Consider the following 70,915-nt stretch of genomic DNA (forward strand, 5'->3'; position numbering starts at 1 on the left):
AACTCTAAAAGGGATCCTGTTGGTTTCTGCGTTAATGAGATCGGTTGGATCTGGATCCCCTAGCGGGCCGAGGCATTGAAGGTGTGGTTGATCGGTGGGGATGACAATTTTGTTAGACAATTCCTAGTGGTTTTGGAAATAAAGAAAAAGAACACAAAGAAAAGAAAAGGAAAATGTTCAGTAAAATGGATTGCGGATGAACAGGGATGCGAGGAAAAGTACAGGAGATGGAACGAAGAACTGACCTCAGGGACGATGAAGCTAATGGCCATCTTGCCACGAGGAGGATGTCTGAGGGCTCCGGGGTTGGTGAGGAAGAGTCTTTGTCGGAGGTCTTGGAGATTTTGAATGGCGCCGCCGCTGGGAAAGTAAAGTTGGGATGGTGGAATGATGTGATGGAGAAGGAGTACCCGAGAAGGAACTATTTATAGGATAAAACGGGCAAGGGCAAATCTGACTTATCTCTTTGCCGCATCCGAGAAATCCGAGGGTGCTCAGGTAGATATGGTAACTGTTCGCACGGTAATCAAGGGATTGTGCAGGTGATTTGACGGGAAGCGGTCATTATCCGGAGATATTTTACTGTGCGGGATCTCCTAGTCGGTCCATCGGCAGCGTCCTGTAACGGTCATATTGCCGATGGGCGAATAAAGTGGAGATAGACGTTTGTACGAATGTCCTGATCAGTCCATCGGCAGATCTTTATAACGGTAATATTGCCGATGTGCGGCTAAGAAGGAAATGCCCGTTTAGGAAGTTGAGGATTTCGAGGGATCTGCAAAAGAATAGGATCAGAGTTGTTCAGATTGAGGTTGTCGGTTGCCAGATTAGGAGCATTAATTGTGGGAAAAGGCATCATTACTGTAGAGAATTTCGGAGCATTAATGATTTCATACTCCGAAATTGGGGGGCATGTGTTGACACCGTTTTTGGGCACGTGCCCAGGCCGGCAGGATGAGACGGCGGTGTTTTGTCTACAGGATGAGTTGCCGATGAGGATGGTTGCCGATGAAGGAGGGGTTGAACGTGACTAAGTCTATAGGTGGTGATGTGTCTGTGCCGATGGCTATCACAAGAAAGTCTGCCGATGACTATGACAAGGGAATCTGCCGATCATATGAAGGGAGAGTCCGGAAGCTGTCGATCGGTTTGTGGAAGAGTTTCAGCTTGTCAAGGGGGATAGCTTTATTATTTCCTTAGTTATTTAAATCGTTTTGTATACAGATTCCGTGTAATTTGGAATTCGAATTCTAATCGTGTCTGGTTGTAGCTTTTTGAGCAGGGTATAAATATAGACCCTAGGACCTTGTAATAAGACATCTATCAATCAATCAAACACACGTTTTTACTCATATTCCAGCATCTACTTTTTTTCGACGACTTCGTCATACTTTTTCTCTTTTATTACGAGTTCTTAGGAATTCGTCGACTTAAGCTCGGCGTGTTCTCGAGTTCCGCGTGAGTACCTCTTAGCCGTGACATCCGGGCGCATCGCTGTTGTCAGGACTAAAGTATTCGAGTTATCACCTTTGCCGATAGTAAGGTTAAATCGGCTGGCACGCCTTAACGTTTGAATCGGGTATTAGCCCTTTGTGTTTGCAGATCAGTTTTGCATCAACAATCTAGTAATTAGTATCCAATTATAAATTAATTAGACTTAAAAGGTTCGTCTCGTAATTTTACAGATAAAATGTGTAATTAGTTTTTTATTTTCGTTTATATTTAATATTTCATGCCTATGTCCAAAAATTTAATGTAATGAGTGAAAAGTTTTTGAGTATAGAACTAAGGGGTGTTTAGTTCCCCTTCTATTCGAGAAAAGTTAGATTTTAGTTCATTATTTTGCAAAATAAAACTAAATATCATGCAAAAATTTTTGGCACAAAGGTAGTTATTCTCTATTTTGAATTTTGACCTCAAGATGCTAAAAAAGGCCCAAATAAACCTTAAGAGACTCTCATAAAAACAATAAATTTTACTTGGCTCTCATGACGTGCTCAAGTTTTTGATTAAACAAGACCTTAACATGACGTGCTCAAGTTTTTGATTAAACAAGGCCTTAACGTTTCCTGCGTGTTTAATCAAAAACTTTCCCAGGTTCTTCCTTACATCGAATCTTGTAATACATACATAGAGCATTAAAATAGATAAAAAATAACTAATTACATAATTTATCTATAATTTATAAGACAAATCTTTTAAATTTAATTAGTCTATAATTAGATAATAATTACCAAATTAAAATCCAAAAACTTTTTATTTCTACAACTAAGGTCGTGTTTAGTTCCTGAAGCGAAAAATTTCGTGACACTGTAGCACTTTCGTTTGTTTGTTGTAATTATATCCAACCATAAACTAACTAAGCTCAAAAGAATCGTCTCATAAGTTTCGACCAAACTGTGCAATTAGTTTTTATTTTATCTATATTTAATACTTCATATATGCGTCTAAAGATTCGATGTGATAAAAAATTTTGAAAAATTTTAAGTTTTAGGGCTACGATCCACCCAATCAACTGACCCTGGGCCTGGAAATGCATTGCTCCGGCTCCACCAACCAGCGGCCCTCACGTGGCGCTCCCTCCGCGTTAGAGTAAAGTCAATAGAGTCAAGTGTTTAGCTATAAACAAGTAATTAGAGTTAAGTTATACAATAAGTTGTCTTATATTTGTCTCTAAAATATATTTTCTTTTCTCTTCATTCTCATAACAGTTGCTATTTGAGTCCACTACTATCTATACATTTATGTTCAGTTTGGTGCTTACATAAGAGTTAAGCTATCATCTTTTTTTTTTCTTTTCTCTTCTCTATATCAATCTTAGCTTAACTATAAATCTATTATTATACCAGCCGAGGCAACAGGAAAACGCCGCGGTGGACACACCCGTGACGCAACCGGTCCTGGGCGGCTGGACCTCAAACACTGCACCCCAACCGGATAGTCGAGATAAAGCCCGGTCGGATGGATAGGCCATTGCCTCATTGGCCATACGTAGGTCCGGACGTGACGTGCGGCTGGACCGATCAAAAAGGGTTATGTTTCTCATTTGTTGGTATGTATACTCTCTTCGGTCTTGTTTAGGCCTCGTTTAGTTCACCTCAAAAACAAAAAACATTTCAAAATTTTTCATTACATTAAATCTTGTGGCATATATATAACTTTTCAAAATTCTCCATCACATCAAATCTTGTGGCATATGTATGGAGTACTAAATATAGATAAAAATAAAAATTAATTGTACAGTTTACCTATAAATCACGAGATGAATCTTTTAAGCCTAGCTACTCCATGATTAGACAATATTTGTTAAATAAAAACGAAAGTGCTACAGTCCCAAAAACCAAAAAAATTTTGGAACTAAACAAGGCCTTAGATCCAAATTTTTTTTTGGATTTTGATACTGTTGCAATTTTGTTTTTATTTGGTAAATATTATTCAATTATAAAGTAACTAGATTTAAAAGATGTGTCTCACGATTTACAAACAAACTGTGCATTTAGGCCCCGTTTGGTTTCCTTGCTAAATTTTAGCTAGCTAAAATTATTTTAGCTACTCTTGGGTGACTAATGGAACTAAACTATTTTAGCTTCTTTTAGTCAATGTGTTTGAAACTTTAGCTACTAAAGTGACTAAAGTTTAGCTAGCTAAAATTTAGCAAGAGGAACCAAATAGGGTCTTACTTTTTGTTTTCATCTATATTTAATGCTCTATGCATATGCCGCAAGATTCGATATGACAGGACTTGAAAAGTTTTTGGTTTTTGGGTGAACTAAACAAGGTCTTTATTTCAAATTAAATCAGTTTAGAGCCTATTTAGGTGCATTCAAAAAGTTTATAAGATTTCACATCACATTGAATCTTTATACGCATATATAAAATATTAAATATAGATAAAAAAATAACTAATTACACAATTTACCTGTAATTTGCGAGACAAATCTTTTGAGTGTCCATGGTTGGACAATAATTATCAAATAAAAACGGAAGTGCTACAGTATCCAAATGCCAAAAAAAATTGAATCTAAACGGGACCTTTTAAAATTATCTCAAGTCAACCTATCTTAAATTTAATCATATTTAGGCCTTGTTTAGTTCACCTCAAAAACTAAAAAAATTTCAAGATTCTCTGTCACATCGAATCTTGCGGCACATGCATGAAGCATTAAATATATATGAAAACAAAAACTAATTACACAGTTTACCTGTAAATCGCGAGATGGATCTTTTTAAGTCTAGTTACTCCATGATTTGACAATGTTTGTCAAATAAAAATAAAAATGCTACAGTGTCAACATCCAAAAATCTTTTGGATCTAAACAAAACCTTATATAAAAAGACACCAAATTTGTATCACTAGATGCACATAAAATATATGTTTATAATACACTTATTTGATGTTACACATATTTATAATAGTTGACTAAATTTAAGATAATTTGACTAAGGATGATAATAGAATTGATTTCTTTTAGGAACATTCGTACGTGTCAACCTGACGTGTAACTTGCAATCATCTAGACCATACATAGACGGAAGTCTGTCTCTAAGTTGTGTTAATACTTTACATGTAGCTAGGATCAATCATGAATATCAACTTGTATACCATTGTGTAGCCATATGTGGCCATTTGATGGAAGACATATTCAGGCTATGATGTATAGGCAAACATTAACCTTAGCAAATGAGTTTCAGATAAATGTGAGCACACAACATAGATTCATATAGTTGAACACTACTTAAACAAAACGTAATGACTTCCATCTCACTGTGCCTTGATAGTTCAACAGAAGAAGGGACTTCAGTACAGTAGAAAGGCATCCAGAACATACACAAAAAAATCAAAAACTTGTATGCAGTCCAGAACCAACATGATCGGATAGAAAATTTAATTAAAGACATATAACTGTCCATAGTCTATTCTGTTGTACCCTGATCTGTATGTGTAATCCTTGCCTAAAAACCACCTCAAGGATCACATGGCATGATGCATCTGAGTTTACTTATGATGGCGCATGACTCTCACTATTCTGTTTATAATTGCATAGTGTGATGGTGCATGCAACCTCTGTTTCTTCCATGGTTTGGCTTTGTTTTCGAAGTCTGACAATAGCACTGATTACTTATTTACGTAGAAAATGTACTACAAATCAAGGATCGACAGGGGAGTAATCCAGCAGGCGATCTAGTCCTATATGTGTTTGTATCGAAGCTGTCGAGCTACACGGCCATATTGATGTTCTAGGTAGGTTGTCACTGTGCTGCAGAATGGAAACTCATTGTTCGACGATGGAGCAGTCACTACGCTGAGAAGGCACATGCACCAGATATATCAATGGAGGATTGAAGCGTCGCCCCGCCGTTGTCGTGGGCACCTGAGATGGCGCGGCCCGCCGCCACCACCGATCTACACCTGCAAACTAGGGTTTGGCCCACAACATCCGCGCCCAACGAGGAACCTCCACCATGACCGAGGTTGCGGGTCGACGCCGTCGAGATGGCTCCATGACTGAAGGTGTGCATCGGGAACATCGTCGCCGCCGCCACCAATGACGACATAGCAGTCGGGGCGCCCTTGCTATTCTTGTTTGCGGCAGCTAGCTCCCTCCCGCGCACGCCAAAGCATCAACCACACGTGCTCGAGAACCCGGGATCTGCGCACCATCGAGATGAGGAGATTGCCCCGTACAACGCTGCTCGAGTCGTCGAAGCCGTCACCTCATGAGACGATGGAAGAGTCGTCTTCAGGCCAAGAAAGGGATCTTTTTGAAAAAAAAACTAGCGACAAAGAGACGAGGTCAAGAGACCCGTTGTACTTGCCCTTAGGCTTGGTCCAACCTTATTACAATTAAATCGAATAAGTTTATGACTTGTATTAAATGCTATGTGCAATAAAGGATTGATCATGTATAGAAATTAAATTAACTAGAGGTTAACTCACTTTACTTAAATAGGCGGCAATCGTGTGTGCCTCTTCTAAGATTAAGAAACGTGGAAGACAAGCCACATGCCTGAGAGTGCATAGTCACACCAGACTGGACATATATGGGCCTAGGCAAATCGAGCAACGATATGGGACTCACTCGTCATTTTCTCTTTCTTCTTCCTTTGCACAAGAACACAAATGGAGGATCGAGCCAACGACTGTATGGTGTCATGCACGTGCAGGGGAAGAGAGAGAAGGAGCATGCGCTTGGGCTAGGACACGCGATGAAGGATGAGGGCTATCATGTTGGACCAACGAGAATGAGGTCTAAGAGAGAAATATGGGTGTCTAACCAAATATGGGGTCTAGAGTAGAGAAGTTGCGCTAATCTCAATGGGGTTCATAGAGTTTTATAAACATTAAATATGATGACATGACATGACACTGTATTAACGAAGAGAGATGTTAAAAGTTTTATGGGTATAGAGAGAATTTTATAAGGATGAAACTTTTTAGCATTGTTCGTAAAATGGGTGTGCTAGAAATCGAGATATGAAACCTCTAATGAGATGGGCTTCAAATTATGCGCAAGGACGATGTCGAAGATGGGAAGGTAAGGTTTCTTAATATCAAGACGTCAAAGTAGAATATGTAGATTAATATTAATATAGCATGTGCACACAAAAACAATAGTAAGGAAATGTAGGCAAATCTAGGTAAGACACATACTGTGTTTTTTTTGTTTATGAATTATAATGGTTATAGATATCTTTTTAGGCAAATGGTCATAGATATCTGACCTCAATTTTTTTTACTTTGGCCTTGTTTAGTTCCAAAAAATTTTGCAAAACAGGTACTGTAGCACTTTCGTTTGTTTGTGACAAATATTATCCAATCATGGATTAACTAGGCTCAAAAGATTCATCTCATCAATTCCGACCAAACTATGCAATTAGTTTTTATTTTTATCTATATTTAATACTCCATGCATGCGTCTAAAGATTCGATGTGACGGGGAATCTGAAAAATTTTGCAAAATTTTTTGGGAAGTAAACAAGGCCTTTCTCTCGTGAGTAGAAACTTTATCGTCGTAAAAATAACTCTTAACGTTAGAGGCTAGTTTGGATATGCCTACTTTCTATGAGATAGAAGGAAAACGAACGAGGTTATAAAGGAAATAAGGTATTTTTCAGAGTCTTCTCAAATAAATTACTTAAAAATAATTAATAACTAATACTCGTCCATCTTAAATTATAAGATTTTGATTTTTTTAATTTAATCATTCGTTTTATTTAAAAAATCTATACATACATAGTTAAATTTAAAGTTATTCTTAAAATATTTTCATTAATAATAAACTAAATCATGACAAAATAAATAGTATTTTATATAAATTTTTTATAAATAATATAAATAGTTAAATTTAATATAAAAAAGTTTATATATAATTTAATAAACTAGACATAAAGCCAAGCAGACGCCGAACCCAACCGGCGCCGCCCATAAACCCCACGACCCAGACCAACCGCCGCGTCTCCCCGTCCCCCTCCACGTCTCCCCATTCCCGCCTCCCGAGGCCCGAGGCCTCGACCCTGTTGGGCACACATGGGACCCACAACCGGCTCCCGCTTCGTCTACAATCGCCGCCGCCGAGGCGGGCGGCACGCCGTCGAGGAGGCTTCCGACGAGGAGGAGCAGCGGGTGGATAGCTCCTCCTCATCCTCCGACGAAGAAGGAGATGAGGAAGAAGATGCCGAAGCGTCCGGAGAGGACATCGATGACGAGGAGGAAGAGGAGGCGGTCGCTGCCGAGCCTGCGGCCAAGCAGTCACCCGCAGCCGCGGAGACGGGGGAGAAGAGGGGCGGAAGGAAGGGCCCGATCAGCATCAGCCTCAAGAAAGTGTGCAAGGTAGTGGTCGGTGCAAAAATACATCTTAAATATTTTCTGGCTATTTTGCCGCATCTCTTGCTATGTGCCTTCCATTTGTGTTCAGAAATAGTACGGCTTCTTTCTGAGTCTTGGAGCCCGACTTGAATTTCGGACATAGAAACAGCTTCTTTTGCGTACTCACTTTTACCATTTGGGGGGTAAATTAGGAACGGTCGCTTCTCTTGGACGCAAAATTGGATATTTTTAAAAAAAATATAATTTCGCCCAGTTTATTCGTTATGGCCTAGTTCCTAGTTTTGAATACGAAAAATGGGCTTCGGACCTAATGGAAAATGGCCCTCTAAGCGTTTAGTTTGTAAGACCAGTCTCTCAATGTATAGTTTCATGGTACAGTTACCAAGTTACCAAGATTATAAACTAGTTAACCGAGCCATATGAGTTTCATGGGGATGAAACTCCTCTCTCACCCGATGAAACTTCTTCATTTAATGACCCTGCCAAGTCAGCAATTTTGCTTATGTGGCACCCTATTTAATGTGCTCCCATGAAACATGCATTGAGACTGGCCTAACAGCGCCATCTTTTCTGTTCACTTCAGCAAAATTTTGAGATTCTTTGTCGCAAAGATTTCCTTTTATAATGGTGTAGTGTCTATGATTCCCCTTTGTATGCATTTCTCGATCAGGGGGTTTCATGAGTTATGTCTGGTTGCAGGTGTGCAAAAGGACAGGGCACCAGGCAGGGTTCCAGGGGGCTGTGTACATCGACTGCCCCATGAAGCCTTGCTTCTTATGCAAGATGCCAGGTTCTGATCTCTAAGTCTGGGTGATTATTTTGTTATGCTTTTGTGGTACAAAAATTGCTAATTTAGGATGGACAGAACACTTGTTTCCAGTGTGGATTGGGCTGATTTGTCTTTATAAATTAGTGTTCATGTTACATGCTGAAATAGCATTGTCGAAGGATTCTTGTTTAAACCAATGCCTACGAGAGTAGGTTAGAAATTATTCATTTGATTGAAAGAGAAAAAACTGAAAGAACTTGCACCGATGAACCTATATATTATTATTTCTTTGTGTTTCTGCACCCAGGGATTTAAAGCTGCTTCCTAATGCTTCATAGCAGTTTACATGTTTTACTTATGATTTTAAAGCTTTATCAACAGTACCAAATGAATCTCGGAATATAAGTCCACAATGGATCCTTAGATGAAAATGACACGGATGCTGTTTTCTCAGTCACCAACACTATGTTTTCATCATGGACAGGTCATACAACCTTGACTTGCCCACATAGAGTAGCAATGGAGCATGGTGTCATCCCAGCCCCTAGAAGGAATACAAACACTTCACTAGATTATGTCTTTCAGAGCCAAGTCAAGGGCAAGATTTCCATGGTACCGAGTGTGATTTGAACAAGGCGTTATCTTCTGTGTTCATTGTTGCCGATCACAATATTTCATATTACCCCTTTTTTGTTAGTACCAGATCTGTCACTTATGTCCTCTTATCAATGCTAGGTTAAGCCTAAGTTTCTGATACCCAACCAACTAGAGTGTGGAAACATAAAATTTCATCAGAGGCGTGTGACATGCTTGGAGTTTCATCCAACTAAGAACAATGTTCTTTTATCAGGAGACAAGGTACTGCACTAGTACTGTTGAACTTTGTTGCCCTCTTAAATTACTTACAAGTATCTGTATCTCTGCATTCCCAGTGCCCAAAAATGGTTAGATTGCAGGAACATGTAGGCACGTACTAATCAATCTTCGTTCTTTCCATGCAGAAAGGGCTTCTGGGTATCTGGGATTATGTTAAGTTGCATGAGAAGATTACATATGATTCTGTGCACTCCTGCATTCTGAATAGCATGAAGTAAGAGTATTCCTTGATGGTTGTTTCCTGCCTCTTTGTTTTTCGTGTGCAAAGGACAAAATGTTGCAACATGATTTGACCTTGTTCAGGATTGACACCACCAACGATGGGATGGTATATACAGCTTCCTCTGATGGTACTATCAGTTTTACCGATTTGGACACTGGCATTGGCTCCCCCTTGCTAAATCTCAACCCGAATGGTTGGAATGTAAGTTTACTTTCAGGTCATGTTCTATAGATCACTTCATTCAAAAAAAATTATAAATATGTTATTTTTTCAGTCTCTCTCTACCTCCCTCCCCCCATCTTGTTCTGTAATTATGCATTCATTAGATGTCATTGATCTGAATTATTTTCTGTCCATTTTGAGCTTGTTTTTAATGGACCCTGGTCCTTCTTCTTGCTCACAACAGGGTCCAAGCTCTTGGCACATGATATATGGGATGGACTTAAACACTGACAAAGGTCTTCTTTTGGTGGCAGATAACTTTGGTTTTCTTTACTTGTGAGTATCTTTAGGAAGTGGGTGGTGCCTTTCTGAGATTTATTCCTAATAGTGTAGAATGTTGCTATATATGCAGTTTCCTTTGAAACAACTGATCTTTTTGTTTTTGTGATCCATTTTATGCATTTGTTTGGTAGCTCAATTCCAAATGGTTTGTCATTGGTGATTGTTTTACATTTGAATTCAGAGATATTGTTGTACGCTTTCACACTTACATTCATCAAATATGTGGCATTCTGTTGTAAGCTATTATTGATTCTTGCAGCCTGGATAGACGGTCAAAGACGAGAATTGGACATCCAATTCTGATCCATAAAAAGGGTAGTAAGGTAACCAGCCTACATTGCAACCCTGCACGACCTGAAGTTCTTCTAAGCAGCGGAAATGATCACTATGTGAGTGTTTTCTGCATATGTAAAGGTCCCCTTTTGTTGTTTTCTATTTTGATGACATCTCCATATATCTGTAATTATTAGGCCCGTATTTGGGATACAAGGAAGCTTGAAGCCAACTCTCCCCTTGCCAGCCTTGCTCATGGACGGGTCGTTAATTCAGGATACTTTTCTCCACGAAGCGGAAATAAGATCTTGACAACTTGTCAGGACAACCGAATTCGTGTATGGGACTATATTCTTGGTGATCTGCAATCCCCAAGTAGAGAAATTGTGCACAGTCATGATTTCAATCGTCATCTGACTCCCTTCAAAGCTGAGTGGGATCCAAAGGTTTCAGTTATAATTTTAAACTTCATTTTTTTGGATTTTATTATTTCACAATCGCTGTGCCCAATCTGAAATGGAATGTTAATTCTCTGCAGGATTACACCGAAACCGTTGCTGTTATTGGCCGTTACATAAGTGAGAACTACAATGGTGTTGCTCTGCATCCAATTGATTTCATAGATACCAGTTCTGGGAAGCTTCTGGCTGAGGTGATGGACCCTGACATAACAACCATCAGCCCAGTGAACAAGCTACATCCACAAGATGACATCCTAGCTACAGGAAGCTCAAGGTAGTCCTATCGACATATAAGTACATAATATTGTATCCAGTGCTAGATCTTTTTCCCTCCACAACTCACAAGGTGGCCCTTGCAGGTCTATTTTCATTTGGAAACCAAAAACTGAAGATGAACTTACTGAAGAAAGGGCCAAACAGAAGACCAAGGAATACATCTATGGATCAAGTTCCCGAAAGAAAGCAAATGGCAAGCATGGCAATAGTAGTGGTGATGACTCTGATGGCGATTCTGGCGGAAAGAACAAGAAAGCAAAGACGACTCGCTTCACTCATGCAGTAAAGGGAAAGGGCAAATCCAAAGTCTGATGCTTGGTGTATATTGTTCGGCAGCAATTTGACAAGGAACCAGCTATTTACTAGCTGCTGCGGCATCTTCTTTTGTACCATCTTGGCCCCCTCAGCTAAGATGCTGAAGACCCATATCCACATGTGCTTCGGTTGCTTTTGAATCCCATATCAACACATGCTGAAGGCCCATATCAAACAAATGCTGTTGAACCCAATAGTTGCCTACTACAGCAATGCTCCCAAGGAGTTAGCCAGTTAGGTCTATAAATAGGTTTCGGTTGCTTTTGGATCCTGACATGCTTACAGTCACTTGTCAATGAGGGCTTTTAACGGTTTAATCTCATATATCAACATATGAAACATCCTGACAGTTGGTTGAATGCAATTTATGTTTTCATATAAAATTCGTATGGGTTCTCTCATCTGTTTATTTTGGCTATCATCAGTTGTCACCCATGTTGACAAGTGAATAAATGAAATTTTCTGGCTGCCTATATTACCCATGCTCGTGCAGAGGAACTAGAGATTACACAAGTGGAATGTGCAAAATAACAAAGTTATACTCCATACATGAAGTTTATGTTTCAGTTTAGCATCAGCTCAATTGACATTCTCAAAAACAGCTCAATTTACCACTCGACAGCAGATGCTAACTGAACTAAGAGGATTCTTTGCCGTGGATATAATGAAAGAATATAAATAGGTTAGAATGTTAATCACTAAGAATCAAGAGATGTATATGTATGTTGTTGGTAATGTAACAATATATGTTAATAAATGATGTGGTTTGCTAATTTAAATAACTTGAATGAAGACACAATGGTATGTGTTAGTTGGATGTGTTAGTGGACGCTGATGTGGACACTTTGCATGGCGATATAGTTGAATGTGCTAGTGGGATGTTCTAGTAGATAGTGATGTGTACACTTTGCATGACAAGAGAAATAGGTAGTGGAGTTTATATGTTAGTTGGATGTGTTAGTGGACACTGATGTGGACACTTTGCATGGCGAGATAGTTGAATATGCTAGTGGGATGTTCTAATGGATGGTGATGTGTACATTTTGCATGACAAGAGAAATAGGTAGTGAGGTTTATCTTTATAAGAAATATAGATAACAAAATCAGCTTATGCAATATTTCTATTTTTGAGTGTGAAGACATAAACATCTGGTCACATGCCAAACAGAGTTTCTTACAATATGAAGTTCACTATAAGCATCTGCCGCATGGGAATCTCGGCTCCTACACGATGCTCAGTTGCAACTGATTCAGCAGGTCATGATCACGCAATAGAAAAAGAAGATTCTACGTTGTCCTCTAGGTTAGCACCAGTATGGACCGTGAAACCCATAAAAGAGCAAGTTACCAGGAGGATGATTGGTAAGCAACAGTGGCATCTCACCCCTCTTGGTCTAGATGTTCCAACACCAAGACGGGCTCTTTTGGCACTTTCAATATGATTAGGTTCTGATCCCAGCCAGCGCTCCCCATTTGTCCGAGGAAGTCAGTAAATCCATTCTCCAATGCAACTAGGCTCTCTTCTAACCAAGGGAAAACCCCATCCTGCCTTAGCTGATTCTTGTGAAGCCAATGTGCTTGCCACAGGCTCCTTAGGACTGACATGCTTGTTGCCGACTCCTGAAAATACAGTGAAGCAGATGGTGATATCAATTTGATCTTGTGCCCAGCTATTTCAGTGCCGTTTCAGCAGCAGATTACCTTGAAAGTAACCAGAAATGTTGGGTCCCTTGATCCAAACTGCTCAAAGAAGAGGATATACTTCTCATTCTTGTACAACTTCAATAATCTATCCACCTGTTCAATAATTTAACAGATTGGCACCAAAATAATCAAATGACATGCAGAATACACTCTTGCAGATTCAAGAGTGAACAGGTTTGGAAATTGATTGAGAAAACGATACCAAACGAGTTTTGTTATGAATAATGTTTCAAAAAGCACTAGGCACTAGGCAGGCAGTTGGGCTCCTAGCGCCAAGTCGTTTCTTGACGTTTGTATTCTATGACTGCAGTTTGTCTTTCTTCATCTCTAATTTGTGCATTTATTTACATACATCAGGTCCAAAACATCTCCGTGCAGAAAACAAATAGACAAAAATGCCTAGGTGCTAGTTGAGGCGATGCAGCTCTACTTACCGCGGCTTAGGCAGAGCTGGGCATTGCCTTTTAAAACAGAGGTTACAAAATAGCCAAGGGAACTGCTACTGACCATTAGCTCCTGGATACATGCTTGCTGCAGCCTGCTGGTTTTTCCTGAGTCAGACTAAGCCACAGACAAGCTACCGATTCTTATTGACACCCACCAACGTTAAAATTGTTCTCAAAGAAACAGATTACTTCAGTAGATTTATTAACAGGAATGGTCGATGGTGAAAAAGTTGAATGCCCCCTACATTTTACTCAAAACTGGCAATGTTGACATGTTGTCACTAATTTCTTCTCGGATGTGTTCTCACCAATTTCTAGTTCATTCAAGGTTAGGTTAATGAAATATAGATTGCATGTAAATCCAGGTAGTTATAAATGGTACAGGAAATAAAATATCAATCAGGAGAGGCTAGGATTTAAGGAAAAAGAAACAAGGATGTCATGCGGTGGTTAATTGCAAACTGAGCTCTACATTGAGTCCTAAACTATTAACTACAACCCAACCGTTACCCCCCCCCCCCCCCCCACTAATTCTAATTTCCAAGGTACCTTCCCAAGGAAGCCCACCTACAGATAAGATCACTGTTTGCCTAAACGGCAGTTTAGATTGTTTAAATGGTAAAAAAAAGAGTAGCAGCATTGTTTAGGTAATAAACAACCCATTAAACAGGTTGATTCGAACGGTCAAAAATGGGAAAGTGGTCTGAATGGAATGGAGGAAAATGTTATTAGACGGGCTAAATGGCCTTTTAATTCATTGATTAGTAAATAGGACGATGTCAGCCACCACATTGGCACTCAACTAATTGATATCGTGAACATACAAGGGGGAATGGGATTTAGTTTCCTTCCCCAAAATTTTTACTTGCTATAGTACTTATTTTTACATGCATAAATATTAATATTTGCTAGCATATTAGATTTTTTATACATAAATATGTATATTTAGCGGTACTACACAAAACCATTTAGGCTGTTTAACTTTGTTTAAACGGCCTCATGGTAAATAAGGGTGACTGACTGTTTAGCTTTAAGATTATAAAAAGTGTGGGAAAAGTGAAGCTACCAAAGTTAACAGAATCAGCTATTCATACCATGTCACTGGATTCATCACCACCAAGCATTCTTTCCATGGGCACACCAAAAGAAATTTGTGGACGCAAGAATCTTTCCCATGTTAAAATGTTTTCTTCCTCATTGCAAGCAACATAACCTAAGACAGCAAGCAAAAACACCAGGTACTAACAAGTTACTAGATCTGTTTCAGAAAATAATAAGAAAAATGTAAAAATAATCGTGAGAAGAAAATGTCACCAGGAACAGTATGTTGTGCAACATGTGATCTCACAAGGATCCGGCCACGTTTTAGGTTTATCTACCAATATTACCATGAAGAGGATTAATGCATATATGAAAATGCAGTAAAACATGGAAATCTTCAACATAATTATTTCATTTCATCAAGCAAAACTCAAATGGGGCCAAGCACCTTACTGTGCGGAACTTGAGAACTGATAGGGACTGATAGCGCAACCAAAGATGTAGAAGACGAACACTCAGCCAAGTTAAAGCAAGAGTTAAGTATGATGACTTTACACCTGCGGTATCCTAGAATAAAACAGCAACTGTAAATGGATAAAAAATGATGGCATCTGTCTCCATCAATGCAATAACATAACTGATCAAAAGATTGGCGTACGGAAAGGTGGTTCGTTATAAACAACATATAAAACTTAATGAACTGTATACCATAATAAGTACACCGGCTGAAAGGCCTAAAAGCTGAGCTCCTACTTCCCATACTTCCTCCTGAAAATACAATACAATTTCTTAAAGGATTATTCTTGCAAGGAGTTTCAAGGCATTTTTATCTTTATCTTTATTGATTGTAATTTGTAATTTCGTTCTGGTTTTCACAAAAAAGAATTACACAGTATATTGATTACATCAGATCCCAGAACTGTGACAATGTCAATGCTGCTGTCAGAAGACATTAGGGCATAACTGAATATAAGAAAAGTATTTTACTGCAGTTCATACCTTTGCAGCAACCTCTCCAAGATTTCCAGATTCTGCAAAGTGATTTTGGATAACTCGAAAGGAAGGATCTTTAAATCCTCTTGCTACGGCCTGCATAAAAATTTGGAGTCAATGATCTTACATGCCATAGGCGCACTAATTGTCTGCTGCAGCCCAACTAAATGCGAGTGTAATGTCTTTTCAGAATACCTTTGCAAGATTCCCCAATGATGCAAGTGGGAGGAAGTAACCCGGATACAGTGGAGTCATTAGCTCAAATATGCTGCAAAATGGTACACATAATATTAGGACAGAGTTTGTTTCTTCATTAGACTGCTTGCGGCATGGTTATGAAGATCTGCTTCTGTTATTTTAAGAACTTATTATTGCCAACCTTCCAGCACTTCCAATGATATCTGCATACATCCTCCACTTCTTTGGGTCATCATCGAAGAGCGCTCCAAAGCGTCCACCTAAAGATGCCATCCATAAATCTTTCTAAACACTAAATTCTGACATGATGAAAAAAAGTAATAACAGTACCAATGAGAAGACGCCCAAAAGCCCCAATGCCATCCTTTGATACCCATCTAAAGTTCAAATCAACAGGGTTCAAGTTAGTTATGCTCATAAGATAAATTATCCACTCACATTTGCATCATGTTTTCATGTGCCTACATATCTCTCCTATGTGGCCATGATTCATGGCACAGGAAAAAAAATGGGACAGAAGGCACCTAAAACTAATATAAATATTTTCGTCTCCACAAAGCAATAACTCGAAGGTTTCTATTTTCTAGCAACAGATAGAACTATATGAGTAGCAAAGATGATTATCACCTGATAGCAGCAGCAGATGCAGCTGCAGAAGTTCCAGTAAAAGATCCAACACCTACAGCCTGTACCAATCTACAATCAGCTAATCAGTGATGGTGACATAAAGCTATGGCTGACGAGTATACTTGAAAAAGCTAGGTACAAAACATATTGGTCAACACACATAACTTGAAAAAAAAATAGCATGACTATAATTCATGTGTTGCCGACAACATGAAAATTAGGTAACACATTTCCCTGTCACATTGCATATCAAAGTACACAGTGATTAGATTCATCATCAAAAGCTGCAGTAAATATAGAAGGAAAACTGGAGTTCTTGCCCCTTTTCTTTCCTTCTTTTGGGAGCATATGTTTTCATCAACCTTATTTGTAGTAAATTGCTCCCTCTGTTACAAGTGATAATTCGCTTTGGCTTTGTCCTAAGTCAAACTTTTTTTAACTTTGATCAAGTCTATAGAAAAATGCATCAACATCACAACATCAAATTTATTTCATTAAATTCTCCGAAAATATATTTTAAAAGTGCATTTATTTGAACTTGTAGATGTTAAAATTTTTTTCTTTTCTTTTTTTTTAAAAAAAAAACTTGGCCAAAGTTAAAGAGGATTGACTTAGGACAAAGCCAAAGTGAACTATAATTTGGAACAGATGGACTATTCAATAATGAAATACACTTCTTACATTTGAAATAAGAATATAACATAACTGTAGTAAGTTAATTTTTCTTCATTCTTAGACTGCGTATTGTTTCAAAGACAAAATATTATCCACATAATTGACCCACTAGACTAACAAATTAAGAAATACCTTCAAAAGACTTGATGTCACCAATACATGACAGATCCAACCTGTCACATTTGTTGGGAACTGCAACAACATGTAGTCCAGGTAGTCAACCGAAACAGAACCTGAAATAAAAAAAACAATAAAGAGTTAATTTGTCAGGTGGTATATATTATTTTCTCAACCTATGCAGGAGAGCTGCATGCCATTTCATTAAGAGAGAAAAAGGAGTACAAGAATGAGGCGAAAAGAGACCCACCCAAACCCAGTTATATACAAAACCCACCCCACTGACTTTTGAACATGACCAAGGGGGATCAAACCGCCAACCAGAAACTAAGGTTCTGTGGCAATCGGCCTTAGGAGCAGGTCCTGGAGGTTAGAAGCACCTGCCATGCACCAAGAGCTACATCGATCAATGACCTTTTGTAGAAGGCTCTAAATATTAGGAGAAATTCCCTCAAATACACAGGTATTCCCAAATGTCCATACTTCCCCAGCCACCAAAATAATAAGTGAATTTAGCCCCTCATGCATCTCCTTGGGTCTATTTCCAATAAGAAAAGTACATAAGTTCATGTCTGTCTGACATGGATACCTTTTTATATTATCGTACAGGTAAGCTCTGCGCAAACTTTGACAGCAGACTGAAAGACGTTTAGGAAAAATCAAGCTATACCAGAATACCAGCATTTGTCATTAACTCATTATTATATGTTGCTTACATTTGACAGAAATGGTATTCACTAGCTCCCAACCAAAACAGTTTACAAAAGTATGACCAGAAAACAACAATTCACTCCAATGGCTACGGCTAGTTCCAATAACTTTTCAAGCAGGATGATTCACTATTAAACATTTGCCTTTTTTAAGATTAAGGAATAAACATCATTCCAGCCTTCACATTTGCCTTAAACATTTGGCTAGAATAGATTGTAACTGTGAAGTATATGGATGCCATGAATCACCTGGAAACCCGGCTGGAAGCACAAAGTCCCAAATAGCCTGGGGGATCAAAGAATCTGCATTCTCATCTTCCACAGCGTTCACCGGAGATACATGCTTCTCCAAATGAACTTGTAGCTTAGAATTGCCATCCGATATATATCTACCACAACATCGATCAAGCAAACATGAGAAAATTGGCATACTTGTCGACTTATCGTCTCCGATTCAAAATGCAAGCCAGTTTCTTTGTGAGTTCGGGTGTACAATGGGGAAATCAGATGGCGTTCTCGAAATCAAGAATTCAGTTGAGAAGTGAAGAACCTCTTGACGACGCCGTCCCGGTACCTCTCCGCGAGCAAAGGCCTCGCTTTTCTGCATCAGCACACACGTTTCCTTCACTAAAAGAAAGAAAAAAGAGCAGCGAAAAGATTCAGAAAAAGACCCGGTGAAATTCAGAACGTACTCAGGTTCGCCGCCGCCGCCGCTGCTGGAGGACGGCGGCGACGCCAGGCAGGAGCGCGGACGAAGCCTCCAGGGCAGACCTCCCCGGCGGAAGCGCCCGCCTGCAGCGGGTGTGGAGAGCATGCTCCGGTGTACGGACGTGGCGGGTGGACGGGATGCTGCGAGTGAACTAGTTGTATGGATTGGATACCGTCATAGGCTCAGCTTTTGTGATGAAATACTCCCGTGCATATTAGTTAAAAACTTTTGTTTTGATTTAAAAAAAACTTTGTTTTTCCCGGTTACTACTAATCTGTTTGGCTAATCAAATTGCTGAGCATCTCCAACAATTTGCTAAAAAACATTTGCTAAATCTTGTGTTTTGGCAAGTTGCTAAAAGATTTGACAAGTAAAATAATTTGTCATCTCCAACAATTTGCCAATTAAATTTGCCAAATTATGAAAAAACAGACCCACCACTAAACTACCAACTACCAGATCGGTCAACTCCCAGCATACAATTTGGTGGCCGTGTGCCAATGTAGCATGTCTTGTAGTATAACACTAGTAAAATCATACGGTGATTCCCATGGTGCGATTAATTGAGGAGTTGGGTTCTCGGACGAATGACAAGTGATTGATCAAAATTAATTTCAGAGAAATGGATTTCACATGAAACAATTTACTTCGGAATTCACAAAAACATGGCTAAACGGTGTATTATCAATAAAATAATAATAAAAAACAATCATCAATAAAATAATAATAAATTCCCTGGCTAAGCATTCAGTCACCTGTCACCAACAACACCCTAAACTTCGCTCCAAGCCGTCCGATCAGCGAGAGGTATTGAACCAACGGTTCATGATTGTATTTGATCGTGAGATAACCACACACACTCGGTCACAGCCGCAGCCTTCCGGAGTTTCCTTGGCAGCAGTTGCCAATCGCGCCGTGGGATCTCATCGAACGGAGCGGGCGGCGACGGCGATGTCAAGGGAGGCGACGAGGACGAGGAGCCGGGTCCTGGTGGTCGGCGTCACCGGCCGCCTCAGTGGAAGCATCGCTCGGGCTAGCCTCGCCGCGGGCCACCCCACCTTCGCGCTCGTGCGGCCCCACCACTTCGCACGCCCCGACTCCCCCGGCGCCGCGTACCCCGTCGGGCCGTACGCGCACGCGCCGGCGGCCGCGCTGTACCCTCCTCCCCCGCCGCCGCCGGCTCCCCCCACCTCGCAGCAGGGCGCCGCGGCGGCGCAGCAGCTGCAGCTCTTCTGGGTGCGGGCGGAGCAGTACCGCGAGATCGAGGCCACCACCGACTTCAAGCCTGCCCCTCGCCCGGATCAAGAAGCCGACGAGGATGTGCGCATGATCGCCGCCGAGGCGCCCGTCGTCTTCGCCCGCGCCTGCGAGATGTTTCACCTGGCGCGCGGGAAAGGAAGCCAAGACAGGAATCGCGCGATGGCAAGTGCTTCCGCGCAGGGGAAACCTACACGCGCGGCTGAGAAAATTGGCAAGCGAAACAATTTGGCAAGTGAGAATACCAAACTGTTGGAGCAAGTTTTTTTTACCTCTTTTGCCAAATTTTTAGGATGACAAGTGTTTTAACAAACTGTTGGAGATGCTCACCCTGTAAATTATCATTTGAAAAATCATTTTTATAAAAATTGTTTTCTATATTATTTCATTTTCCAACACTTTTTCTATTTTTAATGTGCATTCTAAGAGTTATTTTCGTTTTTACGAAAAATCCGAAATAGAAAATAACTATATTAAAATAGTCATTTAAAATAGCTGTTAGAGAATAGTTTTTTACTGTAATTTCTATTTCTAAAGGTTTGTTTGGTTCCTCTTGCTAAATTTTAACTACTTTTATGTGACTAATGGAACAAAAGTATTTTAGCTCCTTTTAGTTAATGAATTTGGAACTTTAGCTACTATTTTTTTTTTTTTTTTGAAACCTGGGCTTCACCTTTCATTACTCGTTGCCTAACAAATCGTTAGCAACAATCACAGATACAGCTTCGGGAACCGAGTTGGTAACCAACTCCTCCCCCTCATTACACAGGTGACCCAACGCTGCCAGCTCGTGAGCGGCCCTATTACAATCTCTACTAACATAAGCAAACTCAAAGGAGATAAAATTTGAACACGCCAGGGACTTGATTTCGTCGATCAGGTAGCCCACTGATGATAAATGATAATCGTCAAGCCTGATGGCCCTCACCACTTCTTGAGCATCGGTCTCGACTAGGATTCGGCCAATGCCGAGGTCCACAGCCAACTGCAGACCCTGAAGACACGCGATCAACTCGGCATGAAAGGGACTGAGCGCATGGTTGATGCGTCCTCTTCCTGACATTACAATCTCGCCACCACAATCCCGAATCAGCACACCCCAACTTCCAGTCCCGGTCTCCGCAATGAAGGAAGCATCGCAATTCAATTTCAGGACATCCCCGGGAGGTTTAGTCCAATGGCTCAGCTGCCGAGGTTGCTTGGCCTCTGCCCGTTTAGGAGACTCCATACTTTCATGGGTGTACAGTTCAACGCTTCTAGCCAGAGTTTGGGCGCTTCGCCTCCTTCCTTCCTCTCTGATAGCGTTTCTCTCAGACCAAGTGAACCACAAAGCAGTCACCATCAACATTCTTTTGTGTTCCCCAGCTTTCAAAATGGTCTCCAGAACTGCAGTGGGTGTCGGGATCCCAGCTAGTTCAGACCTCTCATCTTCCAGTCCTAGGAGGCGCCAAAGTTGTCTCGCCCCTTTGCACTTAAAGAACAGATGCCCTCCATCTTCCCCTAGGCGATTACAAACCGGGCACCTAGTACAAATCTTCATACCTCGGCGTACCAGATTGCATCTCAAGGGATGACTGTTGTGTGCGAAGCGCCATAGAAAATGCTTGATTTTGTTTGGACAGTGCAAGCTCCAGATGTGCTTCCATAAACTGTCAATTCTGCAATTACTTCCTCCTTGCTGTCCATTTGCGTTCCTGCACCTCATCAAATCAGCCCGTGCTACTTTATATGCACTCTTAACACTGAAGACACCATGCTTATCATAATGCCAAGCTAGGATATTGTCACGCCCCTGGTGGACTGGCAAGGCCAAAATTAGTTTAGCATCCTCTTCCCAGAATACATCCCGAACCAGCTGCACGTCCCATTGTCCGGTATTAGGATCGATCAGTTCTGCAACTTCCGAGAGGATGGTGTGCCCTCGAGGTGTGTACGGTCCCCTCGTGAAGTCCCTTGGAATCCAAGGATCTGACCAAATTTGAAGACCAAACCCATCTCCAACTCTCCATATCATACCTTTCTTCATAACATCCAGGCCTCTCAGAATACTTCGCCAAGTATACGACATTCCAGACCTTTCTCTGGCTTCTAGCACTGAGGTTTGGGGAAAGTATCTGGCTTTCAGAATCTGAGAACACAGAGACTCAGGTTGTTGCCACAATCGCCAAGCCTGCTTAGCCAGCATCGCCAAATTGAAGAGATGTAAGTCCCTAAACCCTAGACCTCCCTCATTTTTTGGTTTCAGCATCTGTTCCCTGCTCAGCCAGTGAATTTTATGCTTTCCTTCCTGATGGTTCCACCAATAACGGCAAATGATAGCACCGATCTGATCGCACAGGGTTTTGGATAGGTCAAAACATCCCATGGCATAGGTTGGAATAGCTTGTGCTACAGCTTTGATTAGAATCTCCTTGCCGGCCCAAGACAGGAATTTTTCATTCCAGCCCTGCATTCGCTTCCAGATACGATCCTTCAGATATGCAAACGTATTCATCTTGGACTGCCCAACATGCACCGGCAGACCCAAATACTTCTCATTCATAGTCTCCTTTGTGACTTGTAGCACATCACACACCCTCCTTTTCTTCTCTGGATTTGTATTCTTGCTGAACAGGATGGCTGACTTGGATTTGTTAATAGCCTGTCCTGAGCAGACCTCATATAACTGGAGTATATTCTGTAAGTGCCCACAATCCCCTTCATTCGCTCGAATCAAGATCAACGAGTCATCGGCGAACAACAGGTGCGAAATGCTAGGTGCACTGTTGCAGATTTTCACTCCAGCTAACAATCCATCTGCTTCCCCTTTCCTGATCAAGGCTGAAAAGGCTTCAGCGCACAGTAAAAATAAATAGGGAGATAGGGGATCCCCCTGGCGCAAACCTCTTTAATTAGCTAAAATTTAGTAAGGGAACCAAACAGGACCTAATACTCCCTCCGTCCCTATAAGCTTCAATTTTTAGAGTTATCTTAAGTTAAACTTTTAAAACTTTAATCGAATTTTTAAAAAAAGTTAAGATTTATAGTACCAAATTAATACTATTAGATTTATCATAAAATATATTTTTATAAAATACTTATTTATATCATAGATATTAATTTTTTTTCTATAAAGTTGGTCAAACTTAAAAAGTTTAACTGATACAGATTTTAGAAGTTAAAGCTTTTAAAGATAGAGAGAGTATTTAAAAGTATTGGAAGGAAATCTGAAGTTGGCAAGGCTTCGGAGTCGGCTTCGGAAGTTCGGAGTCGAAGATACCCAGGACTCGTGTTCTTATCGTGCACGAACGGACGAACCAAACCGTGGGCTGAGCCTGAGCGCCTACAAATACGTGACGTCGTGGCCAAAAGCAACAAAATCTCGATAACACACGCGATCTATCGAACCCTCCGATCATCAAGCCTCGCAGACGCCGGCTTCGCAGCACCCATGGCGACGCCCTGCAATGAGCTGGAGCACAAGGCGAGGGAGGCCTTCGTGGACGACGACTTCGCACTCGCCGCCGCGCTCTACACGCAGGCCATCGCAGCGGGCCCGCCGACCGCCGCGCTCTACGCCGACCGCGCCCAGGCCTACACCAAGATTGGCGACTTCGCGGCGGCTGCCGCGGACGCCGCCCGCGCCGTCGAGCTCGACCCCGCCATGGCCCGGGCGCACCTCCGCAGAGCCCACGCCTGCGTCAAGCTGGAGCAGTACGACGCCGCCAGGGCCGCCGTCGAGGCCGGCGCCGCCCTGTCCCCCGGCGACGCGCGGTTCGCCAGGCTGATGAAAGAGATCGACGGCAAGGCGCCCAAGCCGATGGAGACCGACGCGAGCCCCGCTGTCGCCGTCGCCACCGCCGCGCCCGTGCCCGTGCCTGCTCCCGCTGAGAAGCCCAAGTACAGGCACGACTTCTACAACAGCGCGGCGGAGGTGGTGGTGACCGTGTTCGCCAAGGGCGTGGCGCCGGAGCACGTCGCGGTGGAGTTCGGCGAGCAGATGCTGAGCGTCTCCGTCGAGGTCCCCGGCGAGGCGGCGTACCACCTGCAGCCCCGCCTGTTCGGCAAGATCGTCCCCGACAAGTGCAGGTTCGCCGTGCTCTCTACCAAGATCGAGGTCCGCCTCGCCAAGGCGGAGCCGGGGACGACGTGGACGTCGCTGGAGTTCACCGACAAGCCCAAGTTCACCGCCGCGGCGTCACCGGTGGCGAGCGGCGGCGGCGGCGCCCAGAGGCCGTGCTACCCGTCGTCGTCGTCCAGGGGCAGGAAGAAGGATTGGGACAAGGTCGAGGCGCAGGTGAAGAAGGAAGAGAAGGAGGAGAAGCTGGACGGCGACGCGGCGGCCAACAGGTTCTTCCAGGACATCTTCGGCAACGCCGACGAGGACATGCGGCGGGCGATGATGAAATCGTTCCAGGAGTCCAATGGCACTGTGCTGTCCACCGACTGGAAGGACGTCGGCTCCAAGAAGATCGAGCCCAGCCCGCCGGAAGGCATGCATCTGCGCAAGTGGGAGTATTGACAGAATTCTGTCTTCACGCATTGCTTATCTTATGACTGAGTATAGCACTAGAGATAGAGCTAGCAAGCCTAAGTCTTATTTAGATTAGATTCAAAAACTTTTTTAGATTTGGACACTAGTATTTTCGTTTGTATCTAGTAATTATTATTCAATCATGAACTAATTAAACTTAAACAATTCGTCTCACAAATTATGGAAACTTGTGCAATTAGTTATTTTTTATCTATATTTAATGTTTTATGCATGTGCCGCTAAGATTTGATGTAACAGATGATCTTAAAAAAAAATTTTGAATTTTGGATCGACTAAACCGGGCCCTAGCATGATTCGTAGACTGTTATTCCGCCTTGTTCGTTTGGCTGTTCATAACATAAAGTATTGTTGGCTGATTTGTTGTGAGAGAAAAACACTGTTGAAAGTATTGTTGGCTGATTTGTTGTGAGAGAAAAACACTGTTGAATGGCTGGCGGAAAATATTGTTGAGTGATTTTACTGCTGCCGTGTGCCGTTGCAGATAGGCCATGCAATCATGGCGTTCGTTCAGCTATGCGAGCTCGGCACGACGGTTACCATGGCGCCTGAAGCCATTGCATTGCTGCGGTAGCGGGTAGGCTGGCGGTGCAGCTCAAGGCCGGCGGTACATGCCTTCCTCAGGCGTCGCTGCTGGCCCCCCCGTCTGTGTGTGCTGACATCCGGAACGCGGCAATTTTGTGCAAGCCACTGCGCTTGCGCGGCAAAACCGTGGCCTAGCGTCGACGTATACGTCGGCGATCACGCCGCCGCCGGGCCATCCAGATGTGACGTCGTTCGCTGACACGGCAAACAGGTCCCCGTCCAAGGGGATGTCTTAGGCCCTGTTTAGTTGCCGCCCAAAATTTTTTCATCCATCCCATCGAATCTTTAGACACATGCATGAAACATTAAATGTAGATAAAAAAATAAAATAATTACACAGTTTAGTTGAGAATCACGAGACGAATCTTTTAAACCTAGTTACTCCATAATTAGCCTTAAGTGCTACAGTAACCCACATATGCTAACGACAGATTAATTATGCTTAATAAATTTGTCTTACAGTTTCCTGACGAGCTATGTAATTTGTTTTTTTATTAGTTTCTAAAAACCCCTCCCGACATCCTTCCGACACATCCGATGTGACACCTAAAAAATTTTCATCTCCAATCTAAACAGGCCCTTAGGCCTTGTTTAGTTACAAAACATTTTGCAAAATAGAAATATTACCACTTTTGTTTGTATTTGACAAATATTATCCAAACATGTACTAACTAGACTTAAAAGATTCATCTCGTCAATTCCGGTCAAACTGTGCAATTAGTTTTTATTTTCATCTATATTTAATACTTTATGCATGCGTCTAAAGATTTGATGTGACGGGAAATCTGAAAAAATTTGCAAATTTTTCTGGGAACTAAACAAGGCCTTATTGACGGTCTAAGGCCTTGTTCAGTTCCGAAAACCAAAAGTTTTCGGAACTGTAGCACTTTCGTTTTTATTTGACAAACATTATCCGATCATGGAGTAACTAGGCTTAAAAGATTCATCTCGTGATTTACAGGTAAACTGTGCAATTAGTTTTTATTTTTATCTATATTTGATACTCCATGCATGTGCCGCAAGATTCGATATGACGGAGAATCTTGAAAAGATTTTGGATTTTGGATGAACTAAACAAGACGTAATTATTGGAACGCCTTGTTTTGACTGGTTGAGGGCAGAAGTAATGCAAAGGCCGGCCAACGAGACGCCACCGGACGGGCACGTTCGTGCGTGAGATGCTTCTGTGTTTTTCATGTCCGCACCTCCCATTGTCTAGTATTTAATGTATTTAAATGATACCCCGTAGTATTAGGACATTTTAGTTGACTCCAAAAGACCTGCTAAGAGCAAGTTTAATGATATAGCTTATTTGCTGGCTGAGCATCTCCAAGAGTTTGTTAAAATCCACTTGGACATCTCCAACAACTTGGTAAAATTCACTTGTCAAATCTTGAGTTATAGCAAGTTGCTAATTTGTTTAGCAAAAGAAAAAAGGATGTGTCTCCAATAAGTTGTTATTCTCACTTGGTAAAAATAGAGGATCACAGATGGAACCCGCTCACTTGGTAAAAGAATATGTGTCTCCAACAAGTTGCGCTCGGAATAGCAACTTGACAAATCTCGGCAGTAGAAACCTCTGGATAGCAACTTGGGAAATTTAGCAAGTTGAGATAAGAGTTATTGGAGGAGGATTTTTATGCTTTTAGCAAATTTAGTAGGATAGCATGTTGAAATACCAAGTTGTTGGAGATGCTCATATTGTGATTTGGCAACTTGCTAAAAGAGATGACAAGTTTAAAAATAGAGTCTCTTCAATAGTTTGCTATTTAGACTTACTAAAATTAAATATTAGGCCCACAACCTGACCGATAATTTTCATATCCTCGAACTCGTGAATAGCCGGTGCCGTCGCGCAAGAGTCTTCTCGCGACTCTCGGCCGCTGGTGCAGGTCTCCGTCGGCTGGTGGCCATCCTCCATTGCGGCCGCCCATCTGCGACATCAAGCCGGCTGCCCATCTTCACAAGAGCATGAAACCACACAAACAACTTGAAAATAACATTCTGTGCATGGAGATCGACAGCTGTTAATGGAGATCGACATTGGTGTCATTGCTATCTGATCGCAAATACCAAATCACCAGATTACGGTCTACCTACCTACCTGAGCATTAAGAACGAAGGTCTCAAGATCAAGGATGGGGCCGGGGAATACGACACCGCGACCAACGTACCTGACTCCTGGCTTCACGACGAAGAGACGAACAGCGGCGGCGCAACTTCTTTGGACCTGGACTCCAATCGCGTCGAAGAAGATGAATGGAATGGCGACGTCGCTATCTAGGGACGGCGGCTTGCACTGGACCGATCCTTTATTGCACGCGAACGATAGAAATCTCGCGCGGGAAGGCTTCTCGCGCGCGCGAGAGTAGCGTCGATACAGCTTTTCGCAATGGCAACCGAGCTCCGCGCGCGGATATTTGCGCGTGCGAGGAAGAAAATTGGCAACTTTGCTAAAGATAGCAACCTCTTTTACCAAGCTGTTGGAGGAAGGAATTTTATGTTTTGCCCAAAAAGAGATAGCAAGTGAATTTGAGAAACTCTTGGATATGCTCTTCTTGTAGCCTTCTCCCAGCCCACCCATACAATAGTTAGCTATTCACTATTAATTTATGGCCCACCTATCTCTCTCACAAAGTTTTTTGGTTCCTGTGCCTAAGCTGGCTGTAAGCTTACAACCTGTTTCTCCTCTCTCTCCTTTCTTCTCTCCTCCACCTCAGCATTTAGTCAGCTTACAACCCACTATAATACTTGCTCTAAGAACTACTTCATTAATTATGCCCCCATCAATTTCACCTTAGAGTAGCTCTATAAAAAATATAAGGTTTAAGTCTGTTTAAGATTGCTCTACCAACTTTGTTCAAAAAATATTTAGTCCAAGAGAAGAGATACTTGTGTTGTGAAAGACTATTTGACTACTTTATGAAGAAAAGAGAGTTCGACTGATATTGTATCTCACATTAAAATAGCAAGCCATCTATCCTGAAGATCTCGCATGCTAGATATAGCACACCGGCACCGCTAGCCATCCGCCTCCCGCTCGCGTATTGCCTCACGCCGCTCGCAGTTGGCCCTTTTGAGAACACATGGTGTGGCTCTTTTGAAAATACTCTCTCCGTATAGAATTTAGAAGTCGTTTAGGATAACGACATAGTCTCCAACACACAACTTTGACATCTTATTTTTATAAAAATATGAGGAAAAATAATATATGTATACTTTTATGAAATTACTTTTCAATACAAATCTATTCATACAATTTTTATATTTGCAAACTCAACAATTTAAAAGTTATTGATGATTTATATTCCCAATGTTTGACCCAAACCTTATCCACGACTTCTTAATCCTATACGGAGGGAGTATATAGAATCTTAATTAGAAAGGTTGTTGGAATTTTTTTTTGTTTTTCAGAGGTTTTCTATGTTAGAGGTCAGCTAAATCATGGATTTAGCTATCTAATTTACAAATTTTGTTGAAGTTGCTCTTACAGTTTATAGAGCACCTCTTTATGTGCTCTCTTAATTCCATCTTTTTCTGAAGAAGAGTTTGTGGAGCTAAATCTATTTAGCTGGAAAACATGGAGCAAAGGAATTGCAAACATGTCCTTAGGTCCCTTTAGAGCACCTCCAACAGTTATGCAATTGGAATTTGCCATTTGTTGGAGTTTGCCAAGTCCCTAAATGTTTTGCCAAAGGAAAAATAAGTTCATCTCCAAGTGTTTGGTATTTTTGACTTGGCATTTCCCAAAATAGTGGACCCAACTATTTTTGTCTGGGAATCTTTCATCTTCGCGAGAATTTTTCTCACGCGTCGCGCGGGCGCTTTCTTTTTCGCGCGCAATTCCTTCGCCCGTCGCGGCCAATTCTCTCGCGCGTCGCGCGGCCGTGTTCATCCCGCAAGTCCACGTCGCCACTTGGTCCAGGTCGTCGAGATACGATCGAGGCAACAGTCCTAGGTAGCACCGCGACATCCAGGTCCCAAGGCTTCCGCAAGAAGGGCTTCGAGGTCGCCAAAAGAGGTCGCTGCTTGATCCAAGCCGGCGACATCTGCTCGAGATAGCCTCGTGTCGCTACAAGAAAAGGAGGCGGCGATGGATCTCGTTTGTCCCCACGTGAAGAAAGGAGGCGACGCGCGGGGGAAAGAAAAGAGTCGCGCGCGGGGAGGAGTCGTCTCGTGGGAAACTACCGCGACGTGGGGAGTACGGGCACGACAAAGAAGTCCAGGATTCTCGGGATATCAAAATTGCCAAGCCATTGTGCCTATGCAAAAATGTCAAGTTTGGTCTATCAAATGCCAAGTTTGCCAAAATGCATAAGTCAAATGCAAAACTGTAGGAGAGCAATTTTTAAGATTTTTAGCAAATTTCAAGAATACAAAGTCCAATTGCATAACTGATGGAGTTGTAGTTATTTGGCTAGTAATAAAGTTAGGAGCAGAGTAGTCCTAAATAGACTCTAAATATAAATAGAGATTTTAGTGAAAAAAATCCTCTACCAACTTATTTAATTAGGTCTAAAAGAATCCTTCAACAACTCTTTAGAATGTGCATAAGATATCAAGAAACTATTGGAGGATGGAATTGATACAGAGAACAACTTTTATTGAAATGGTTCTTTAAATAATGATCGCGCGAGTTTAATAAACAATCTTGGAGATGCCTTTAACATGCACTTTGTAGCTAGGGCTTAAAACAAAGGGTCGTGATTCATCCTTGGTCTCTTGCAGGGTCCCCGCAATAGCCATTATTGAAAGCATCTTCCAAGGTGTTGCATTGTTTTTTTTTCTCTTTTCTCTGTCTTGCCATGTTATGTACATTTTAAAAATTAGTTCAAAAGAGAAATCAATTCTAATTCACCAGAGAATTAGGTTTCTATGATTTTTAATGCTCAAGTGAATATGAGAAATATTTCTTATTGATTCTACAATCCTCTACCATGATTCTTGAGTTTCTCCCCATACATAATTTTAGTCTAGGAGATTTTAATGTTTCTAGAGAGAAGTAGTTTTTGGAGAAATCTTTACCAAACACACCTATAGTTAGAACTAGAAATAAAAAACATGTCTATCATAGAAACCATAACTAGTTTATCTCCATAAACATTTCTGCAAGCAACCAAATCCTTGCTAAATGGGGGTTGAATCATGAAAAACCTTGAGTTGTTTTGGACTGCATGACTATTTTAAGTTACAACATGCATTGTATTCCTTATATTCAAAACATTCTTGTATTTATTTATCCGATTTTAATTAAACCAAATGAATGCTACCTACTCTTTCTCTTAGGTTGTATGTCTATTTTGGTTGATCTAAAGTACACAAAGAAGAAGAAAATGACAATTTACTATGGCTCGCGTGTGTAGGCGCTGAGGTCTCTGTTCACACGCCTCCTTCCCTCGCGTGGACGCCTCCTCCTTCCTCCCATGTGCCTCCCCTTTTCTTCCTCTCATGTTTCCTCACAACCTCCTCACTCTGTCTGGCTTCAGTGATGTCAAGCTACCGCCCTTGACCACGACGAACCCTAACCCAAGCTCTTTGCTTTAGATCTTGCGCGAGCGCCCCGCCTCAAAACCTCTCTTGTTATGGTGGCAAACAATCTCGCCTCCGTCCTCTAGCAACACCACACTAATCGCAAACCCCTTCTTCTTCTTCTTTGGTCATCGCCCTTATCACCAGCATTGCCCAATCAGCCTCTCCCACCGCCCAATCACCCTCTTCCACCACCCGACAAGCAACCGCCTTGCCGCCCACCCTCCGCCAATGTCTCGATCACCACCAACATCATCAGTCCGTTATCATCCCTGGAAGCTTCCTTCTAAGCTTAAAGAGCATGGAAATCTCGAAAACCCAAACCCTAATGTCGGGACCTTCTTCATCCCCAGTGGCGACGACAACAGATGTTTCATTATTTGTTTCATTATTTGTGGAAAAAAGTATTTGGAAAACCTAAAACCATCACAAGGGACTCATATTAGAAAAACCAAAAAAAAGAAGGAAGGCCCTTAGTTAAAATCGTCAACAGCTTTCTCTTTCCTTCCTAACATAACAAGCCCAATAAAAAAAGAAAAAATCGCAGCCAAAACACGCTTCTCCCTTCCCATCGTTTCCTTTCCTCTCCCTCCTCGTCTCGTCTTCGTTCCCCTTTCCTCCTGCGCATCCCCCCCGTCTTCTCCTCACCGCGTCAAACCCCAGCACCAAGCAACCGCCCGCCGCCCCTCCGCTCCCATCCCGAATCAGCCGCCGCGGTGCCCAATCCGGCCGATCCCCCCTCCGATCCGCGGGTGCCCGCCGCAGAGGCGGCGCCTCTGGGCCTACCCCGATGTATAGCAACTTCAAGGAGCAGGCGATCGAGTACGTCAAGCAGGCGGTCCAGGAGGACAATGCCGGCAATTACGTCAAGGCGTTCCCTCTCTACATGAACGCGCTCGAGTACTTCAAGACCCACCTCAAGTACGAGAAGAACCCCAAGATCAAGGAGGCCATCACCGCCAAGTTCACCGAGTACCTCCGCCGCGCCGAGGAGATCCGGGCGGTCCTCGATGAGGGCGGCGCGGGGCCGGGGTCCAACGGCGGCGACGCGGCCGTCGCCACGCGCCCCAAGACCAAGGGCAAGGACAACGGGGACGGGGGCAACGGAGGGGATGACTCCGAGCAGTCCAAGCTGAGGGCGGGGCTCAACTCCGCCATCATCACCGAGAAGCCCAACGTCAAGTGGAACGACGTTGCCGGTCTCGAGAGCGCCAAGCAGGCGCTGCAGGAGGCAGTCATATTGCCCGTCAAGTTCCCGCAGTTCTTCACGGGTGAGCGACGGTACCTAAAAGCGTTATCTTTTTGTCCTTTTAATCTTTTATTATCCTGATAAAAATTTGCTGATTGCAATCGTTATGGGGCCGCAAAGGCTTTGCAGATCTTTATACTTGTTAAACTGGATGGGGTGAGCTAGGGTTGATCCAACTATCCATTGTTACTGTTAGGTAGTGAATGAATAACGTTGTTTGCTGTCTATAGAGATTATTGAATATTTGATTGACTGAGAACTTTCATTTTTAGATGATGATCTATCTTGTTGGACAAGACCACTTCTAGTGACCATATGTTTGACAATTTCCATGTTTTTTTGGTTTCTCAATCTTCCTCTAGAGCATTGCTAAATGTTAAGTAACCTACACAGAATCTCAATATCAATTAGAATTAAAACCACAACCCCATTTCATGTTAAAAGTGTGAACTGGAAGATAGTTCAATTCAAAATTCAAAAGGGATCAAATATGCTATTTTGAGAATATATGCATTCCTATGATTATTCTGCTAGTTTTGTACTGAAGGTTATCCCTGGCTACTTGATTCAAACCTAGAATTGCTTGACCTGATAAAATTTTAATTTCATTTTTGAATGGTTTGTTCGCTTGTGTGTCATTTTGGCCTTTTCGCATTTTTCTTTGTTTTAACCACCAAAGCATTTCCTCGTCATCTGTTTCTCTCAGTTAGTGTTAACTAGTGTGTCCTTGTTTATATAAGTACATTTGATGGAAAAAATATCATATGTTTGAACTCATTGAATGTGTAGATATCTTCCTGTTGTTGACTAGTATGTACTCCCTCCGTCTCAAGATATAAGGCACGATTTGACTTGGTGCGGTCTTCAAGATCATACTTTAACTATTAATTTATACTATTATATATAATTTATGACAACAACAAAAGTATCATTAGAAAGTATTTGTAAAGGCAAATCTAATGTTACCATGATTGTACTATAATTTTTTTATATTAGTACACTAATTATTGGTCAAAGATAACAAAGTTTGAATTTTGAAATACGTGCATGCCTTATATCCTGAAACGGAGGGAGTATGTACTAACGAAGAATGCTATCCCTTAGGCAAGCGGAGGCCTTGGAGGGCGTTTCTTTTGTATGGCCCCCCTGGAACAGGAAAGTCTTATTTGGCAAAAGCCGTCGCAACCGAGGCTGATTCAACATTTTTCAGGTAGATAATCGTACATTCATCATTATGCCAGTTCCCTTTAGTTTGCTCTTTTAAAGACATGTTCTATAGATTTGAGTTTAAAATTTAAACTGTTATAGGCTTTTAGTGCATCTCTTGCTATGCTTCCTTTGACTGTCATATGTCTGAGATCTTAATATATCTATCTTACATATTTCACCTACCAGTGACAACAATATTTGTACCACTCTTGAACTCTGATTGGTCTTTCTTTTGCCTCAGCGCTACTAGTTTTATGCCTAGTAGAGTGTCTGCCAAATTAAGAATTTTTAGGCATCCCGCATTCCAGACATATTTGTTTAGTACCTAGAGTCATCGTATGACTCTTCATTTGTAGCATCACTCCTTTTCTTGGTTTCAGGGTATAGGCATGTAGTTTGCATCAAAATGTTCTTTGGTAAGGTTTCCTTCTTGTCTATTAGCTCCGTTATAGAGGATAATTTATCTTACTTACATTTTGTGGTGCAACCATAGATTTGTTTGCACCATATGAGTAAGACTGCCAAAATCTGAGGTGTTTAATCACGCAGCTCCATCATATTTTATTTTGGGGTGTAAAAAAGTTGCCAAAAATGCCAACATCCCTCTTTGAAGTGTTTTTTTTTTAATCATGTACAGTTAACTTGAAGAACTATACTTCATCAAACGTGAATGTTTTTGGCTCTATGAGTGCATTTTGCATATGTGACATTTATAATACACCAACATATTATTAAATAAATTGACCTATCATAGCTATGTTTTGGAATCAGATGTTGCTATGAGGCATGTTGCCCTGTTATTAAATTAACAGCTTACATATAAGTCTATTTGAAGGAAATGCCTGCTTTCTGAAAATTGAATGCTGATGCATGATGCAGGCAAGAGAGCTTTTTTTAGCTCAAAAACGAATAACTTTTGCAAAACTAGGAAAAATTCGCTTGAAAGGTGTGCCCTATGATAGCAGCTTATATATTTATTTTGAGTTTAACTTTTATATAGCCTACACCTTCCGTGTAATGCATTAGGATCCCAAAGTTCAAGAGAGTATACACTTATCGAGCATATGGTTAATGTGGAGTTTCCATTTGTTGCTCATATTTTATAAGGAACAAATATTCTTAGTATTTACTATTGCCATAGACATTCATTAGTTTGTTAGCAGACTGAAAACTGATTGTGTTCCCTGCATTTTTTTTGTATAAGATGATTTTTGATGCAACACAGGTATAAAGCTGGTTCGATAGAAGGATAGAGTAAATGACTTTATGTTCCTGGTGTTAATGCCTTGGGTAATAGTGGTTGTGGTTCTTATGAATGATTACTAATATACCTGGAGAAGAAAGGGGGGTCAAATAAGAGGAGGGAAAGTGCCACATTATATTTTGGTAGAAGTTCAGGGGGAAAAACTATGTCTTATATTTGAAATAAAGGCAGTATCTTACTGACACATTCGAATTTACTGAAAAGGAAGTGGAATATTCATGTGCTATAGTCCTATAACAGCTAATTGGTCAATTATGTATGTAGGGAAAAGTTGCTATTTGTCCCATCTATTCCACAATAGTAAACTGAGCTCATAATTGATTGACTTAATCATACTTGCAGATATTGAGCTTAACTTTCCCTAGAAGTTATCTTTAGCCAGGTTATGCAAACAAACTGTATTCTCCCAGGATTTAATTTGGCCTTCCAGGCGTCTCTACTGTGCAAGTGAGTGTGGGTACAGAAGCATCTAACATACTATTAGTAAATTTACATGCTACAGGCTACCTTGGACCTTGAATGTAATATGTATGTCTGCTAGAACTGCTAAGGCCACATTGCAATGTATATATAAGTTTGATCGAACTTGCATTTTTTTGTTTCACTTGATTGGTCAATGGATGTTAGCAACTTAGCAATACTAATATCCTACTATATTTTGTTTTTCATGCTGTATCTTTATGATATTTCACACTATTGCTTTACTGCAGTATATCTTCTTCAGATCTGGTTTCAAAGTGGATGGGTGAAAGTGAGAAATTAGTTGCGAATCTTTTCCAAATGGCTCGTGAAAATGCCCCTTCCATTATCTTCATTGATGAAATTGATTCTTTATGCGGTCAACGTGGAGAAGGCAATGAAAGTGAAGCATCTAGGAGAATCAAGACTGAACTTCTTGTGCAAATGCAGGTGAGGTCTTAATGTTGCAAACTGTTTCCATGTGGGATGTGCTTAGCTGGATATATTCTGCTTAGGATGGTGGTTGGTTATGTGAAATGCTTTGAATTTAGACAAAGGAAGAAAAAAATTATTTTGCAAGCAATCGGCCAAGCCTCGGGGTGATTTTTTCCACCATGGACGAACTAAATTTCATTAATCAAGAGCAACGAAATTACAGTAGATTGAAAGTTCAAAGCAAAAACTCTGGCCTAAGAAACTGCCTAGCTGGGATGAACACAAAGGGTCAACCAACCGTCAACAAAGATCCACTGCAATTCTGCACACTTCAACCAAACGTTTACACCAACGAAAGTTAAAGCGACATTAACCATTAACCGAGCTAAGGCATCTATTACGCCTAGAATGGCGAATTGGCACGCATGCTGCACCCAAACTACAAAACTTCCATCTTTCTCTACCGCACATACCGATCTCATATGATCGCTGTATTTAAACTTTCTTGTTTGGCGAATATCCGGAGTTGTTATTCTGAGAGTTGTGTTAATGTGCCATCGACTGCTATTGTCCAGAGTTATGAGTGATCAGTGATGTTACTTACCTTTACTGTTACATGACGGAATAATAAAAGCAAAAAAAAGGAAGAAAATGGAAATTCTTTCTTTCTTTTTTTTGGACAAGTTGTTAGCTCCAGAGATATGTTAACAAGCTTATTGGGTCATGGAGAATTGGCTAAGTTGCGCAAATGAGTCTGATACTATCATCTGGATCCAAAATCACCCTTTGAAAATGTATCTGAGCTAGTTTATGTTCTGCCCAGATTCAAATGCACATTATTAACTTGATTGTTACACTGTTTTGAAATTGATCCTAGTATTTGTAGATGTTATCACTATACTATGTCGAATTTTCAACACAGAAGAATCTAATCTTGTATCCAGTTATTGTATACAACATACCTGATGAAACTTCCAATGTTTGCTGTTATTAATATAATATCTGGCCACCATAATTAACCACTGAATTTGATAGCCTTCTGGTGCAGCCAAGCTTTTTACATGTAACAAAAAAGTAGAACTGAAATAATCTGAAGATTCTGCTTCTCTGTTTGTTTAGACTAGGCCTTTTTGATGTTAAACTGACATAATCGTTTTTTCCATACCTGATTCCCAGGGTGTTGGTCATAATGATGATAAAGTTCTTGTTCTTGCTGCCACGAATACGCCATATGCTCTGGACCAGGTTACGGAAAACTTACCGCATACAATTTTGCACTCTACAGATTTGTAAAAAAGAAAAAAGAAAAAAAAGGGAAAGTCCCAATTATCTTGTGAAACACTGTTTAGTTTTTTTTTTGTCATATTCGTTATTGCAGGCTGTGCGGCGAAGATTTGACAAGCGTATCTACATTCCGCTACCTGACTTGAAAGCAAGGCAGCATATGTTTAAGGTTATAACAGACAGTTGTACATTGAAACATTACTAAATTTGTCTTGTTCCATGGTGACAATCGTTGGATAATTTGGAACCTTCAATTCGTACAGGTCCATCTCGGGGATACACCACATAGCTTAACTGAAAGTGATTTCGAGAGCTTGGCCCGTCGAACAGATGGGTTTTCTGGTTCTGATATTGCTGTTTGTGTAAGTAATTTTGAACCCTTGCATCTGTCATTACTAGTCTCATGTATCGGTACTATGCAATGGAATCTGATACTTGTTTCTTCAACAGGTTAAGGACGTGTTATTTGAACCTGTGCGCAAAACACAGGATGCCATGTTCTTCTTCAAGGCGGACGGTGACATGTGGATGCCATGTGGACCAAAGCAACCCGGCGCTGTACAGACCACCATGCAGGAGCTTGCATCCAAAGGCCTTGCTGCAAAGGTAACAAAAGATACCGATTCTTTCCATTGCAGTGTTAGAGAGGCCCTCCCAGTTGAATTGCTAAGGTAAGGTGCCTTGTTTTGAATATACTAGATTCTTCCACCACCTATCTCAAGGACGGATTTTGAGAAGGTCCTGTCGAGGCAGAGGCCGACAGTTAGCAAGAAGGACCTGGAGGTGCACGAGAGGTTCACAAAGGAGTTCGGCGAGGAGGGCTGATACATCGCTCGAGGACGCACACCCATGCACAGCTGCACCACACAAATGTATATTGTTTATGACGACTTTGATTGTTCTGCTTGGAAGTTGCATTCACAGGATTGTACATTTGGTAGCCCAACTACGACTAATCATGTCAGCTGCTTTCTCGTGTTGGGCTATCGATGGGCCTCTGTTGTCAACTTATTTCATTTTTATTATTACACATGGAAATTTTCCACAGGTGTATTATGGAATAATAATTCTTAACGTGGAGTCCTTGTGGTGCATCCCTGTATGTATAGCTATTTTTCCTAACGGTCGAAGTTTTTACGCTGAGTTTCTTTTCCTTGAATTTGATTTGATTTTAGTTGCAGGATCATTTTATTAGAGGCTATATACTGAAGGTGAACTATTTATCTCAGGCGTTTTATTTGAAAGTATATGTAGCTCGCTAGAATCTGCACATACAGTAATGCTTGGCATTTTATAGTTTGTACCAAAAACTTCATCAGTTCTGAATGATCTGAATCTACATCTGATCTGATTGGTACATCCTGTATTTGGATTTGAATGCTGAAACTCTTAAACACTGTATAGCTCATGATACTTCATCATAATGCACAGATTCAAAATAGTAAACATCATGCCAGTTTCCATGGTTTGTACTAAATCTGGTGAAAAATCGTTGGATTCATTCATCGTTGTTCGTGAGTGAGCAGATGTAGCACGCACAAGCTGAGCTTGGTCGCTCGTTCACTGGCCCACAAAATTTGCATACAGACAGCGAACAGATAGGAAATGACTGGACCCAGCGGTAAATTTTAGTTATCTGGGTCTCTTTATCTGATATAGCTTTGCTACCGCGGCACTGACGGCAGTAGCAGTACGGCACGGTTGTGTGCTATACGTACTTTGTAGTTACTCATGGTTTACTTTGGCCTTGTTTAGATACACTCAAAACTTTACAAGATTCCTCATCACATTAAATCTTGTGTCACATGCATGAAACATTAAATATAGATAAAAAAAAATAACTAATTGCACAATTTACCTGTAAATCACGAGACTAATCTTTTAAGCCTAGTTGCTCCATAATTGGATAATGTTTGTCAAATAAAAACGAAATTGCTACAGTGTCAAAATCCAAAAAAATTTTGGCTCTAAACAAGGCCTTTGTAGCTAGAAAACGACGGGATCCATCGATCGATCAGGCATCCATCCATCTGTTCTCACCACCGTGTTACAGTACTACGTACTAGTACCATGTACAATCCGACTCCGTTGCACAACAAACTTTGTGCTGCAGCGTCTGCGTTGCACGCTATCTCTGGATACACCGGCCTTGTTTATTACTAGTTCCCAAAAAAATTTATATTTTTTTTTCAGATTTTCCGTTACATGTGGCATATGTATAGAGCATTAAATATAAATAAAAGAAATAACTAATTGCACAGTTTATCTGTAATTTGCGAGACGAATCTTTTAAGCCTAGTTAGTCTATGATTGAATAACATTTGTCAAATATAAACAAAAATGCTACAGAATACATTTTGTAAAATATTTTGAAACTAAACAAGACCCCATTGCACCTTCTCGATCAAACTGAAAACAAGTGCTCACTGCTGCCAAGCAAAGCACGAAACACAGTACGTATATATATACCGGCGCGCGATATGTGATCAGCGAAGTGTGAAAAATGGTACACGTACACGCACGCCAGTTACGGCCTCTGACGACGTGCTCGTGGTACTACTAGCTGGCCGCGGACTGCACAAAAACTACCCGTACACCTAGGCCTTGTTTAGTTCCAAAAAATTTTACAAAATATGAATAGTAGCACTTTCGTTTGTATTTGATAAATATTGTCTAATTATAGACTAACTAGGCTCAAAAGATTCGTCTCGTCAATTCCGACCAAACTGTGCAATTAGTTTTTATTTTCATCTATATTTAATACTCCATGCATACGTCTAAAGATTTGATGTGACGGAGAATCTGAAAAATTTTGCAAAATTTTTGGAACTAAACAAGGCCCTAGTACACAACACAGAAGAAGCGTCCGACGACGTGCATTGCATGCCTGCTCTGGGTAGGGTAGGCGTCGACGCATCATATTGCAAGCGTACAGTACGTACATGCATGCATTTTGTCAGACCAACCAACTGTGCACCTGCGTAGGTACAGTACGTACCCGTATTAGGAGTAGGTCCAGCAAAATACTAGCGTTTTCTATTTTTTTTTGATTTTAACACTGAAATACTTTCATTTATATCTAATAATTATGACCAATCATGAATTAACTAGAGTTAAAAAATTCATCTCGTGAATTACAAATAAATTGTGTAATTAGTTATTTTTTTATCTATATTTAATACTTATACATGTACCATAAGATTTAATATGACAGAAAATTTTGAAAAGTTTTTGAATTTTAAAGTGAGGCCTTGTTTAGTTCACCCTGAAAACTAAAAAGTTTTCAAGATTCCCAGTCACATCGAATCTTGTGGCACATGCATGAAATATTAAATATAGACGAAAACAAAAACTAATTACACAGTTTAGCTGGAAATCACGAGACAAATCTTTTGATCCTAGTTAGTACATGATTGGATAATATTTGTCACAAACAAACGAAAGTGCTACATTCACTTTTCGGAACTAAACAAGGCCTGAATTAAATAAGGCCTCACTGTCCATGCTTATCCTCTTCTCTGACAACAGGTTCATGCCGAACTGCCGGCGTCTGGTCTGTCACTTTAATCCTGCCTATATACACTTGTAATTGTGCCGCATATAAGTATACTAGTATATACATTATACACAAATATAATAACTATTTTTAGCTATCTCATCAGCTCAAAAAGGAGAGGATGCATGCATAGGAGAGGGAAATGGAACAGGCTGCTTGAATCAGCACAGAACATCCATGCAATGCACCTTGACCTTGACCATCAAAAGTTGGTGCTACAGAGAGTGAGGCATTCTTGTCACCTTCCTTTTCTTTTGTTTTTATTTTTTAAATAAAGGGAGTCTACGCGCGCGGAATATATATATTGCAGGTATTGGTCATACGTATGCATCTTTCCAAACTTCAGTTTGGCAGTAACTTTATATATACTAGTGGAAATGCGCGCCCCTGCGCGCAAGGGGTAAGCACTCTGCTGACATTGACTAAGTTTAGGTACACATGTCATGGATATGGTTATTTGCATAGGTAATCATAAATTTATATTTACAATTTGGTGGAAACATAGGGTCTGAGGCATACAATAGCGATACTAATGATGCATTATAGCAGCTGATGGTCATATACATAGCACATGCATACAACATATACTTAGGGATATATACAGATGCATGTCTTCAATTTTGCACGGGTGGATGTGATCGATGGTTGTTAGAAGTTGGTAGCAAAAGACACTGCATCATAGGTGGATGAATCTGTTTACGAAGAAAATCATGTAAGGCTCATGTGAGTAGTGCAGAAGATGTTTTTTTTGTTTGTGGATGTATGAGATTTGACAATTATTTTGTTACCTGATCATAGCACATATGGTTCCCAGTCTGATGCCATTGGCTATTCAGCAGAAAAGCGTTAAAGTTTTAGAGTTGTAATCATAAAGTTGGAATCTATATACATGTATATTTGTATGTATAAGTTATCTGGTACTATGGCTCTTTAACTATCAAGAAAATGCATGCTCTATCCATTTAATTAAGCACACAAATATTATATAAAATAAGAAACAATCAGACATAAGCAGGCAGCTGGGTCGTAGTGGTTGCAGAAGGCATGTAAGATAGATTTAGTAAATGGATAGAAGCAGGCAGTCAGGAAGTTTACAAATTTTATTTGAACGCAAGTTTCAGTTTGCTTTAACTTCATACATCTAGGAAATGGCTCAACATTGCAATAACCGTAAGTTATGAGCACATCAAAAACTTATTATGAAGATACAAAATTTGTAGATAAGCACATGTATTTTGCTGCAAAATAAGAATGAGTTGTTTGAAGAGACAATGATGATTGAAAAAGATCTCAAATCATATGAATGTAGAAAGTCACGGGATCCCTCATCTTACCATTACATCATTGATCATGGATCATCCATCACCTTTTATTCTATTTTAAGAATTTATGCAAAAACATTCATCATTGTCGAAGCACCAAGATCATTAGTCCTGTTAGAAACACAGAGGCTTTCACTTGTTAGAAAATGTGGAATGCAACATAATAAACAAATCACTTCCAGTAAGAACATGTATGAACAGGATACTCGTTCGTGTAAGTTGGCTTTTTTTGTACAACAAAAAAGCCTTCGAAAACTTCCATGTAAATATATGATGTTTTCTCACCTCAACATGTATGATGCCACTTCTTCAAATTTATTTTCAAGTGTGAGAGTAGTCTGGAGATTTTGTAACAATCTTTCTGTCCTAAACTGCCAAAAAAATAACATTTATTAGCCCTCAGAAAACATGTGGCAATATGGTGATTGCCATCACGTGAGGATGAAATTTCTGAAATTAGTATGCTACAAATGAGGCATAAAGCAAGTTGTGAAGCTATAAACCAATGGCCCTGTGCTTGTTGTTCCAGACGCAGTCTTCTCTACTGACACTCATTATTGTGCACTGTTTTCCATCGGACATCATATTTTAAAGCTCGATGGGCAAAGTCAGAAAATTCACAGACTACTGAAAAATTGGCCTAAAAAGCCTGTGAACCAATTAACCAAAGGAATTATCATATCATTATATATTGCAACAAAATGGAATATCTTTGCTATGGTCTCCATGGATCATTTTAAGTAAGGACGGCAAATGGTTTATGAGATTCAATATGTATTCAAGTTCATCAAGGAGCACCTGGAAGCTGAATGCAACCACTTTAGGATTGTCTCACGAGCATGGGCTGAGCTCTTTTGGGAGGAAATCAGTTACGTCATGCTGCTCTTGCTTGGTACAATGGGTTTGAGACGAGACCATTCAGGTATGAGGTAGGAACTGGCAACCAGTGCAGGCCTCACAGGGATGGACTTGCACGATCCACTGTTCTATAGAAACAAAATAGCAGGCATAATAGATTGCGGTTAGATCATATCCTAATAAAAAATGGATTAAGCTAGAGTTTGGGTGCTCGGTGTCGCACAACAGGCAAGGAAGAGAAACGATGGCAAATGACGCTGGAAAACATCTTTACACTGGCTGGGGCACTACAAAAAGCAAGGATGGGGGAGTAGGTTTGGAGGGGTAGCGATGGAAGCACGGGGACAATCTTAGCTCCGAGCACACCGCATCCATTGTCGTGCCGTACGCGCATAGCCACAAGCAACGACCAACAAATAAAGCCTTTGGATTCAAGCAGAAACATGAAGCTACTGTCAAAATCGTAGGCACCATGTTTTTTTTGTTGCAAATTCATTAAAATATTGGGGACAACCATTGTTATTTTAAGAAAATTTTGAACATAATAAAGAGCTGGTATGCTGGCTAACCTCGATAAGACTCAAAGAACAAGACATCGCCATCCTGCTGCTTGGTGGATTGGTAGTGATGTTCTTGAAATTCATTCACAACTGCAGTCCCATTGTCTCTGCACACATTGAGGAAAAAGGAACTAAGAAACAGATGGATGAAACCATGGAAGAATGGATTAAACGTCATATATCAGTGCACCTCTTTTATGTAAAAAAAGATAGCGCACCTCAACTACACAAATTAAGACAGCCAGTGGATCCTTGTGAATCTAGAGATTAAGCATCGCACTGAATCGAAACCTAGAATAGTAAAAGATGAAAGCAGTTCATGTTTTGGAGACAACCTACATCTAAAGAAACATGCAGTCAACACTTGCCCCTTAGTTCTTTGGCTGTGAAATGAACAACTTAAAACCTACTACAGACATCATTAATTAATACCAATGTCACCCTTCACATACACAAGGAGATGCAATATGACATGCCCAAAATCTACTGTATGCATCAATGCCTTTTTTATATATGAAATGGAAACACAAAACAACATTTTTTGATCTGTTCTACAATCCATAATCATTGAATATCCTATATAATTATTTATAGCAAAAAACAGATAGAAACCGATTAATCATCGACTTTGTGTATTACAATCCAAAATCACTCAACATCCTATATAATTATTTGTAGCAAAAAAACAGGTAGGAACCGATCAATCGTCGACCTTGGATAATATGTACCATGACTTTTAGCCTAACCACTGTGTAGTACATGTCTATAAATTTGCACTGCCAGAAAAAGAAGAAAGAGTACAGGAACCTCTTATTCTTTAAAAAAGACAAAAGACACCAAACTTTCATAAATGACCATCAAGAATGGCTTACCAAATGACTCAAAGTATGTGCTCCAAGATCATCATACAAATTTATGAGAAACCTTCCACAACCTACCCTTTTTTGAATAATGGACCCTAAAGGATGGAATAATTCAGTGTTATTTGAAAATCTATCTTCTGAACATTTCAAAGCAATGCATCCATCTCTGAACATTTCATACCAATGCATCAATCTATATTGGTTTAACATAGGAGTAGGTATCTTTTGTGGAGGCTGAAAATAAGGACCATACCTATGATGCACATGGAGAAGCAAAGCATGTACAATATAAAAAAAGGGATATTATATCCAGTGGTCGCTTTGTTTGTAATTAGAGAACTATCAAATTGAAGCTAAAATCTTTTCCTTAAGCAGGACAAAATGAAAATTGGACTAAATCAAAGCTCATTGAAAAAGAGGTAACGCTAAAAATCCCAACCACAACACTACATGTCATCATCTCCTATCTTTGCATACTGCACGACCAAATTTCTGTTGGACATAAATATGTACGGAAAATCTTCGGAATCGGTGACCAGTGGAGCCCCCATCAGCTTTCGTTCCGAGGGTGGGCAAGAAGTGCTCCCCCCTACCCCTGAGTCATACACAGTACGCACACAAGCGCATTTACGAAGCCTAAGCGGCGCAGAGGAAATCGAGAGCTTTGGGGATAAGGAGAGGTGACCTACGTACATCCAGCCGCTGAGCTGAGTCGTCGCCGCCACTGGAGATGAAGAGGCCATGCGTGCTGGGGCCTTCTCATGCTGCTGCTGCGCACATCTAGGGCGTCGTCGCCCCGGATATTGCCACCATCGGGATCTCCCACTGCGCCGCCACGTTGAGAGGAAGAGAGAGAGAGAGAGGAAGGGGGCATGGGGGCAGGGGTGGTAGCGGTGGAGGCGCCGGCGTGCGGCCTCGCCTGGGCCCTGGTGTTGTGCCGCGACCTCCCGCATGCCGCGAAGTCGGAAGAGAAGGAGCGAGCGAGATAGGAAGGGTTTTTCTTTTCTTTTTTTCGGTGGAGGAGCGACGGTTCCAGAAGGGTTATTTTCTGTGGACCACTCAAAAGCCAACACGTGGGTAATAAACAGTAACACAATAGTGGGAGGAACCAGAGACAAAGGATGGAGATCAAACGGTCCAAATTTCATTTGCTATCGTGGCATAGCTTAGAATCGAGGGACGTGTTTCCAATTAAAGGAGTGAATGCTGGTTTATAAACTTGATGACAAATGCCAAAGTCTGGTCTCTTGGAAGACATCTAGACTTTCTACTTTCTGTCTCCGTCGTGCGAATTTCGTAAACGTGCCAAAATAGCTTCAGCCGCCAGTGACGTCCTCCAAAATATGGTGTTTGTAAATAAATAAACCACTCTCAGACCAAACTCACCCACAGATGCGATGCTCATGCATGCATGGGCACAGAATATACTATTATAGAGTACTAATTAACATTTGCTTGATAGTTAACTTCCACACGCAGTAACTACGACCGGCCGCAGGTCTCATGATTTTTTGCTCTATCGATCTTCTCGATCGCTCTCATCATGCATCATCGAAAGTGCCATTAGCCATTACATATACTATGTGTAGTATATTCAAATATATACATGAAGACAAACGCACGGGCTACATGTGCGCGGAGACCGAGACAAGCCGAGAGAGAAGTGCGTCCATCGAAATTTGGTGGGGCACTTTCAATTTGAGATTCCACCTCTCGTTTTATTTTGTTGCAAAATGCAAATACGACACACCTCTAGTCGTCGATCCATGTTACGAATTAATTTAAACCACCCTCCATTGCGCGTGTGCTTAAACGACTGACGATTATTCTGCTCACATTTCAGCCACTAGTTAAGTAGTGCTACCCGAATAAATATTTTCCCCTGTCCCAGAATTTCATAGATAGTGAAACCATCAACCATGTCATCAAGTTTAAGCCTTTTATCGTTGATTCTTTGGGTGGAAGCTCAAAAAGAAAAAAATGGTTTGTAATATTAGGATCGGAGCATCTGATTTTTTATAAAAGTCTACATCAGTGGCTCCATGTTGGAAAAATAATCTGTAGAATCAGCTTAGCGCCTGTGTGGTGGGGTGATTTTTCCATCAAAATCAAGTAGTGGAGGACAAACGTCTTATGTCTGGAATCTCAAAACCCAAGTTACACATGGGGTGGTTTCTGCGATATTTTTTTCTGAAAAAGTTTACATTCCGTGTACTACTGGACCAACACGTACTCCATCTGCGTATGCATGCATGGAATTTCCGAACCACCAATGCATGGACAGCAGTTTTTTCTTCCTTTTGACATGGAAGCTACGTAGTACCTAGTAGGGCAGTAGGGCTGCATCTACATTCCTGCCGCAAATGTAAATCTATTTATTTGACACCTCGTCCATCTTTAAAAAAAATTACAGTTCTACTTTCTAGAGTAAAATCATCTTATATATTTGATCAAACTTTTAGAAAAAATTCTATCAATATTTAAGACACAAAATAAGTACTCTATAAAGATATATTTTATGGTTATCTAATGGTACTTATGATGTTAGTATTATTTATTCTTTTGTAGTCACCTAGTCCCCCCAACCCCCCAAAAAAAATAGAATTCCCACTTTTCAAGAATTGAACAATTTTGAGTGTAGCCATACCTATAAAAATACTAACATTTATGATATCAAATAAGTATCATTAGATTATGATTATAAAATAGTATTTTATAGAGACATAAATGTTAATATTGCTTTCTATAAACTTAGTCAAACTCTAGAAAAATAGATTTGGTTCAAATCTAAAGTTACACTCGGGACGAATGTTTGATGTCCCTCGGATGCAGCACTCTATTGGCTATGGCCCTTTCTTGGTCCCATCCTTCGCGTCTTTGATTGGTCGTGGCCTAGGCTTAGTATCCCAACTGCCATGTATGAAAAGTGTCTCAGTGGAAATTTTATCTCATTGTTTCTAAAACTCTCATTTGTGAGAAAAAATGTAGATAAGTTTCATCCACATAAAACTTGACTTTTTTTTAAAGGAAAGAGAGCTCACTATTATTGGGTTGGAGACCCCTCGAGCCGCCCCCAACCTCGACTGACACTAAAGCCCCCATTCCCATCGGCGCCGCCAGTGTTGGTCACCACCACAACATCGGCGCCCTCTCCCCCTCGCCAACCCTCCTCGCTAAAGTCACCTCATAGATTCGGTATGCGTGAACCGAGGACGCCAACCATAGTCTCCACCCTCGATGGTGTCTCCTGGCGGTTCCCAGCCCTACCCCCACCCCAGCCGCCGTCACCGTCATTGCAGCCACCATGCGCATGAGCGCCAGATCTAAGGGCATGCGTTCGCCGTGATGCCAATGACGTAGTGGCCGATGAGCCCATCTCGGCCACCTTTGGCAGAAGTTGGCACGAATGTCAGCAGCTAGGAAGATGGTGGGCCCTTCACACACCAATCATCGATGACCACGGTGGCCACATGGCTAGGGACTACAGGTGTTCTCGCTCATCGAGGATTGGCAAGGTAGGCGCTGCGTACTTTGGCTAGCGTCACTCTATTTGGGTGAGCCAGGCTCCAAGCATCCTAATTAAGCATGCTGCTAGGGTCGCAAGCGAGCGACACAAACCCTTCAGCCTCTCTGCCTCCAGCCGCCACATAGATGACAGTGGCAGCAACCACCATGCAATCTTCGATAGAGAAATTGATGACACCTCCTATGGTCCCTTACCTGTGGGACCCATACAATGTTGAATCCGCCTTCGCAACGAAGCTTGGTCGTGGATAGTGCATCGGATGGCATCACGCCTCAGATCCCATGATTTTAGATGCGGCACTGCTATGTGATCCTAGAATCATGTTAACCACCCACGACCATGGGATAGGAATGAACTTCCGTTTGCAGGTTGAGGTCGATCCGATGGAGGTGACCTCCAACCAAGATGCCCCATCACCCTGCCTGGCATTATAGCCCACGCCGGCCGCTGAAGCCAAGCTGATGACGCCCCCGAGGCATGAGGCGGCCAGTGGAAGCCATATGCTCCCATCCTCTGATCCAGGTAATGAGGCAGCAACCTCTCAGCAACGTCGAGGTTCTCGATGAGTTGTTCCAAGCATCCAGGGCGTTGATTGGTGGAGCAGCTCGCGAGCCTTCGACCATGGTGTCATAAGCCCGCGCGTAGTTTAGGTTGATCCCAATAGATCCCAAGGATATCATAGCCAAAATGTAGCCCCTTGAGGTCTTAGTTGGGCCAGGAACAACCTCCCTTATATTTTTTAAACTTCAACCTTTTTACTATTATGATACACAATGCTCTTGCATATTTGAGAAAAAAAAATCCTCGTAAAACTTATTTCATCTCATAAAACTTTTATCATGTACCTCTTCATCAACAGTTCATCAACACTATACTCCATCAACTAATTTAGTGCTCTAGAATTCTCATGAAACCTCACTAAGACTAGCCTACTAACCAGCCTTGGTACTAACACCATGCTTTGATACGCTTTGGAAAAGGATATGGAGTGTAGAGTATTTGATTAAATCTAAGATTTACTTCCTTCGCCTCATTGAAAATGTCATTTTTTATTTGTAGACTTCTTCTTTGACCGTTCATCTTATTAAAAAGATATTTTAATAATAATTTATTTATTTTCTAGTACGTAAAAATTTAAATAAGATAAACGGTCAAATAAAAACTCTAAAAGTTAAAAAAAAAATATTTTTAATAGAACGGAGGGAGTATTTGATTTTCGTGAAGCAACATTTTCATTCTTTTTTAGACGTAAGGGAACGGCAAGTAGGAACACGTGCAATAGTATACTACAGGCGTCGATCTACCCAATGATGGTAGTCGGCCATGGACGCGACGACGGCAGAGAACTGACATGCTGCTTGCACACAGACGTGGATCGGGGTCCCAACCATGAATCAGATCCTTTGAACCTTGCAAACAACTCTCTATCGGGCCACATCAGATAAAAAAGAAACAAAAAACATATTGTGCAAGTGGCATCATGCGTTCTTTGAACCGTGCATGCATGCATGCAGCTTTAACAATGAAGGCGCTTTCAGATAGATGCAGGGGAGCATCAGCAGGTAGTAGCTAAGCTAGGGACAAAGCTAGCTGGCTCAGCTCACAGGCTATATGGTGCCTGCCCCAGCCCCAGCAACAGCAACAGCAGGCAGGAGCCTGCCCGGGAAAGAAACCTGATCTGATCAGGCCGCCGGCTGGTCGACGAGCGGTCACTTGGCCACTTGCATTGGCACCGCCGGCTGGCCCCGGTCGGAAACCGTGTGCCCATCAGCTGCGGCGGCTGCGTGTCCTTTTTTCTCCGGCCCTCCCCTCTTGGTCCTCTTGGATGGAAATGCACGCACAAGTTGCTGCCTGCATCGAACACGTACGGTCACCACACACCACCAGAGCCTGTGTGTGGTTATCCATCCATCCATTATTGCCTTTGAAAGAATAATCTCAGCTGGGTGAGCCATGAGCCTGCCTATGCCTGCCGCGTGCATGCATGCATGCATCTGTGTCTGGGTTACCTAGTCCAAGTCGAGTTTCTCTGATGGATGGATGGATGGATGGATTGCTTTCGTGGTCGTGGTCAGGTCACGCCGCGGTATTGTGGACAAAGTAATTGCATTACAAGGGGACGACGACGACGACGACGACGACGATGTGGTCGTAGTTGGGGTGCTATACCGTACCTACATAATCGAGCTACTAGTCTGGTGACTGTCTTCCGGTTCCCAATAATGCCGATTGGATCGTCACCGATCGAGTGATTATATGTCCCAACTAAACACTCTACCAAATACTGTGTAAATCTACTAATAATCTAGAGAGTGAAAGTTTCAAAATGATGAAATGTTCATCTCTACTCGCTCGCTCGTCGCGTGCTCATGCGTGGTAGCTGCATGTGTTTGTGTTTGACCAGTCAGACGTTGATATGATCGACCATATAAACCGTTTATTCCATCTAGTTCATGGACAGAATTTATAATACCAGAAGATCGTACGTCGGCGTCATCTCTACACGTCATGCACGCATGATCACAGTTTGGTTTAGTGTCCGTGCGCGCGCCCTATTCGTTTCCTGTCTGACAGACTGGCATGCATTACCCTCCTTTTCTAGAAGCTGCAACCTTTAATAAAACTTGTTCTGCTGGAAACCTAATTACGACTAAGAGACTAGAAATAGCAAGCTGATCGAAAAGCACATAAAGCTTAACCCACGGATGATGAAGGAAGGAACTAACCTTTCACACATTTACTTGGCAGAAACACGATGCATGGTGGAGCGTTCAAATCTTAGTGCCACAGCTTACGCAAATGAGTGCTTTCAGTGAGAGAGAAGTTTAATTTACATAATGTATTGTAGATGTGTCTGATAGATTCAGGTAAAGTTAAATTTACATTTAATAAGGACACATGTTTCTCTAGCTATACACACCATGCACTGTTGGACCTGTATAGAGATGTGTGCACATAAAGAGAGAAACTTCCTCTGTCTCTATTTATTTGTCGTTTGGGTCTCCTTCTAGATATATGAATGAATCTCTAATTAGGACACTAGCTAGTCAGGCCTTGTTTAGTTCCTAAAAATAGAATCTCCGTCACATCGAATCTTCAGACGTATGCATGAAGTATTAAATATAGACTAAAATAAAAACTAATTACACAGTTTGGTTGGAATTGACGAGATGAATCTTTTGAGCCTAGTTAATCCATGATTGGATAATATTTGTCAAATACAAACGAAAGTGTTACAGTGTCGATTTCAAAAAAAAATTTGGAACTAAACAAGGCCTAACATCCATATACGTAAAAGGTGCTTTGAACCTAGACAACTAGAACCATAGCCAAAACAACTAATAAATAGGGACAAAGAGAGTAATATATTGGGCGCACAATCACACACACCTCCAACAGCGATGTGTATTAGGCACATGCCATTAAGCAGAGGGGAAGGTAAGTTGTGTTTAGAGGGTCCAGATGGACCTTAATTTTTTTTAAAACTATGAGTTTAATTAAATATCTATTATATATGCACTCCTACAAGACATATCTATGCTAGGCAAGTTCACCTCTCTATTTTGCTCTAGCTTCACTGTAGCCCTTAATAAGGACCAAAAAACTACATGATGTTCTTTCATTTTTAGTTGCAAATTGCAGTACAAATAAAGACACTCGCATATAAACACACACATTCACCCTATTAAGGCGCACATACACTCCCCGCTGTAATAAGCAAAAAGCAATGTGGCCATTGCAGGGAACGAGATCCTCTAACATACTACAATCTATGTTTGAGGGACATAGTTTTCATCCGTCCGTTCATCGGCTCACCAACGGTACAATACCAATTCGTCCAGCTTTTTTTTTAGCTTTGGCCCAAGGAATCACAGAGGAACAACTTGCTGCAGGAACTATCTTCTCTACTCTATAGTGTGTGGATGCAAATCAAAGCAAATCTAACACTCCTGTCATGGTAAGTAAAGTCAGCTCGGCTTGGTTCGGCTCAACTCGTTCTGACTCGTTAGGATAATGAGCTAGTTCGACTCGGCTCGTTATCTTAACGAGTCAGAAAGCTGGCTCGGCTCGGCTCGACTCGGCTAGTTACAAACTCGGGCAGACTCGTTACACTCAGGAACTAGATATAAAAAATTTATAAAATATAATATTTATATTTATCTAAAACCTAAAAATAGTAATAATACAAAAATAATATATCTAAAAGTCTTAAGTCGAACAAAATATTCATATGAGTTAATATATTAATCATTTGTAAAGTGTAAAACATGAAGTAATATAAAACTAATATAATTTATGATGACTTTTTTTTTAAACTTGTAACTTGTTTGGCTCGTCAGCTGGCTCAAGTTAGCTTGTTATAGAATCAAAAGTTGCAAATGAGTTGGCTAATCGTCAAGTTGGTGGTCCATTCAATCTTAGCTACACCCTTTGTGATCACAACGATTATTTGCCAGAGATACCATACGGCCAAGCATATCACGGCAAGCATGTCTAGAAACAAAATTCTTTAAAGATCATGTACCATGACTGTAGCATTATATATATATATATATATATATATATATATATATATATATATATATATATATATATATATATATATATATATATATATAGTAATTATTATCTAATTATAGGCCCAAAATATTCATCATATAAATTACAGAGAAATAGTATAATTAATTTTAATTTTAATTTATATTTAGTACTATATCTATGTATCTAAAGATTTAATGTGACAAAAAATGTTAAAATTTTTTTGGAACTAAACCAGACCTAAATGTGGGCCGTGTTGAGTATAGCAAGAGCGGCTTCCATGCTTATTTGGCTGCACCGTTTGATGACCAACGAACGTGATCAGGTATAAGTACGTCCCTCTTACATAGAAACCAGTACGTTAGAGGATCTCGATCCCATTGCAGTGGTTCGTCTGGGTTTCGATGTACTGCGTGAGTCTTAAAATAAATAAATTTCTGAGGTTTAAAATTTTCCTAAAAAATTAATATTCTACAAAATTGCCTCATAACGTGGAAGCTAATGAAGAGTGCATGCAACTTTAGCAACTATCCTCGGAGAAAGAAAAACGAGATGAGGATACATACATCTTTTGCCAACGGCGTCCTTAATTTGCCTAAAAATATATAGAAAAATATTTACTTTAGGATTCGAGAGTATGTATAACAACCTGAGACAAGTTTAAGGCTATATGTTTAGTTAAGCTTTTGCAAAGTGCTACTGCTACCAAAATTAGAAAATTAACCAAACCGGTGAAACCTAAAGTTGTTTTTTTTTTCAGTCAGAAACAGCTGGTTATTCCGGGGAATATAATACAGTTTTGGAAGCACATTATACCCTGTTGTTAGCTTCATGCTTTTCGAAATAGGTACAAATAGAGAGTTGTTTCATCTTTCAAGAGAGAAAGAAAGAGGGAGTTGGTTTTATATACTTGTTTCAATCAACCAACCAACCTATAGTTTCTCCACAACACATAGCAACAGCTTTTCACAATAGTTTTTTCAGATCCCACAACTAAATCAAATAGACCCTGCACTACTTAAAATTTTGTAAACCTGGATGACGCAAGCGAGGGGCCTCTAATTGAAACCACTGGCTAGGAAAAAAAAAGGTAGCACAAGGTGCAGGTTAGTTTATTTTTCGGCTGTACTACTGGCTGGCGCTGCAATTTGGCGAGCACATGCCATTCCTATGAATATTGACCATTGACTGCACCGATGCAAGAATATCATGGCCGAATGAACAGAAGAAGGCGTGGACGCCGCCATGCTCAGTCACTCGAATGCATGCTCTCCAACAAGTTGCAAAAGGAGGCGCACCACCAGCAGGACGAAGAGGAGACGAAAGAAGAACGCAACAAACGCTTGCGATCAAGGAAAAACCCTGCCATTTTCGTTCAGTCTTCGTCTCAGCAACTTGCTGATGAATGATGATGATCGAGCCGGTTGCCATTGCTGGCTGGTGCTGTCGTTAACCAAGAAACTAAAGGACGCACTGTATTGGCCTACAATTAGCAGTTGTAGTACTATATATGCGGTATAATAAGGGTGTAGGCACACACAAATATCAGGGCTACATTGGAGTGTGGTGTGGTTCCAACCTGAGCGAGACCGCATGTCTAGATGCACTGACACTGCAAATGCTGCAGTTGCTGCTGACACTTGCGTTGGCTTCTTGCAGCGTATCAGGTGCAGGCACTGCTTAGCGCCCTCGTAGTTTAATTACGTACACAGATATGCGTGTTTGTACGTATACTACGTATGCATATATGCATGTCAATGATATATACAGTATTTTGCTAAGTTTACATGTGTTTGGCCGCGCACTGTATGTATGCACACTACACTACATATTGTTCTTAATTAGTCATCAGCTAGGTTCACCGCCGTTCACATCACGGAGGAATGTTCTGAGATGGTCGCCATGGATCTTCTAGATCCGTTGGACTATTCAAAAGTGCATGGAGCATTGGTTGGTGCCTGGAGTGGACAGTACAACGAGGAGGTTGCAAATAGTAGTGTCGTCCTTGTTCTTTGAAACACTTTGAAAAGTGATTTCCAAATGCGCAACATGTGCATCCACAGTAAACTATTGTCACAAGCTAAGCAGCAACTTCTTCAATTTGTTTGGAAGATCACCAGTGTAGCTGGTAATTTTGTCCTCCCTTGAAATGCGTAGAAACGAAATAGCTACTAGTACCATAATATAGGTCGACAAGCAAGTTGGTATATCTCGTAGTACATAGTATATATATGTATGTTAATCTTACATATGTGTGTTAATCTTACAGACAAGCAGTTAATGTTGATGCGACTTGTACAGATAGCAATACAAATACTGGAAGTTGGCCAGCTTAACAGGACCGAAACATATTCAATGTCTTGGTTAGCTAGTGCGATGAACCTAGATAGCAAGCCATCTCGTGCTCAGCTCTCTTATGCAAGTGGGCTAGCTACTAGCTAGCTGCAGCATATATAGTATAATGCATACAAGTGGCAACACTACTTGCAAGGACCAAGGATCATGTTGATGGATGAATATGAAGTGTTGCAACTGTTGTCCATCTCTGAACTACTATGCTTAGCTTCAGACTGTAACAATTATAACCACTAAAACAATCTTCTCTTAGTGAAACACGTGCATAAAGCACGTTAGTTATAAAAAAACCCACTAAAATAAGAAAGCGAAGGTTGAAATGTTGAATGCATCTAAAAATTTCAGCAGCTGTAAGGCTAATAAGCAACTAACACGTGTTTTGACTTTTCTAGATACATTATTTTTACTATTTATCTAGATATAGTGTATATCCAAGTGAATAACAAAAACTACGTATCTAGAAAAACCAAAACGTTTGTATAGTTTGGAATAAAGGGAGTAAGAAGTTATACACTACTCTTTCTCTCACAATGACAAGCACGCGAGCCCTAAACCAATTTTGATGTGCTCTGGACAAGAAGTCCAGAACTCTCTAATTCTGCATGCAGACCTACTGGTCAACCAAAACTATCATGAAAGCAGCTGCTGGTTTATGGAGTTCCCTAGGAAAATACTTTGAGGATAACCATGATTAATTACAATATAAGTACAGCCGTCTATCAAACTATCAAATGTATAGTATGTGTGAGGTTTGATTTTACCTGTTAGGTCTTGATGACAATCCTTCCCTCTTAATAAAACACTTGCGCCCAGCGCATGTTCGCAAAAAAACTGATAGGCTTGAGCTGTTTTCAAATGGTTGCACACGTGTAGCGGTACTCGATCACAAATCACAAATTGTAGATTCTGCTGAATAGAACCATAAAAACAACCCATCTAGAGATTACGAAAGTGCGTTCATGCTCAAAAGATTACGAAAGTGTAAAATCCGATCCTACTCCATTTTAAATGAGTGTCAATCTAGGATTCAATTTTTCTCCACAAATTACTTGTTAGCATTCCAAAGTATTATTTACTCTCTACTCTAGCGATCACATTTTGATCCCCTAGCCAAAGGCACTAACCAATGTGGACATAAACAAGCCATTAAGGATTATGACGTCCTTAATGATGGAACAATTCTCTCATTAACGGTCCTCGATTAGCAATAGTGACAAAATACTGTGAATACTAGAAATTGAGATTTTGAAAACCATGATCGCTCTTCCCACCCAAAAACTTTTTGTCTCATCACATTGAATGTTTGGACACATGTATGGAGTATTAAATATAGACTACAAATAACTAATTACACAGTTTGTATGTATTTTGTAAGATAAATCTTTTAAACCTAATTAATATATTATTAAATACTAATTGATATAATTACAAATGTACTACAATACCCATTTTTTTCTTTTCGCAAACTAAACAAGGCCTCACTTTATGTCTGGATTTTCTTTTAAAAAGAATCTTGGGATGCCAAAGTAGCAAAGTGTACTAGCTCTCCTACATAAATAATGCATCAAGCACACCTCTCTGCTATGATAATAATGAGATGTCCATTTTTAGATGTCAGTGGTTCTTGTCGTTTTGCCCTGATTTCAACTCATTTGTCTGCTTAAGTTTTAGGACAAACCTGGACGTTGAGCTGATAAGGTAGGCATTAATTAATAGGGCACATATCAATCTCCTGCAGCTAATCTAACACATCTACTGTTGAATCTAATAAAAACATCTGCAAATTAACGCGTTAGTAAATTTTGATCGTATATTCTTTCATTATTATTCTATCATCAGTTAGGACGTGCTCTTAAATTCCAATATACATCTTGTAAAAGTGAACACGCGGATTACTGTTCTCATTGTGTTGTGAAATTAAATCTAACTGGGAAAGCATATGCATCTTTCATGTACCACTTTTAGAGAGAATATACGTCGAATCTGCGAGCCATTCAGCAGTGTTTTTCTCTCACAATAAATCAGTAAAAAATATTTTCAGCCATAACATATCAGCCAAGCGAATAGACTGGGTACGTATAAAAGGAGAAAATCCTTCTTTAACAAATATTTGGAAACCAAAAACGAGATATTGTGATCACACATTATATATCAGATCTAATCCAAATTGACCACTACTTGAGCGTGGTTTGTGTAATAAGAGGCCTGATTCTACTTCGGTAGATGAAGCCGGATTTTTATCTATTATCTAAAAAAAAAGGGGAATTGTCTAATTCCTCCGTCCTAAATTAAGTATACATCTCATGCTTGGAGGAGTGAATCAATTGTAAGTTTTACTAAATATATAAGAAAAGTACTACTGTTTATGGTACCAAATAGAGATAAATGTTAATAATATTTTTATAAATCTAATTAAACTTAAGATTGGTTAGCCCTCAAAGTGTGAGACGTGCTCTTATTTCGAGACGGGGAAAGTAATAAGAAATGGACAAATGGAGTAAACCTTACTGTAGCTTTTAGTTTGATGGGTGTCTTCAGATGCTATATGATCGAAAAGTACATGTTTTTGCTCACAGAAATGGGTCGAAAGATCTAAAACCAATGGAAACAGAAGGATATAGCTGACATACGATACAAGAAAAGCAAGAAAGTTATATACTGAAGAAAGAAAAATAAACAGCATTTGAGTTAAGGACTACTACACTTTTGTAGGAAATAGTAATAGCTGATGTATACAGTACACTTCTGGGTGTGTAGGATCTTTTTTAGGAAAGGAGTGTACGATCTTACCCAGCTCTGATCTAGTAGCTATTACATCGAACAAGGCTATTACATCGAACAAGACATCGATGAATCAATACTAATAAGACTCGTCATCCTTTTGAATGAACGAAACTGCAGCGATCTATATATGAATAATAGTCACTGAGTGGATTGAGAAAATCAATCTATATCACACAATAATAAGAGGAACAATCGAAATATCATCAGGAGATTCAAAAATTGCTATGTAGAAACTCTGAACCCTCGAGCTTAATTTTCTCTTGCATCTTTAACTTCGATTGCTTTCAGCATCTACAAAAACTTCGATTGTGTTTTGATTGATGATGATAGATAACACCGGCCCAACCTATTAGTACAAGTGTGCAACATCTATCGACTAATTATTCATGCATGTCGAACTGCTACAGCAAAGCTAACCAAAGGTAGACTGTGTTGCCAAGAGTGATGAATATCCAACAACACCAGAACAAGAAGCAAGCACACATGTTTAATCTCTAGCTAGCAGATCGAATTTACTTATTGCTGCACTTGATGATGGCACAAACTTGCATGATCTTATAGAACTACTACATACTAGCAACTCAAGAGTCAAGACTTCCTAATGGTGTACATACATACAACTCGTTTTGCAGCATGACTTAAACAAGTTCTTTGCAAAGACGAAGAACAAACACTAGCTAGTAGTAATTGAATTCAAGATGAAGAAGCAGGCGACAAGAACAAAAACGGGGGAGGAGGACTAGAATACTACTACTATGTGTATATTACGATCGCTGCTATAACAAGAAGGCACCTAGGGCAGGAGAGCGGTGATGAGCCACGCCCACGCATTGCTTCTTCTTCAACAACTCCTGCTGCGGCCCATGCTCGAACGCAATCTCCACCGGCCGTGCGCGCTTCTGGCACCCGTCTCCGGCGATGTCGACGCCGAACAGCCTGACTACACGGGCTTCACTCGGTTTCTTCTCCGCTGGTGCCGGCACCGGCGCCCCGTCGGTGGTGGCGACCGTCGTCGTCTTGGTCTTCTTGCAGTCGATGAAGAGCTGCTTCTCCGAGCTGTACGTGGAGTGGGAGAAGACGATGGTGTCCCCGGCTCGGAGGCCCTTCTCCCTGACGAAGCGGCTCCAGCCCTTGGTGAGCACGTAGCTCTGGCTGCTGTTCCAGTACGAGTACCGGAACCGCCACACCTTGCCCTCGCCGTCCTCGAAGTTGAGGAGCACGCCCTTGCCTGTGGTGGCCGCCGCCGCCGATGCCTCCGGCGCGCGCTTCAGCGGGAAGTGCTTCTCGGCGTGCTGCTTGGGGACCACGAGGCGGTTGAGCTTGCCGACGTCGCTGGGCGTGACCGCCTTCTCGAACAGCAGCGAGCGCGCCCATGCCGGCGTGGGCTGCGCGCGGGCGCCCATGCCGCGCCCTCGCCGCAGGCCCTGGCGGAGCTCGTCGGCGTAGGTGTGCTTCCGTAGCATGTCGACGATCTCCGCCTTTGAGTGCGCCGCCAGGAAGGTGAGCTCGGGCGCCGACGCCCCGGCGCCCGGGAAGTTGGTGGCGGCCTCGCGGCCGCGGTAGCGGAGCGCGGCCACGTCGTAGGCGCGCGCCGCGGCTTCCTCGTCGGCGAACGTGCCGAGCCACACCCGCGCGTGGCGCTCGTAGATCTGCGCGCCCCACCGCCCGTTGGGCTGCGGCACGACCCCCTTGAACCGCGAAGATCCCTGCGCCACGGCCGCTGCCGTCGACGCCGCCAACGGCTGCGACGTCACGGCCTGCTCGTCCGCCAGAGAGGCGTCCCGGCCGACAACGACCGCGCCGCCGCCCGGTGCTGCAGAAGCAGCCCGTGGCTGCGCGGCGCCGGACTCCGTGGTGGCTGTGGACGCGGCGGAGAAGCGCGAGGAGGAGGAGGAGGAATCCTCCGCCGGCGCCGCCGTGGGGCTCATGCTCTCGATACCCATGATGAGATGAGCTAGAGCTACAGCTCGCGCTGCTCCCTGGAGTCTTGCTGCCTTTGGTTTCTTGCTTTTTTGCTTGGGTACTCTACTGCCTGCTGCAGCTCTGCGGCCTGTGATGGATAGTATTCGCCGCTAGCTAGAAACAGTATGGAATTATTGATGAGACTTTACTGTTCTAGGCTTGCTATGCTAGGGCTGGGACAAGATGATATCGATAGAAAGATGATGCAGGTGGTTGCTGAGTCTGAAATGAGTAGTGGGGGCGTGGTATGCTTGGCACGCTCTATATATAGAGAATGGTATGCTTCTGTTTTGGACCCATGCACCATGTGTGTACCCATATAGTAGTATAGATATATATTTGTATAAGTATAATTATTAAATACCCTTATTAGTAGTATAGATATATATTTGTATAAGTATATAATTATTAAATACCCTTATTAAATATACAATATCTTGAGGCTAGCTACTGCCTAATTTAATTTCACACCTTTTGCAAGGTAGTAGTATAATTTCCAGATGCTGAATTATGCTTGTCTTCACCCTCTAAAATCTCCATATATATATATATATATATATTACACCCTACTAAAAAGAGGAGAAATTAAACATGGGTGGTTTTATACGGCATGTTGTTGGAGGATTTTATCTATTATACTTTTTACTCAACTTGAATGCGGATGTGGACGTGTATGACTCGTCGTGCAATGTACTTGATACACATGCGTAGGTTGCGTGCTACCATGCATGTATAAGAATAAGAAAGAGTAAAAGGTACCTTGAGAGAGAAAAAAAAAACAAAAAGAGAGTAAGGCATATACTATAAAACCATGGGTTCCAATGAAAAGTAGGAACTGTTGCAAATATATATCCACAAACAGGTTAAATTAGGAGGTTTTTAAATACCCACATACATGTCAATTTCAAACACCTTCAGGTTTTATGGGTTCTCAAATGCCATCCTTTTTTTGAATGCAAGTTAACCATCCAATATATAGTTGTCTTGAAGTCTTATAGGTGACTTGGGTTATCTCTAAAAAGCTTGAGAAAGAGACTAACCTAGGAGGGAACTTGAATGTTTTTTCTTTAAGGTCTTGTTTAGTTCACCCCCCAAAACCAAAAAGTTTTAAGATTCTCCATCACATCAAATCTTGCGACACATGCATGAAGCATTAAGGCCTTGTTTAGTTCGCAAAAATTTTCAAGATTCTTCGTCACATCGAATCTTTGGTCGCATGCATAGAGCATTAAATATAGACAAAAATAAAAATTAATTGTACAATTTACCTGTAATTTGTGAGATGAATCTTTTGAGCCTAGTTACTCCGTGATTGGACAATGTTTGTCAAATAAAAACGAAAGTGCTACAGTAGTCAAAAACCAAATTTTTTGCCAACTAAACAAGGCCTAAATATAGATGAAAATAAAAACTAATTACACAGTTTGCATGTAAATCGCGAGACGAATCTTTTGACCCTAGTTAGTCTATGATTGGACAATATTTGCCACAAACAAACGAAAAATGCTACAGTAGCGAAATCCAAAAAAATTTCACATCTAAACAAGGCCTAAGATGAAGAGGATTGGAACCTTGCTTGTTAGGATGCATGATTATACGGTTATACCTCTCATTTTTGTGGAAGCACAGAAATCACGTGGTCTTTCGAAAAGTACTTCCCAAACTTGAATCAGTTGACCATGGCATCACTACTACAGAACATGGCTTTGGACGATGCCCGAAATCTACAATTGTCTCGGTTTTTTTACGCTCCGGAGTTAAAAAGACCTTTAGTCCCGACTCGTAAAACGTGCCAAAACTAAAGGGTGCTGCCCAACGGCTACCTGTCAGGACAGGGACCCTTTAGTCCCAACTAAAGGGTAGGGCTATCAGGGCTGCGTGGCACCGCAGACAACACCCTTTAATCCCGGCTGGTAATACCGTCTGGGACTAAAGGGGGGGCTTTAGCCCCGGTGCACGTAGTCCCGGCTCGGAATCCGGGGTTAAAGCCCCTTCAATTCCCGACCGGGACTAAAGGCCGATTCTGTAGTAGTGCATGCGGAGAATTCCCTATATCCTGAGCTTGTCTACTGCCAAGGTCCAAGAAACAAGTAGTAACATGTTCCATATATATGTAACCTCTCGCCTTCGTTCTAACATGTAATTCGAACTCTATGCTTTAAGCTTATAGGCCAAGGCCCTCCATTCTCGGCTAGCTCAGTATCTATGGTTAATATATGACGTAGAGACTTTTTGTCCCTCCCATCATATTCTCATGAAAAAAATATTATACTTCTTATCTTAAATAGTTGAGCTAGAGACTCATTTCCTGTCCCTATAAGGACGACCTTGACACAGTTTTTGTAGAGCTAGCTTGACATGTTTTTACCATCGAGATTGAACTCATCTTCCTCGATCGAGTTTTTGGGTGCCAAAGTGGATATACATGATTCTCCTAGTCACACAAGCTTTGATGCAATTATTCATGCATAGACTGCGCATTTGGTTCAAAGCCTCCCAGGCCATTCCAGGCATCAATTTCAGTCCTAGACATCTAAAATTGGACGTCTAGGATGAGTGCGTGTGTTAAGCAAATCTTGCCTAGCTAGATTAGAACAAAATAGGCTCACAGTATCTCTTCATGGTACATAGGACGACGAATCATCGAGTGATGCTAAAGGCCAAACTATAGATATATACGGGCGAGCCAATGGGCTGGAATAAAAAAAAAATCGTAGGTGGGTTTTTAATTTGTAACCTTCCATCTTGCAGAATATTTTCATTTTTCCTAAAAAGTTTATATTCACAATTTGATTTTCTAGCTTCTGAAATCATGGTATCCATTGCTTCTGTTTAATTTAGTTCATATAAATAATTTCCTCAAAAACGCCCATGTTATTCTTTGTCTGTTTTTAGTTCTCCAGTCATGCTCACATTTCTGTCTATCTAGGACTTTCAATCTTTCAGCAAGTCTTGGTGCGGCATGCTTTCACATTAGTACAAGGTAGCAAAGAGAATGGAAAGAGTGCTGACTTTTCTTTAGACCATATACGCTTCTTTTTGGTGTAGGGACGCGCCACCAAATTTATTTAAAGCTAAAGTGCACAGTAGTAACTTGGAAAAAAACAGAAAGTTTTGTAGTGAATTTGCGAATAATTACAAAATACAATATTAACAAATAAATTTAATTAATCTTTATAGAAACGAGTGTACCATATTTACAAGAGCCGTAGGCCACACGGGTGCCTGTTGTACCTCTCGACGCAAGAAATCATGTACCCAACAAAATACTGCTCAATAAGAGAGCGGGCGCATGAAAGGGACAAGAACTGTCATGTGGTCATTTTTACACCCCAAACAAAAACAGCCTTGAAAATTGTTGCCACATGATGATCTCTCCATAACAAATTAAAATACTGCTCAATAACAAAAACATCCTTGAAAATTGTTGCCACATGATGATCTCCATCTTGTAGGAGTAAATGTTATATTTTTCACCACAAAGTAGTATCTATGCTTTCTTGTTATTTATTTCTAAAGTCACTAGCATAAAAATTAAGAGCCAGTACACAGTGACGTAAACAGGTGCTGTACCGTTATGCGTGGTAGTATAATCGTTGTTGACGTGCACGTGCATGAACAAAGTCATGGTGTGTCGTCAATGTGGAAATATGCACACAACGTCATGCTTTTATCTGTACAAGTTGATCAATTTGCAACATAATTGATAATGACAAAAAATAAACATGTTTGTTGGATATATATACTAGAAATCAAACTGTGTGATTTGGAGAAATACGTTAGGTATCTACAGTATGTTCATCGTGACCCGGCCAAAAAACAAAAAAAAGAGGGGGAACATTAAAAAAAAGTATGTGGTCATGCAGGATTCGGCGAATGGAAGAAAGACGTGATAGGTCAACGGACTAATTTGGTGCATGACAGAGAAGAAGATTCTTAGAAACAAGGGTGAGCCAAGTATTTTGGCAACCGGGAGGGCTTTATTCTGTACTTACCGACGAATAGGAAATTTCTCAGAAAACAGGAGGATAAGGGAGTGTAACACCCAAAAAAATTTATTTTCAATCAATAGGAATTAATTTGATTAATTAAGCATTTTTTTCTGAGCACTTAATGTAGTAAATAAATAAATTCTGTTGGAAATAAAATTTATCATAAGTTTAGAGACATGGCTGTGCATTCATGCCGAAGCATAATAATTTTTGTGCTGATTGTATTTTGTTTTATTTACTTTATGCTCAAAAGCCCTTTTAGAAAATGCTTTGAAAAAGAAAACAGAAAAGAAAAAGGAATAAAAAAAAAAGGCAAAGACCCACCCCGGCCTTTCTTTCCCCCTCTCCCCACTCGCGGTTTCGGCCCAGCAAACCAGCAGCAGCGCCCCGGCCCAGCTTTCCTCCCCCTTCTCTTTTTCTTCCCCGCGCCCGGCCCACTTCTTCCTTCACCGGCCCAGCAATCCGGCCCTGGTCGCGCGCTCTCCTCTCCCCTCCTTTTCTCTTCAGCTCGCTGACACGTGGGGTCCGCAAGTCAGCGACTCCTCTCTTCTTCCTCCTGACGCCGGGTTCGAGTGGGACTCTTCTAGGGGAAATCGATCCCGGTTTCCTCGGGATCTCTTGCCAACCTGCACGCCATGCCCCTATAAAGCTCCCAAATCAATCCCGCAGTTCCCTTTTCGCATCCGAGTCACCCCAACCGAGCCCTAGCATCGTGTTTCGTCAGTTTTGGATCTCGCCGCGTTGCAAAGCAAGCCGCCGCCTTGAACCGGCCGCCTCGCCCTCTCTCGGCCCGAGTAAACCACCTAGGTGGGTTCGCCTCCTCCCCCTCGATCTCCCGGAGCTTTTCTTTCGCGTTTTGGTGCTCGGGAGCGAGAGAACCGCGAGCTCCGACGTGCCCTCCCATGGCGCCGCCGCGGGGAGGTTCAACGCCGGCCGGTCCGCCGCCGCCGAAGCCCTGGAAGAGCCTCAGCCGTTAGATCGAGGATCAGCGGCCCAGATTAGAACTTACCCCTTCGGGGTAAATCTTGTTAAAGAGACCCTGGGGTTTTCGGTATTAAACCCGCCGTCCCTTGGCGCCCATGGAGAATACGCTTTCTATTTCGGAAGACGTAAACAGCTCGGTTTCAGTCAGAAATACGTTTTCACTATTTACAGATTTGCCACTTGAATTGTTTTGCTTGTAAAATGCTCATTTTAAATCCGATTTGATCCATTCAAATTTAGTTAGATTCATAATTTCGCGCTCTACATGTTAGTAGTATTTATTCACTGTTTTGAAACTTTTTAATTCTGCAGTAGCATTTAATTAATTATTTCTCTATAGGAAATCTTAGAAAATTCATATCTTTCACGTTTTAATTCCGATTTTTGTGAACTTTACGTTTATGTGATCGTAGCGCTGCGTAGAATACTTTGATAAATTTTTATATTTGTTTTACCACTGTTTGGTGTATTGTTCTAATTATATCTTGTTTGCTTCGTGTATGATTGTCTACATTGGATTGCGTGTTGTTAATTGATGATTGGGATTAGACGGTGAGCCGTACGTTGGTGCTCAAGATCAAGTATTTGAAGACCAGCAGGCTCAGGAGAGCTTTGATCAAGGCAAGTTTAACTTGGGATCATCCTTGTTACCTATTCACTATTAACTACATATATATATCATATGCATGCTATCACCTTGTCGACCTTAGCAAAATCATAGATGATTGTTACCTGTATTCCTTGCTACCTACTTGATATGCATTTGGTGTAGATGTGCTAGCGCTTGATATAATCCATGATCTTGTAAGATGATTAATAGCTATGCAATGAACATAAAAGAGTGACAAATAACGGTATGAGATCTTGTCTGTACGTGATCACCCGGGATAACAGTGCAACCATGAGGGCTATAATGGCTCTGGCTTTAGCTCAGTATGGAGACCTTTTCTAGCTTGTTAGAGGTTACCCGAAAGGGCGGAGGGGCTGAACCGACACGGGTATAGTGCGAGCCCCTGTCCCTATGTGTATAGGCTGCGCGTCATTGTGCCATTCGGAAGGGGGGTATCTATATCTGCTCGCAAAGGAAACCTTGCGGCCCTAACTTGTTAGACGAACTTTTGAAAGGCTTCATAGTGATCCCTGCCGACCTCCCTGGGAAGGGGGTTAAGAGATTAGCTACCTCGGGCGAAAGGGTAAATCATGACTCATGGGTAAGGATGTACAACCTCTGCAGAGTGTAAAACTGGTATACTAGCCGAGCTCACGGTCAGGAGCGGCCTTGGGGACATCTACATTAAGATGATGAACTTGTTATGTTATTATGTTCATTTGATTATCGTTTACGCTATGAGTTAATTATGCTTACATTTGATCATGGGATTAATTGATTATTTACGCTTCCTTGACAATTGCTATTTAATTATGAACATGCCATCCACTATTAAAAGCTAATTGCAGTCAAACCAGTGTTAGCCATTTGAGCCTCATGAACCCCTGGTTATACTTGTTGAGTACGATATGTGCTCACTCTTGCAATTTCCCAACACCTCAGGATATGATAATGAAGATGACTGGAATGAGGATTACCGTTATGAGTACTAGGCTTGGGGTCAACCAGTCAACAGTGTCCCTGTGTGGAGCTTCCGTCGAGAGCGTTGTTTACTTTATGCTATCATTTTTGTATGAGACTATGTGATATTTTATATTCCGCTATGTAATAAACACTGCGATGGTACATTTGAGATTTGTCTACTTATTTGTGCGACTGTTTCTGGGGCACATATGAGTCTTTTATGCATCCTATTTTGTTCTTAAAATATGGGTGTGACAGGGAGCTTAGGCCTTGTTCATGTTCCGAATTTTTTTGGTTTTAGCTACTATAGCATTTTATTTTTATTTGATAAATATTATTCAATTATAGACTAATTAGGCTCAAAAGATTTATCTTGCGATTTACAGACAAACTGTGCAATTAGTTTTGTTTTCGTTTATATTTAATACTCTATACATGTGCCACAAGATTCGATGTGATGAAAAAATCTTAAAAAAGTTTTTTGTTTTTGAGGTGAACTAAACAAGACCTTAGCTCGTGTTGTACATGCTCTCACACAATAGTTCTATAGGTATTTTCTTATCTTTATTATCCGGTTAAATGTGACAGTAACTATGATCGATTTTAGTTACTGATATCCATAGTCATAGTTTTTTTCCCTCTTTGCATACCAACTTCATGTGTTTGGTTGAAACTTTAGCTTTTTTGCTATGTGTGACATGAAAATCAATGTGCTCATTGTTTCGTATATTTATATATATATATAAATTACATGGTTGCATACATATTGTTTTTTTAGGATTATCTATCTTTTGTAGCACTTTTGATGCTCCACCAACAGTAGTCTCTAGTTAGTAATATTAAGATTAGTGTAACAAAAACATAGTGCATAACATAATTAAAAACATCACTTTGTTCCATAGACAAATCAGAAAAAAAAGTATGCTACATCTCGATGCAATCAACTAAGAGTTGCTAGCAAAATACCAATTGTCCAATAACCTTCATGTGACACACGATTTTCATCTCCACACATACAACTGAAAACAAGAAGTTCCCAAACACCAAGTGATAAATGGTATATTGGTATGGTAAGAGACTTGCTAATTTGTTATCAATATTAGAATTCCTCTACTTGGATGACTGGCCACTAACACCATTATATCAGTTACATTTGCCTTTGTCCTTGAGTCAATATCAGTTAGGTACTATAAACCCTTCCACCAATATTAGAGTCTGTTTATATATGTTGTGTCATATTGTATTTTTTGATACCTGTTCAAATGTTTACTAATTCTATTAGTAATTTTAATTTCATATTAACAACCACCAGAATCAAATCTAGAAAATAAGCAAATTCTTTTTAGAAAATTCAACAAAATATTAGCCAAAATTCCTAGTTCATCTGCTTGGGCTTGCTTATTTAATTAACCTTGTAGTTGCTAGCATATTCTGTTGCACACTTGGCCTTAGATTGTAAAAATGAGATCCATTGGCTTTTAGTAGTAAATACCTACAATTAATTTATACTATGCCACTAAGGTCTTATTTTGTGTGAATTAGAGATTGTTAAAATCTAGCTCATGGATTATGAATTTTTTAAAACTATCATGTGAAAACCCAGATTCTTAAATGGTGTGAAAATATGGAAAATGGATCAAGGGGTCGTTATAATCTTGAATGGATATTATGAAAAATTGCTTATAGAAATCATGTTTATAGATTAGTAGGGCGTGTGCGCCCAGCGTTTTACGGAGCAACATGGGCAAGTGGGAGAAAGAGAGAGGGGTGGTGGTGGGGAGGAGCCATTCAGCAATCACATGAGGTGACAGGAGGCTCAGAGGGTGCTAGTTCAGCTCCCCTGTAAAGGCTGGCGGGCCCAGTGCTCCGTAGTAGCCTTGCTTTGTCGCCTCGTGCCCATTTGGGGTCACTTGTCGTCTACCCTTTGCTGCTATTTTCTGATGCTTATCGCCTCCTCTCCCCACGTCGTGTGCTGCAACCCGCACACATGGACATGGACTTGCATGCACGGCTCGCTCAATTGTTTTTTCGTATGGAATTAAAAAGCAAGCTCCTTGGAAGTTTCCATTAAATCCATGCATGCGTCTCTGTGGCTACTTTAATCCTCCCGGTCAAAACAATTGAGCGAGGGGTTCATTTTTTATAATAACTGAATAAGCAGAAAAACAGTATTAGTATTTTTTCTTCAAATATGATTATTATAAACTAATCCTATTGTTAACCTTATAATAATTCTTTTTTAAACCGTCAACAGGGGGACCTCTACCTATTTTTTTTAAAAAAAAAACCAGCACAGAAAATCGTCCTCATGAGGAGGAGGACGTGGCCTGCTCGGGTGCTATTCAAGAGCTCCAACCACTAGGGTTGAGGACCGTCCGCTAGCCTTATGGTAATCTCAAAATACTAAAAATTACATGTCGTTTCTATATCTATTAAATTTCATAGACACTTTATATAATTATTGTTTCAAAGAATAATTTCTACAGAATAATTTTTGTCCAATCATATGTATTCTCTCTCCATTTTCGACCAATCACGTCACTTCATATCTTGGTTCTCATATAGACATGGTTTCTATGATTTTTGCTCTCTCTTTTCAATAACTAAGTGTTTTGCTGATGCGACAAGGTAGTTATTGAAGAGAGAGCAAAAATCATAGAAACCGGGTCCAAGATAGAAATCATGTCTACATGAGAACCAAGACATGAAGTGATGTGATTGGTTAAGAATGGGGAGAGAACAAATATGATTGCATAAAAAAATTATTTTATATAAACTATGCGTTGAGACTATGATTTCTATACATAGTGTCTATGAAAATTAATATGTATAGAAACTCCATGTTGTTTCTAGCATTGGGAGTGCCTTTATAATACTGATTCTACACATTTGTAAGTACTAGTCTCATAGTATAAATAAAATTTTAAAAAGTTTAACTATTGGAAATGTGATATGCTTGCATATTTCTTTTGGATGTGGAGGGAGCTGCTTCTTCAAAGCCAGGAACAGGATGCGCGGAGGAACAAGTTGATTGTACTATTTACTTGCCACGTACAGTAGCTATCAATCCAGACTCTCTGAAAGCACACCAGCAGAGAACGATATGAGAGGAGCAACTTGAGCAAAACAACGGCAACAACAAACCTAGCTAGGCTCTCGCTGTGCCGGCCAAGCTTATCTCTAGAAAGCTTAAAACCACGGCCGGGCGGCCGCCCGTGTTTGAGCCGCCGTCGTCGTCTGCGTCTACCATGCATTGCACGTACAGTCGAGTCACTCTCTAGCTGCTCGTTCGTTCAGGATGAACGAGGCGACGTAGTACGTGCATATTCCCTTGAAAAACCGTGTGCAGCTGCGCACGCAATGAAAGAATAATCGAACAACCGACGACGTACTCCAACAGTACAGCAAGGTGCGTGAGAGGAGATTATTTGTCGCCACCTCTGGAGGCTGAGTACTAGCACACAATTCAGCTGAGGCCGGGGAGGGGAGTATGGATGCGCGATGCGAAACTGGAATGCCCCTTTCCGTAGTACTCGCGCCCTCTTGCGATGCAACTTGTCCCTGTTGCCAACAAGCTAGCGCTAGAAAACGAAAGAGAACGGGTCGGCCATTATTTCATCTCTCTCTCTCTCTCTCTGTCTCTCTCTCTCTGATGCCCACCTTGATTGCTCTCCTTTTCCCGGCCCTATCTATCTGTGAGATGAGAGCAACAAGTCGGCATGCAGCTGTGTGTTTATGTTTAACCTATACAGTACATATAACCTCCAACAAAATATCTATATATATAAAATACTCATTTCGGATGAGTATTAAGAGAGACATAACTCAAATATAAGTATCTTTTCTCCTCGAGATCCATTTTGTAGGATGAATTCTCTTTTGGATCTTATTGTTGGAGGAGACTAAAAATAGATATAGAACCTTTTCGTCTATAGCGCTACCCAAACTTCGAATGAGTTTTGTATTTTGGGTAAAAGTTGTTGGAGACCGTCTTACATGCATGCATATACATGCTTTCTTTAATTTTACAACATAATAATTAACAAACCGTACTCGCTCGATCGCTGATATTAAGTTCTTACACTAGTAAGCTATCTTGATTTGTTATTTTATGAGCTGTTGCAACATAGGGTTCTTCCTGTTATATTATTCCATGATGAGTATATAAATATAAAACACCACAGGTGGTACCATCATATACAGTGGTATATGTCCTTCACTTCACCCCTTCCGCAGACTCACCGTACTAGCATTGTTCGCTTGGCGGAAAGTATCATTTGCTAATTTATTGTGACAAAAAAAACATCACTGAATAACTGGCAGATTCGATAAATAAACTCAAATAAATATGCGTTATATATTACAGTCTCTATGAAGAAAAAACAATTCAAGGTACACTCTTTGTTAATATGTCTAAAATTTGACCAAAAATATATAAAGGTAAAAATACTAACATTTACGACACAAAAACAGTACATTATGAAACTATATCTCACACTACTACAGTCACAATTTTTGCGAATGACCAAAAACAATTTTTGGAGGCGGGCAACCAATTCGTCTCTACTTCCACACTAGAAACGGGCATATGCCCGCCTCTGTTAAATATAATTTTAAAAATAAAAAACCAGTGAACCAGTTGATAGGGACTGTAGAGTCCATTCACAAGTTCAGCTAAGCCAATCAACTCGTTGGCGCCATTCATGTGTCGCCGCTCCTCGCCACATCCACCCACATGCCACCACGCTCCTCACCAGTTGATCTTTGTGCGTGTCACTTGGCAAAACCGTGCGGACGCCGCCAGTGCTCAGATCTACTACACCAAGTCCCCTATGAATTGGTTTATGGAGACAATTCTGGTTTGAGTGTCTCCGTAAATGGCTTGGCTGTCTCCGTAAATCACTCGGTATTTCGTGAGACGACAGCACTATATGTCCGCCTCCGTTAATAAAAAAAAGGCTCTGTCTTCTTAAATCGGTTTTGTAGTAGTAGATATTATAAACATCGATTATTTTTTACTTGTAGCTAGTCAAAACTCAGTATAGATTTACATTCTTTTGTGTACGGAGAGGGTGTATATATTTCTAAACAAAACGAACCACGGCAGCAGCCACCAGCAGGTAGTAATTGATTAAACAAACGTTGCGAAAAATTAACCCCGTGTTGAATGCTTGCCGATCCTACACGCCGGCCGCTAGCGATGCGTAATTTTTTTTTTTTTTTGGAGTGGGTCAGTGGTCCTGGGCTCCCTGGGCACGCCATATGGACAGAAGAGATGGTCTCGTCGTGTCCACCGGAATGATATATGAGTGCCTTGTGGTTTTTTGTGTCCACAACATCTCTCCATGCATGCATGCACATATCCATGTGCCGAATTGAATCATGTGCTTCCTGTTTATTTTATCCAATCCATGTCAAGTTGATTATTAGAGTAATAATCAGAGTGAGTCGTCAGTGAGAGCAAGCTAGCTAGTACTCGTATACATACTCCGTA

At 41.0% G+C, this 70,915-nt stretch overlaps 6 protein-coding genes and 1 long non-coding RNA gene across 10 annotated transcripts; 3 read left to right on the forward strand and 4 right to left on the reverse strand.

Moving 5' to 3' along the window:
- LOC8060824 (DNA damage-binding protein 2) lies at positions 7,415-11,932 on the forward strand. The gene is made up of 11 exons (XM_021457194.1): positions 7,415-7,831; positions 8,528-8,618; positions 9,082-9,209; positions 9,333-9,455; positions 9,599-9,687; positions 9,777-9,897; positions 10,103-10,194; positions 10,460-10,589; positions 10,671-10,919; positions 11,012-11,208; positions 11,294-11,932. Exons 1-11 carry the CDS (start codon positions 7,529-7,531, stop codon positions 11,520-11,522), a joined length of 1,752 nt encoding a protein of 583 aa, XP_021312869.1. The 5' UTR covers positions 7,415-7,528; the 3' UTR covers positions 11,523-11,932.
- On the reverse strand, positions 12,619-18,918 carry LOC8073329 (protein root UVB sensitive 5). Its single transcript, XM_021457195.1, has 15 exons — positions 18,729-18,918; positions 18,587-18,637; positions 18,286-18,425; positions 17,342-17,442; positions 16,535-16,593; positions 16,238-16,284; positions 16,089-16,167; positions 15,905-15,977; positions 15,716-15,805; positions 15,425-15,484; positions 15,170-15,283; positions 14,990-15,050; positions 14,770-14,888; positions 13,227-13,322; positions 12,619-13,145 (listed from the first exon to the last, which is right to left on the reverse strand). The coding sequence occupies exons 1-15, from the start codon at positions 18,848-18,850 to the stop codon at positions 12,906-12,908; spliced, it is 1,452 nt and encodes a 483-aa protein (XP_021312870.1). The 5' UTR covers positions 18,851-18,918; the 3' UTR covers positions 12,619-12,905.
- LOC8060825 (protein SGT1 homolog) lies at positions 23,111-24,668 on the forward strand. Its single transcript, XM_002455180.2, has one exon. The coding sequence runs from the start codon at positions 23,433-23,435 to the stop codon at positions 24,501-24,503; it is 1,071 nt and encodes a 356-aa protein (XP_002455225.1). The 5' UTR covers positions 23,111-23,432; the 3' UTR covers positions 24,504-24,668.
- On the reverse strand, positions 26,820-27,702 carry LOC110433606. The gene is made up of 2 exons (XM_021456081.1): positions 27,293-27,702; positions 26,820-27,077 (listed from the first exon to the last, which is right to left on the reverse strand). The coding sequence occupies exons 1-2, from the start codon at positions 27,700-27,702 to the stop codon at positions 26,903-26,905; spliced, it is 585 nt and encodes a 194-aa protein (XP_021311756.1). The 3' UTR covers positions 26,820-26,902.
- On the forward strand, positions 31,187-37,690 carry LOC8073330 (protein SUPPRESSOR OF K(+) TRANSPORT GROWTH DEFECT 1). Of its 2 annotated transcripts, XM_002455181.2 has the most exons (8): positions 31,196-31,918; positions 33,001-33,106; positions 35,080-35,278; positions 36,440-36,508; positions 36,642-36,716; positions 36,811-36,909; positions 36,998-37,153; positions 37,247-37,690. In XM_002455181.2, the coding sequence occupies exons 1-8, from the start codon at positions 31,438-31,440 to the stop codon at positions 37,370-37,372; spliced, it is 1,311 nt and encodes a 436-aa protein (XP_002455226.1). In that variant the 5' UTR covers positions 31,196-31,437; the 3' UTR covers positions 37,373-37,690. The 2 variants fall into 2 exon arrangements, with proteins under 2 accessions (XP_021312666.1, XP_002455226.1); XM_021456991.1 differs by lacking the exons at positions 35,080-35,278; positions 36,440-36,508; positions 36,642-36,716; ... (1 more) ...; positions 36,998-37,153; positions 37,247-37,690 and adding an exon at positions 34,712-34,995 and having other exon boundaries at positions 31,187-31,918.
- LOC110434130 lies at positions 40,527-44,651 on the reverse strand. Of its 3 annotated transcripts, XR_002451611.1 has the most exons (7): positions 44,400-44,651; positions 42,853-42,950; positions 42,224-42,411; positions 41,711-41,796; positions 41,438-41,536; positions 40,892-40,931; positions 40,527-40,795 (listed from the first exon to the last, which is right to left on the reverse strand). It is a non-coding gene; the product is annotated as an uncharacterized LOC110434130 (long non-coding RNA). The 3 variants fall into 3 exon arrangements; XR_002451609.1 differs by lacking the exon at positions 42,224-42,411; XR_002451610.1 differs by lacking the exon at positions 42,224-42,411 and having other exon boundaries at positions 44,396-44,651.
- LOC8073331 (AP2/ERF and B3 domain-containing protein Os01g0141000) lies at positions 57,404-59,102 on the reverse strand. Its single transcript, XM_002457346.2, has one exon. The coding sequence runs from the start codon at positions 58,851-58,853 to the stop codon at positions 57,687-57,689; it is 1,167 nt and encodes a 388-aa protein (XP_002457391.1). The 5' UTR covers positions 58,854-59,102; the 3' UTR covers positions 57,404-57,686.

Source organism: Sorghum bicolor, chromosome 3 (genome assembly GCF_000003195.3).
Source record: "Sorghum bicolor cultivar BTx623 chromosome 3, Sorghum_bicolor_NCBIv3, whole genome shotgun sequence".
NCBI classification, from domain to species: domain Eukaryota; kingdom Viridiplantae; phylum Streptophyta; class Magnoliopsida; order Poales; family Poaceae; genus Sorghum; species Sorghum bicolor.

Coding starts and splice junctions, on each gene's coding strand:
- LOC8073329 (XM_021457195.1), bottom strand. CDS start 18,850: ATGCTCTCCACACCCGCTGCAGGCGGGCGCTTCCGCCGGGGAGGTCTG. Junction 15,978..16,088: donor ATCATTGGAAGTGCTGGAAG/GTTGGCAATAAT, acceptor ACCATTTTGCAG/CATATTTGAGCTAATGACTC. Junction 15,051..15,169: donor CAGTTCTCAAGTTCCGCACA/GTAAGGTGCTTG, acceptor TAATATTGGTAG/ATAAACCTAAAACGTGGCCG.
- LOC8060824 (XM_021457194.1), top strand. CDS start 7,529: ATGGGACCCACAACCGGCTCCCGCTTCGTCTACAATCGCCGCCGCCGA. Junction 9,210..9,332: donor TCAAGGGCAAGATTTCCATG/GTACCGAGTGTG, acceptor TATCAATGCTAG/GTTAAGCCTAAGTTTCTGAT. Junction 10,920..11,011: donor AAGCTGAGTGGGATCCAAAG/GTTTCAGTTATA, acceptor AATTCTCTGCAG/GATTACACCGAAACCGTTGC.
- LOC8060825 (XM_002455180.2), top strand. CDS start 23,433: ATGGCGACGCCCTGCAATGAGCTGGAGCACAAGGCGAGGGAGGCCTTC.
- LOC8073330 (XM_002455181.2), top strand. CDS start 31,438: ATGTATAGCAACTTCAAGGAGCAGGCGATCGAGTACGTCAAGCAGGCG. Junction 36,509..36,641: donor CGCCATATGCTCTGGACCAG/GTTACGGAAAAC, acceptor TCGTTATTGCAG/GCTGTGCGGCGAAGATTTGA. Junction 36,717..36,810: donor CAAGGCAGCATATGTTTAAG/GTTATAACAGAC, acceptor CAATTCGTACAG/GTCCATCTCGGGGATACACC.
- LOC110433606 (XM_021456081.1), bottom strand. CDS start 27,702: ATGGGTGGGCTGGGAGAAGGCTACAAGAAGAGCATATCCAAGAGTTTC. Junction 27,078..27,292: donor GTCGTGAAGCCAGGAGTCAG/GTACGTTGGTCG, acceptor GCTCTTGTGAAG/ATGGGCAGCCGGCTTGATGT.
- LOC8073331 (XM_002457346.2), bottom strand. CDS start 58,853: ATGGGTATCGAGAGCATGAGCCCCACGGCGGCGCCGGCGGAGGATTCC.